Below are 72,089 nucleotides of genomic sequence, written 5' to 3'. Positions count from 1 at the left end.
GTGATGCTATCTAGCCATCTCATCCACATTCAAGTCCATATTGATTGCATCGGTGATGCTATCTAGCCATCTCAGCCATATTCAAGTCCATATTCATTGCATCGGTGATGCCATCTAGCCATCTCAGCCATATTCAAGTCCATATTCATTGCATCGGTGATGCCATCTAGCCATCTCAGCCATATTCAAGTCCATGTTCATTGCATCGTTGATGCCATCTAGCCATCTCAGCCAAATTCAAGTCCATATTCATTGCATCGGTGATGCCATCTAGCCATCTCAGCCATATTCAAGTCCATATTCATTGCATCGGTGATGCTATCTAGCCATCTCATCCATATTCAAGTCCATATTCATTGCATCGGTGATGCTATCTAGCCATCTCAGCCATATTCAAGTCCATATTCATTGCATCGGTGATGCCATCTAGCCATCTCATCCACAATCAAGTCCATATTCATTGCATCGGTGATGCTATCTAGCCATCTCAGCCATATTCAAGTCCATATTCATTGCATCGGTGATGCCATCTAGCCATCTCAGCCATATTCAAGTCCATATTCATTGCATCGGTGATGCTATCTAGCCATCTCTGCCATATTCAAGTCCATATTCATTGCATCGGTGATGCCATCTAGCCATCTCAGCCATATTCAAGTCCATATTCATTGCATCGGTGATGCCATCTAGCCATCTAATCCATATTCTAGTCCATATTCATTGCATCGGTGATGCTCTCTAGCCATCTCAGCCATATTCAAGTCCATATTCATTGCATCAGTGATGCTATCTAGCCATCTCAGCCATATTCAAGTCCATATTCATTGCATCGGTGATGCTATCTAGCCATCTCATCCATATTCAAGTCCATATTCATTGCATCAGTGATGCTATCTAGCTATGTCAGCCATATTCAAGTCCATATTCATTGCATCAGTGATGCTATCTTGCCATCCCATCCATATTCTAGTCCATATTCATTGCATCGGTGATGCTATCTAGCCATCTCATCCACATTCAAGTCCATATTCATTGCATCGGTGATGCTATCTAGCCATCTCAGCCATATTCAAGTCCATATTCATTGCATCGGTTCAGCTATCTAGCCATCTCATCCATATTCAAGTCCATATTCATTGCATCAGTGATGCTGTCTTGCCATCTCATCCATATTCAAGTCCATATTCATTGCATCGGTGATGCTATCTAGCCGTCTCAGCCATATTCAAGTCCATATTCATTGCATCGGTGATGCCATCTAGCCATCTCAGCCTTATTCAAGTCCATATTCATTGCATCGGTGATGCCATCTAGCCATCTCAGCCATATTCAAGTCCATATTCATTGCATCGGTGATGCTATCTTGCCATCTCATCCATATTCTAGTCCATATTCATTGCATTGGTGATGCTATCTAGCCATCTCATCCATATTCAAGTCCATATTCATTGCATCGGTGATGCTATCTTGCCATCTCATCCATACTCAAGTCCATATTCATTGCATCGGTGATGCTATCTAGCCTTCTCAGCCATATTCAAGTCCATATTCATTGCATCAGTGATGCTATCTAGCCGTCTCAGCCATATTCAAGTCCATATTCATTGCATCGGTGATGCCATCTAGCCATCTCATCGAAATTCAAGTCCATATTCATTGCATCGGTGATGCTATCTAGCCATCTCAGCCATATTCAAGTCCATATTCATTGCATCGGTGATGCTATCTAGCCATCTCAGCCATATTCAAGTCCATATTCATTGCATCGGTGATGCTATCTTGCCATCTCAGCCATATTCAAGTCCATATTCATTGCATCGGTGATGCTATCTACCCGTCTCAGCCATATTCAAGTCCATATTCATTGCATCGGTGATGCCATCTAGCCATCTCAGCCATATTCAAGTCCATATTCATTGCATCGGTGATGCTATCTAGCCATCTCATCCACATTCAAGTCCATTCATTGCATCGGTGATGCCATCTAGCCATCTCAGCCATATTCAAGTCCATATTCATTGCATCGGTGATGCTATCTAGCTATGTCAGCCATATTCAAGTCCATATTCATTGCATCAGTGATGCTATCTTGCCATCCCATCCATATTCTAGTCCATATTCATTGCATCGGTGATGCTATCTAGCCATCTCATCCACATTCAAGTCCATATTCATTGCATCGGTGATGCTATCTAGCCATCTCAGCCATATTCAAGTCCATATTCATTGCATCGGTGATGCTATCTAGCCATCTCATCCATATTCAAGTCCATATTCATTGCATCGGTGATGCTATCTTGCCATCTCAGCCACATTCAAGTCCATTCATTGCATCGGTGATGCTATCTAGCCATCTCAGCCATATTCAAGTCCATATTCATTGCATCGGTGATGCCATCTAGCCATCTCAGCCATATTCAAGTCCATATTCATTGCATCGGTGATGCCATCTAGCCATCTCAGCCATATTCAAGTCCATATTCATTGCATCGGTGATGCCATCTAGCCATCTCAGCCATATTCAAGTCCATATTCATTGCATCGGTGATGCTATCTAGCCATCTCAGCCATATTCAAGTCCATATTCATTGCATCGGTGATGCTATCTAGCCATCTCATCCATATTCAAGTCCATATTCATTGCATCGGTGATGCTATCTTGCCATCTCAGCCATATTCAAGTCCATATTCATTGCATCGGTGATGCTATCTAGCCGTCTCAGCCATATTCAAGTCCATATTCATTGCATCAGTGATGCTCTCTAGCCATCTCAGCCATATTCAAGTCCATATTCATTGCATCGGTGATGCTATCTAGCCATCTCATCCACATTCAAGTCCATATTGATTGCATCGGTGATGCTATCTAGCCATCTCAGCCATATTCAAGTCCATATTCATTGCATCGGTGATGCCATCTAGCCATCTCAGCCATATTCAAGTCCATATTCATTGCATCGGTGATGCCATCTAGCCATCTCAGCCATATTCAAGTCCATGTTCATTGCATCGTTGATGCCATCTAGCCATCTCAGCCAAATTCAAGTCCATATTCATTGCATCGGTGATGCCATCTAGCCATCTCAGCCATATTCAAGTCCATATTCATTGCATCGGTGATGCTATCTAGCCATCTCATCCATATTCAAGTCCATATTCATTGCATCGGTGATGCTATCTAGCCATCTCAGCCATATTCAAGTCCATATTCATTGCATCGGTGATGCCATCTAGCCATCTCATCCACAATCAAGTCCATATTCATTGCATCGGTGATGCTATCTAGCCATCTCAGCCATATTCAAGTCCATATTCATTGCATCGGTGATGCCATCTAGCCATCTCAGCCATATTCAAGTCCATATTCATTGCATCGGTGATGCTATCTAGCCATCTCTGCCATATTCAAGTCCATATTCATTGCATCGGTGATGCCATCTAGCCATCTCAGCCATATTCAAGTCCATATTCATTGCATCGGTGATGCCATCTAGCCATCTAATCCATATTCTAGTCCATATTCATTGCATCGGTGATGCTCTCTAGCCATCTCAGCCATATTCAAGTCCATATTCATTGCATCAGTGATGCTATCTAGCCATCTCAGCCATATTCAAGTCCATATTCATTGCATCGGTGATGCTATCTAGCCATCTCATCCATATTCAAGTCCATATTCATTGCATCAGTGATGCTATCTAGCTATGTCAGCCATATTCAAGTCCATATTCATTGCATCAGTGATGCTATCTTGCCATCCCATCCATATTCTAGTCCATATTCATTGCATCGGTGATGCTATCTAGCCATCTCATCCACATTCAAGTCCATATTCATTGCATCGGTGATGCTATCTAGCCATCTCAGCCATATTCAAGTCCATATTCATTGCATCGGTTCAGCTATCTAGCCATCTCATCCATATTCAAGTCCATATTCATTGCATCAGTGATGCTGTCTTGCCATCTCATCCATATTCAAGTCCATATTCATTGCATCGGTGATGCTATCTAGCCGTCTCAGCCATATTCAAGTCCATATTCATTGCATCGGTGATGCCATCTAGCCATCTCAGCCTTATTCAAGTCCATATTCATTGCATCGGTGATGCCATCTAGCCATCTCAGCCATATTCAAGTCCATATTCATTGCATCGGTGATGCTATCTTGCCATCTCATCCATATTCTAGTCCATATTCATTGCATTGGTGATGCTATCTAGCCATCTCATCCATATTCAAGTCCATATTCATTGCATCGGTGATGCTATCTTGCCATCTCATCCATACTCAAGTCCATATTCATTGCATCGGTGATGCTATCTAGCCTTCTCAGCCATATTCAAGTCCATATTCATTGCATCAGTGATGCTATCTAGCCGTCTCAGCCATATTCAAGTCCATATTCATTGCATCGGTGATGCCATCTAGCCATCTCATCGAAATTCAAGTCCATATTCATTGCATCGGTGATGCTATCTAGCCATCTCAGCCATATTCAAGTCCATATTCATTGCATCGGTGATGCTATCTAGCCATCTCAGCCATATTCAAGTCCATATTCATTGCATCGGTGATGCTATCTTGCCATCTCAGCCATATTCAAGTCCATATTCATTGCATCGGTGATGCTATCTACCCGTCTCAGCCATATTCAAGTCCATATTCATTGCATCGGTGATGCCATCTAGCCATCTCAGCCATATTCAAGTCCATATTCATTGCATCGGTGATGCTATCTAGCCATCTCATCCACATTCAAGTCCATTCATTGCATCGGTGATGCCATCTAGCCATCTCAGCCATATTCAAGTCCATATTCATTGCATCGGAGATGCCATCTAGCCATCTCAGCCATATTCAAGTCCATATTCATTGCATCGGTGATGCTATCTAGCCATCTCAGCCATATTCAAGTCCATATTCATTGCATCGGTGATGCTATCTAGCCATCTCAGACATATTCAAGTCCATATTCATTGCATCGGTGATGCCATCTAGCCATCTCATCGAAATTCAAGTCCATATTCATGGCATCGGTGATGCTATCTAGCCATCTCAGCCATATTCAAGTCCATATTCATTGCATCGGTGATGCTATCTAGCCATCTCAGCCATATTCAAGTCCATATTCATTGCATCGGTGATGCTATCTTGCCATCTCAGCCATATTCAAGTCCATATTCATTGCATCGGTGATGCTATCTACCCGTCTCAGCCATATTCAAGTCCATATTCATTGCATCGGTGATGCCATCTAGCCATCTCAGCCATATTCAAGTCCATATTCATTGCATCGGTGATGCTATCTAGCCATCTCATCCACATTCAAGTCCATTCATTGCATCGGTAATGCCATCTAGCCATCTCAGCCATATTCAAGTCCATATTCATTGCATCGGAGATGCCATCTAGCCATCTCAGCCATATTCAAGTCCATATTCATTGCATCGGTGATGCTATCTAGCCATCTCAGCCATATTCAAGTCCATATTCATTGCATCGGTGATGCTATCTAGCCATCTCAGCCATATTCAAGTCCATATTCATTGCATCGGTGATGCTATCTAGCTATCTCAGCCATATTCAAGTCCATATTCATTGCATCGGTGATGCTATCTTGCCATCTCATCCATATTCTAGTCCATATTCATTGCATCGGTGATGCTATCTAGCCATCTCATCCATATTCAAGTCCATATTCATTGCATCGGTGATGCTATCTTGCCATCTCAGCCATATTCAAGTCCATATTCATTGCATCGGTGATGCTATCTAGCCGTCTCAGCCATATTCAAGTCCATATTCATTGCATCAGTGATGCTCTCTAGCCATCTCAGCCATATTCAAGTCCATATTCATTGCATCGGTGATGCTATCTAGCCATCTCATCCACATTCAAGTCCATATTCATTGCATCGGTGATGCTATCTAGCCATCTCAGCCATATTCAAGTCCATATTCATTGCATCGGTGATGCTATCTAGCCATCTCAGCCATATTCAAGTCCATATTCATTGCATCAGTGATGCTATCTAGCCATCTCAGCCATATTCAAGTCCATATTCATTGCATCGGTGATGCTATCTAGCCATCTCATCCATATTCAAGTCCATATTCATTGCATCAGTGATGCTATCTAGCTATGTCAGCCATATTCAAGTCCATATTCATTGCATCCGTGATGCTATCTTGCCATCCCATCCATATTCTAGTCCATATTCATTGCATCGGTGATGCTATCTAGCGATCTCATCCACATTCAAGTCCATATTCATTGCATCGGTGATGCTATCTAGCCATCACAACCATATTCAAGTCCATATTCATTGCATCAGTGATGCTATCTAGCCATCTCAGCCATATTCAAGTCCATATTCATTGCATCGGTGATGCTATCTAGCCATCTCATCCATATTCAAGTCCATATTCATTGCATCAGTGATGCTATCTAGCTATGTCAGCCATATTCAAGTCCATATTCATTGCATCAGTGATGCTATCTTGCCATCCCATCCATATTCTAGTCCATATTCATTGCATCGGTGATGCTATCTAGCCATCTCATCCACATTCAAGTCCATATTCATTGCATCGGTGATGCTATCTAGCCATCTCAGCCATATTCAAGTCCATATTCATTGCATCGGTTCAGCTATCTAGCCATCTCATCCATATTCAAGTCCATATTCATTGCATCAGTGATGCTGTCTTGCCATCTCATCCATATTCAAGTCCATATTCATTGCATCGGTGATGCTATCTAGCCGTCTCAGCCATATTCAAGTCCATATTCATTGCATCGGTGATGCCATCTAGCCATCTCAGCCTTATTCAAGTCCATATTCATTGCATTGGTGATGCCATCTAGCCATCTCAGCCATATTCAAGTCCATATTCATTGCATCGGTGATGCTATCTTGCCATCTCATCCATATTCTAGTCCATATTCATTGCATTGGTGATGCTATCTAGCCATCTCATCCATATTCAAGTCCATATTCATTGCATCGGTGATGCTATCTTGCCATCTCATCCATACTCAAGTCCATATTCATTGCATCGGTGATGCTATCTAGCCGTCTCAGCCATATTCAAGTCCATATTCATTGCATCAGTGATGCTATCTAGCCGTCTCAGCCATATTCAAGTCCATATTCATTGCATCGGTGATGCCATCTAGCCATCTCATCGAAATTCAAGTCCATATTCATTGCATCGGTGATGCTATCTAGCCATCTCAGCCATATTCAAGTCCATATTCATTGCATCGGTGATGCTATCTAGCCATCTCAGCCATATTCAAGTCCATATTCATTGCATCGGTGATGCTATCTTGCCATCTCAGCCATATTCAAGTCCATATTCATTGCATCGGTGATGCTATCTACCCGTCTCAGCCATATTCAAGTCCATATTCATTGCATCGGTGATGCCATCTAGCCATCTCAGCCATATTCAAGTCCATATTCATTGCATCGGTGATGCTATCTAGCCATCTCATCCACATTCAAGTCCATTCATTGCATCGGTGATGCCATCTAGCCATCTCAGCCATATTCAAGTCCATATTCATTGCATCGGAGATGCCATCTAGCCATCTCAGCCATATTCAAGTCCATATTCATTGCATCGGTGATGCTATCTAGCCATCTCAGCCATATTCAAGTCCATATTCATTGCATCGGTGATGCTATCTAGCCATCTCAGCCATATTCAAGTCCATATTCATTGCATCGGTGATGCCATCTAGCCATCTCATCGAAATTCAAGTCCATATTCATTGCATCGGTGATGCTATCTAGCCATCTCAGCCATATTCAAGTCCATATTCATTGCATCGGTGATGCTATCTAGCCATCTCAGCCATATTCAAGTCCATATTCATTGCATCGGTGATGCTATCTTGCCATCTCAGCCATATTCAAGTCCATATTCATTGCATCGGTGATGCTATCTACCCGTCTCAGCCATATTCAAGTCCATATTCATTGCATCGGTGATGCCATCTAGCCATCTCAGCCATATTCAAGTCCATATTCATTGCATCGGTGATGCTATCTAGCCATCTCATCCACATTCAAGTCCATTCATTGCATCGGTAATGCCATCTAGCCATCTCAGCCATATTCAAGTCCATATTCATTGCATCGGAGATGCCATCTAGCCATCTCAGCCATATTCAAGTCCATATTCATTGCATCGGTGATGCTATCTAGCCATCTCAGCCATATTCAAGTCCATATTCATTGCATCGGTGATGCTATCTAGCCATCTCAGCCATATTCAAGTCCATATTCATTGCATCGGTGATGCTATCTAGCTATCTCAGCCATATTCAAGTCCATATTCATTGCATCGGTGATGCTATCTTGCCATCTCATCCATATTCTAGTCCATATTCATTGCATCGGTGATGCTATCTAGCCATCTCATCCATATTCAAGTCCATATTCATTGCATCGGTGATGCTATCTTGCCATCTCAGCCATATTCAAGTCCATATTCATTGCATCGGTGATGCTATCTAGCCGTCTCAGCCATATTCAAGTCCATATTCATTGCATCAGTGATGCTCTCTAGCCATCTCAGCCATATTCAAGTCCATATTCATTGCATCGGTGATGCTATCTAGCCATCTCATCCACATTCAAGTCCATATTCATTGCATCGGTGATGCCATCTTGCCATCTCATCCATACTCAAGTCCATATTCATTGCATCGGTGATGCTATCTAGCCGTCTCAGCCATATTCAAGTCCATATTCATTGTATCAGTGATGCTATCTAGCCATCTCAGCCATATTCAAGTCCATATTCATTGCATCGGTGATGCTATCTAGCCATCTCATCCACATTCAAGTCCATTTTCATTGCATCGGTGATGCTATCTAGCCATCTCAGCCATATTCAAGTCCATATTCATTGCATCGGTGATGCTATCTAGCCATCTCAGCCATATTCAAGTCCATATTCATTGCATCAGTGATGCTATCTAGCCATCTCAGCCATATTCAAGTCCATATTCATTGCATCGGTGATGCTATCTAGCCATCTCATCCATATTCAAGTCCATATTCATTGCATCAGTGATGCTATCTAGCTATGTCAGCCATATTCAAGTCCATATTCATTGCATCGGTGATGCTATCTTGCCATCCCATCCATATTCTAGTCCATATTCATTGCATCGGTGATGCTATCTAGCGATCTCATCCACATTCAAGTCCATATTCATTGCATCGGTGATGCTATCTAGCCATCACAACCATATTCAAGTCCATATTCATTGCATCGGTGATGCTATCTAGCCATCTCATCCATATTCAAGTCCATATTCATTGCATCGGTGATGCTATCTTGCCATCTCCGCCATATTCAAGTCCACATTCATTGCATCGGTGATGCTATCTACCCGTCTCCGCCATATTCAAGTCCATATTCATTGCATCGGTGATGCCATCTAGCCATCTCAGCCATATTCGAGTCCATATTCATTGCATCGGTGATGCCATCTAGCCATCTCAGCCATATTCAAGTCCATGTTCATTGCATCGGTGATGCCATCTAGCCATCTCAGCCAAATTCAAGTCCATATTCATTGCATCGGTGATGCCATCTAGCCATCTCAGCCATATTCAAGTCCATATTCATTGCATCGGTGATGCCATCTAGCCATCTCAGCCATATTCAAGTCCATATTCATTGCATCGGTGATGCTATCTAGCCATCTCATCCACATTCAAGTCCATTCATTGCATCGGTGATGCTATCTAGCCATCTCAGCCATATTCAAGTCCATATTCATTGCATCGGTGATGCCATCTAGCCATCTCAGCCATATTCAAGTCCATATTCATTGCATCGGTGATGCCATCTAGCCATCTCAGCCATATTCAAGTCCATATTCATTGCATCGGTGATGCTATCTAGCCATCTCAGCCATATTCAAGTCCATATTCATCGCATCGGTGATGCTATCTAGCCATCTCATCCATATTCAAGTCTATATACATTGCATCAGTGATGCTATCTTGCCATCTCATCCATATTCAAGTCCATATTCATTGCATCGGTGATGCTAACTTGCCATCTCATCCATATTCTAGTCCATATTCATTGCATCGGTGATGCTATCTAGCCATCTCATCCATATTCAAGTCCATATTCATTGCATCGGTGATGCTATCTTGCCATCTCAGCCATATTCAAGTCCATATTCATTGCATCGGTGATGCTATCTAGCCGTCTCAGCCATATTCAAGTCCATATTCATTGCATCAGTGATGCTCTCTAGCCATCTCAGCCATATTCAAGTCCATATTCATTGCATCGGTGATGCTATCTAGCCATCTCATCCACATTCAAGTCCATATTCATTGCATCGGTGATGCTATCTAGCCATCTCAGCCATATTCAAGTCCATATTCATTGCATCGGTGATGCCATCTAGCCATCTCAGCCATATTCAAGTCCATATTCATTGCATCAGTGATGCTATCTATCCATCTCAGCCATATTCAAGTCCATATTCATTGCATCGGTGATGCTATCTTGCCATCTCATCCATATTCTAGTCCATATTCATTGCATCGGTGATGCTATCTAGCCATCTCATCCATATTCAAGTCCATATTCATTGCATCTGTGATGCTATCTAGCCATCTCAGCCATATTCAAGTCCATATTCATTGCTTCGGTGATGCTATCTAGACATCTCATCCATATTCAAGTCCATATTCATTGCATCTGTGATGCTATCTAGCCGTCTCAGCCATATTCAAGTCCATATTCATTGCATCTGTGATGCTATCTAGCCATCTCAGCCATATTCAAGTCCATATTCATTGCATCGGTGATGCTATCTAGCCATCTCATCCACATTCAAGTCCATATTCATTGCATCGGTGATGCTATCTAGCCATCTCAGCCATATTCAAGTCCATATTCATTGCATCGGTGATGCCATCTAGCCATCTCAGCCATATTCAAGTCCATATTCATTGCATCGGTGATGCCATCTAGCCATCTCAGCCATATTCAAGTCCATGTTCATTGCATCGTTGATGCCATCTAGCCATCTCAGCCAAATTCAAGTCCATATTCATTCCATCGGTGATGCTATCTAGCCATCTCAGCCATATTCAAGTCCATATTCATTGCATCAGTGATGCTATCTAGCCATCTCAGCCATATTCAAGTCCATATTCATTGCATCGGTGATGCCATCTAGCCATCTCAGCCATATTCAAGTCCATATTCATTGCATCGGTGATGCCATCTAGCCATCTCAGCCATATTCAAGTCCATGTTCATTGCATCCTTGATGCCATCTAGCCATCTCAGCCAAATTCAAGTCCATATTCATTCCATCGGTGATGCTATCTAGCCATCTCAGCCATATTCAAGTCCATATTCATTGCATCAGTGATGCTATCTAGCCATCATATCCATATTCAAGTCCATATTCATTGCATCGGTGATGCTATCTAGCTATGTCAGCCATATTCAAGTCCATATTCATTGCATCAGTGATGCTATCTAGCTATGTCAGCCATATTCTAGTCCATATTCATTGCATCGGTGATGCTATCTAGCCATCTCATCCACATTCAAGTCCATATTCATTGCATCGGTGATGCTATCTAGCCATCTCAGCCATATTCAAGTCCATATTCATTGCATCGGTGATGCTATCTAGCCATCTCATCCATATTCAAGTCCATATTCATTGCATCGGTGATGCTATCTTGCCATCTCAGCCATATTCAAGTCCATATTCATTGCATCGGTGATGCTATCTACCCGTCTCAGCCATATTCAAGTCCATATTCATTGCATCGGTGATGCCATCTAGCCATCTCAGCCATATTCAAGTCCATATTCATTGCATCGGTGATGCTATCTAGCCATCTCATCCACATTCAAGTCCATTCATTGCATCGGTGATGCTATCTAGCCATCTCAGCCATATTCAAGTCCATATTCATTGCATCGGTGATGCCATCTAGCCATCTCAGCCATATTCAAGTCCATATTCATTGCATCGGTGATGCCATCTAGCCATCTCAGCCATATTCAAGTCCATATTCATTGCATCGGTGATGCCATCTAGCCATCTCAGCCATATTCAAGTCCATATTCATTGCATCGGTGATGCTATCTAGCCATCTCAGCCATATTCAAGTCCATATTCATTGCATCGGTGATGCTATCTAGCCATCTCAGCCATATTCAAGTCCATATTCATTGCATCTGTGATGCTATCTAGCTATCTCAGCCATGTTCAAGTCCATATTCATTGCATCGGTGATGCTATCTTGCCATCTCATCCATATTCTAGTCCATATTCATTGCATCGGTGATGCTATCTAGCCATCTCATCCATATTCAAGTCCATATTCATTGCATCGGTGATGCTATCTTGCCATCTCAGCCATATTCAAGTCCATATTCATTGCATCGGTGATGCTATCTAGCCGTCTCAGCCATATTCAAGTCCATATTCATTGCATCAGTGATGCTCTCTAGCCATCTCAGCCATATTCAAGTCCATATTCATTGCATCGGTGATGCTATCTAGCCATCTCATCCACATTCAAGTCCATATTGATTGCATCGGTGATGCTATCTAGCCATCTCAGCCATATTCAAGTCCATATTCATTGCATCGGTGATGCCATCTAGCCATCTCAGCCATATTCAAGTCCATATTCATTGCATCGGTGATGCCATCTAGCCATCTCAGCCATATTCAAGTCCATGTTCATTGCATCGTTGATGCCATCTAGCCATCTCAGCCAAATTCAAGTCCATATTCATTGCATCGGTGATGCTATCTAGCTATGTCAGCCATATTCAAGTCCATATTCATTGCATCCGTGATGCTATCTTGCCATCCCATCCATATTCTAGTCCATATTCATTGCATCGGTGATGCTATCTAGCGATCTCATCCACATTCAAGTCCATATTCATTGCATCGGTGATGCTATCTAGCCATCACAACCATATTCAAGTCCATATTCATTGCATCAGTGATGCTATCTAGCCATCTCAGCCATATTCAAGTCCATATTCATTGCATCGGTGATGCTATCTAGCCATCTCATCCATATTCAAGTCCATATTCATTGCATCAGTGATGCTATCTAGCTATGTCAGCCATATTCAAGTCCATATTCATTGCATCAGTGATGCTATCTTGCCATCCCATCCATATTCTAGTCCATATTCATTGCATCGGTGATGCTATCTAGCCATCTCATCCACATTCAAGTCCATATTCATTGCATCGGTGATGCTATCTAGCCATCTCAGCCATATTCAAGTCCATATTCATTGCATCGGTTCAGCTATCTAGCCATCTCATCCATATTCAAGTCCATCTTCATTGCATCAGTGATGCTGTCTTGCCATCTCATCCATATTCAAGTCCATATTCATTGCATCGGTGATGCTATCTAGCCGTCTCAGCCATATTCAAGTCCATATTCATTGCATCGGTGATGCCATCTAGCCATCTCAGCCTTATTCAAGTCCATATTCATTGCATCGGTGATGCCATCTAGCCATCTCAGCCATATTCAAGTCCATATTCATTGCATCGGTGATGCTATCTTGCCATCTCATCCATATTCTAGTCCATATTCATTGCATTGGTGATGCTATCTAGCCATCTCATCCATATTCAAGTCCATATTCATTGCATCGGTGATGCTATCTTGCCATCTCATCCATACTCAAGTCCATATTCATTGCATCGGTGATGCTATCTAGCCGTCTCAGCCATATTCAAGTCCATATTCATTGCATCAGTGATGCTATCTAGCCGTCTCAGCCATATTCAAGTCCATATTCATTGCATCGGTGATGCCATCTAGCCATCTCATCGAAATTCAAGTCCATATTCATTGCATCGGTGATGCTATCTAGCCATCTCAGCCATATTCAAGTCCATATTCATTGCATCGGTGATGCTATCTAGCCATCTCAGCCATATTCAAGTCCATATTCATTGCATCGGTGATGCTATCTTGCCATCTCAGCCATATTCAAGTCCATATTCATTGCATCGGTGATGCTATCTACCCGTCTCAGCCATATTCAAGTCCATATTCATTGCATCGGTGATGCCATCTAGCCATCTCAGCCATATTCAAGTCCATATTCATTGCATCGGTGATGCTATCTAGCCATCTCATCCACATTCAAGTCCATTCATTGCATCGGTGATGCCATCTAGCCATCTCAGCCATATTCAAGTCCATATTCATTGCATCGGAGATGCCATCTAGCCATCTCAGCCATATTCAAGTCCATATTCATTGCATCGGTGATGCTATCTAGCCATCTCAGCCATATTCAAGTCCATATTCATTGCATCGGTGATGCTATCTAGCCATCTCAGCCATATTCAAGTCCATATTCATTGCATCGGTGATGCCATCTAGCCATCTCATCGAAATTCAAGTCCATATTCATTGCATCGGTGATGCTATCTAGCCATCTCAGCCATATTCAAGTCCATATTCATTGCATCGGTGATGCTATCTAGCCATCTCAGCCATATTCAAGTCCATATTCATTGCATCGGTGATGCTATCTTGCCATCTCAGCCATATTCAAGTCCATATTCATTGCATCGGTGATGCTATCTACCCGTCTCAGCCATATTCAAGTCCATATTCATTGCATCGGTGATGCCATCTAGCCATCTCAGCCATATTCAAGTCCATATTCATTGCATCGGTGATGCTATCTAGCCATCTCATCCACATTCAAGTCCATTCATTGCATCGGTAATGCCATCTAGCCATCTCAGCCATATTCAAGTCCATATTCATTGCATCGGAGATGCCATCTAGCCATCTCAGCCATATTCAAGTCCATATTCATTGCATCGGTGATGCTATCTAGCCATCTCAGCCATATTCAAGTCCATATTCATTGCATCGGTGATGCTATCTAGCCATCTCAGCCATATTCAAGTCCATATTCATTGCATCGGTGATGCTATCTAGCTATCTCAGCCATATTCAAGTCCATATTCATTGCATCGGTGATGCTATCTTGCCATCTCATCCATATTCTAGTCCATATTCATTGCATCGGTGATGCTATCTAGCCATCTCATCCATATTCAAGTCCATATTCATTGCATCGGTGATGCTATCTTGCCATCTCAGCCATATTCAAGTCCATATTCATTGCATCGGTGATGCTATCTAGCCGTCTCAGCCATATTCAAGTCCATATTCATTGCATCAGTGATGCTCTCTAGCCATCTCAGCCATATTCAAGTCCATATTCATTGCATCGGTGATGCTATCTAGCCATCTCATCCACATTCAAGTCCATATTCATTGCATCGGTGATGCCATCTTGCCATCTCATCCATACTCAAGTCCATATTCATTGCATCGGTGATGCTATCTAGCCGTCTCAGCCATATTCAAGTCCATATTCATTGTATCAGTGATGCTATCTAGCCATCTCAGCCATATTCAAGTCCATATTCATTGCATCGGTGATGCTATCTAGCCATCTCATCCACATTCAAGTCCATTTTCATTGCATCGGTGATGCTATCTAGCCATCTCAGCCATATTCAAGTCCATATTCATTGCATCGGTGATGCTATCTAGCCATCTCAGCCATATTCAAGTCCATATTCATTGCATCAGTGATGCTATCTAGCCATCTCAGCCATATTCAAGTCCATATTCATTGCATCGGTGATGCTATCTAGCCATCTCATCCATATTCAAGTCCATATTCATTGCATCAGTGATGCTATCTAGCTATGTCAGCCATATTCAAGTCCATATTCATTGCATCCGTGATGCTATCTTGCCATCCCATCCATATTCTAGTCCATATTCATTGCATCGGTGATGCTATCTAGCGATCTCATCCACATTCAAGTCCATATTCATTGCATCGGTGATGCTATCTAGCCATCACAACCATATTCAAGTCCATATTCATTGCATCGGTGATGCTATCTAGCCATCTCATCCATATTCAAGTCCATATTCATTGCATCGGTGATGCTATCTTGCCATCTCCGCCATATTCAAGTCCACATTCATTGCATCGGTGATGCTATCTACCCGTCTCCGCCATATTCAAGTCCATATTCATTGCATCGGTGATGCCATCTAGCCATCTCAGCCATATTCGAGTCCATATTCATTGCATCGGTGATGCCATCTAGCCATCTCAGCCATATTCAAGTCCATGTTCATTGCATCGGTGATGCCATCTAGCCATCTCAGCCAAATTCAAGTCCATATTCATTGCATCGGTGATGCCATCTAGCCATCTCAGCCATATTCAAGTCCATATTCATTGCATCGGTGATGCCATCTAGCCATCTCAGCCATATTCAAGTCCATATTCATTGCATCGGTGATGCTATCTAGCCATCTCATCCACATTCAAGTCCATTCATTGCATCGGTGATGCTATCTAGCCATCTCAGCCATATTCAAGTCCATATTCATTGCATCGGTGATGCCATCTAGCCATCTCAGCCATATTCAAGTCCATATTCATTGCATCGGTGATGCCATCTAGCCATCTCAGCCATATTCAAGTCCATATTCATTGCATCGGTGATGCTATCTAGCCATCTCAGCCATATTCAAGTCCATATTCATCGCATCGGTGATGCTATCTAGCCATCTCATCCATATTCAAGTCTATATACATTGCATCAGTGATGCTATCTTGCCATCTCATCCATATTCAAGTCCATATTCATTGCATCGGTGATGCTAACTTGCCATCTCATCCATATTCTAGTCCATATTCATTGCATCGGTGATGCTATCTAGCCATCTCATCCATATTCAAGTCCATATTCATTGCATCGGTGATGCTATCTTGCCATCTCAGCCATATTCAAGTCCATATTCATTGCATCGGTGATGCTATCTAGCCGTCTCAGCCATATTCAAGTCCATATTCATTGCATCAGTGATGCTCTCTAGCCATCTCAGCCATATTCAAGTCCATATTCATTGCATCGGTGATGCTATCTAGCCATCTCATCCACATTCAAGTCCATATTCATTGCATCGGTGATGCTATCTAGCCATCTCAGCCATATTCAAGTCCATATTCATTGCATCGGTGATGCCATCTAGCCATCTCAGCCATATTCAAGTCCATATTCATTGCATCAGTGATGCTATCTATCCATCTCAGCCATATTCAAGTCCATATTCATTGCATCGGTGATGCTATCTTGCCATCTCATCCATATTCTAGTCCATATTCATTGCATCGGTGATGCTATCTAGCCATCTCATCCATATTCAAGTCCATATTCATTGCATCTGTGATGCTATCTAGCCATCTCAGCCATATTCAAGTCCATATTCATTGCTTCGGTGATGCTATCTAGCCATCTCATCCATATTCAAGTCCATATTCATTGCATCTGTGATGCTATCTAGCCGTCTCAGCCATATTCAAGTCCATATTCATTGCATCTGTGATGCTATCTAGCCATCTCAGCCATATTCAAGTCCATATTCATTGCATCGGTGATGCTATCTAGCCATCTCATCCACATTCAAGTCCATATTCATTGCATCGGTGATGCTATCTAGCCATCTCAGCCATATTCAAGTCCATATTCATTGCATCGGTGATGCCATCTAGCCATCTCAGCCATATTCAAGTCCATATTCATTGCATCGGTGATGCCATCTAGCCATCTCAGCCATATTCAAGTCCATGTTCATTGCATCGTTGATGCCATCTAGCCATCTCAGCCAAATTCAAGTCCATATTCATTCCATCGGTGATGCTATCTAGCCATCTCAGCCATATTCAAGTCCATATTCATTGCATCAGTGATGCTATCTAGCCATCTCAGCCATATTCAAGTCCATATTCATTGCATCGGTGATGCCATCTAGCCATCTCAGCCATATTCAAGTCCATATTCATTGCATCGGTGATGCCATCTAGCCATCTCAGCCATATTCAAGTCCATGTTCATTGCATCCTTGATGCCATCTAGCCATCTCAGCCAAATTCAAGTCCATATTCATTCCATCGGTGATGCTATCTAGCCATCTCAGCCATATTCAAGTCCATATTCATTGCATCAGTGATGCTATCTAGCCATCATATCCATATTCAAGTCCATATTCATTGCATCGGTGATGCTATCTAGCTATGTCAGCCATATTCAAGTCCATATTCATTGCATCAGTGATGCTATCTTGCCATCCCATCCATATTCTAGTCCATATTCATTGCATCGGTGATGCTATCTAGCCATCTCATCCACATTCAAGTCCATATTCATTGCATCGGTGATGCTATCTAGCCGTCTCAGCCATATTCAAGTCCATATTCATTGCATCGGTGATGCCATCTAGCCATCTCAGCCTTATTCAAGTCCATATTCATTGCATCGGTGATGCCATCTAGCCATCTCAGCCATATTCAAGTCCATATTCATTGCATCGGTGATGCTATCTTGCCATCTCATCCATATTCTAGTCCATATTCATTGCATTGGTGATGCTATCTAGCCATCTCATCCATATTCAAGTCCATATTCATTGCATCGGTGATGCTATCTTGCCATCTCATCCATACTCAAGTCCATATTCATTGCATCGGTGATGCTATCTAGCCGTCTCAGCCATATTCAAGTCCATATTCATTGCATCAGTGATGCTATCTAGCCGTCTCAGCCATATTCAAGTCCATATTCATTGCATCGGTGATGCCATCTAGCCATCTCATCGAAATTCAAGTCCATATTCATTGCATCGGTGATGCTATCTAGCCATCTCAGCCATATTCAAGTCCATATTCATTGCATCGGTGATGCTATCTAGCCATCTCAGCCATATTCAAGTCCATATTCATTGCATCGGTGATGCTATCTTGCCATCTCAGCCATATTCAAGTCCATATTCATTGCATCAGTGATGCTATCTACCCGTCTCAGCCATATTCAAGTCCATATTCATTGCATCGGTGATGCCATCTAGCCATCTCAGCCATATTCAAGTCCATATTCATTGCATCGGTGATGCTATCTAGCCATCTCATCCACATTCAAGTCCATTCATTGCATCGGTGATGACATCTAGCCATCTCAGCCATATTCAAGTCCATATTCATTGCATCGGAGATGCCATCTAGCCATCTCAGCCATATTCAAGTCCATATTCATTGCATCGGTGATGCTATCTAGCCATCTCAGCCATATTCAAGTCCATATTCATTGCATCGGTGATGCTATCTAGCCATCTCAGCCATATTCAAGTCCATATTCATTGCATCGGTGATGCCATCTAGCCATCTCATCGAAATTCAAGTCCATATTCATTGCATCGGTGATGCTATCTAGCCATCTCAGCCATATTCAAGTCCATATTCATTGCATCGGTGATGCTATCTAGCCATCTCAGCCATATTCAAGTCCATATTCATTGCATCGGTGATGCTATCTTGCCATCTCAGCCATATTCAAGTCCATATTCATTGCATCGGTGATGCTATCTACCCGTCTCAGCCATATTCAAGTCCATATTCATTGCATCGGTGATGCCATCTAGCCATCTCAGCCATATTCAAGTCCATATTCATTGCATCGGTGATGCTATCTAGCCATCTCATCCACATTCAAGTCCATTCATTGCATCGGTAATGCCATCTAGCCATCTCAGCCATATTCAAGTCCATATTCATTGCATCGGAGATGCCATCTAGCCATCTCAGCCATATTCAAGTCCATATTCATTGCATCGGTGATGCTATCTAGCCATCTCAGCCATATTCAAGTCCATATTCATTGCATCGGTGATGCTATCTAGCCATCTCAGCCATATTCAAGTCCATATTCATTGCATCGGTGATGCTATCTAGCTATCTCAGCCATATTCAAGTCCATATTCATTGCATCGGTGATGCTATCTTGCCATCTCATCCATATTCTAGTCCATATTCATTGCATCGGTGATGCTATCTAGCCATCTCATCCATATTCAAGTCCATATTCATTGCATCGGTGATGCTATCTTGCCATCTCAGCCATATTCAAGTCCATATTCATTGCATCGGTGATGCTATCTAGCCGTCTCAGCCATATTCAAGTCCATATTCATTGCATCAGTGATGCTCTCTAGCCATCTCAGCCATATTCAAGTCCATATTCATTGCATCGGTGATGCTATCTAGCCATCTCATCCACATTCAAGTCCATATTCATTGCATCGGTGATGCCATCTTGCCATCTCATCCATACTCAAGTCCATATTCATTGCATCGGTGATGCTATCTAGCCGTCTCAGCCATATTCAAGTCCATATTCATTGTATCAGTGATGCTATCTAGCCATCTCAGCCATATTCAAGTCCATATTCATTGCATCGGTGATGCTATCTAGCCATCTCATCCACATTCAAGTCCATTTTCATTGCATCGGTGATGCTATCTAGCCATCTCAGCCATATTCAAGTCCATATTCATTGCATCGGTGATGCTATCTAGCCATCTCAGCCATATTCAAGTCCATATTCATTGCATCAGTGATGCTATCTAGCCATCTCAGCCATATTCAAGTCCATATTCATTGCATCGGTGATGCTATCTAGCCATCTCATCCATATTCAAGTCCATATTCATTGCATCAGTGATGCTATCTAGCTATGTCAGCCATATTCAAGTCCATATTCATTGCATCCGTGATGCTATCTTGCCATCCCATCCATATTCTAGTCCATATTCATTGCATCGGTGATGCTATCTAGCGATCTCATCCACATTCAAGTCCATATTCATTGCATCGGTGATGCTATCTAGCCATCACAACCATATTCAAGTCCATATTCATTGCATCGGTGATGCTATCTAGCCATCTCATCCATATTCAAGTCCATATTCATTGCATCGGTGATGCTATCTTGCCATCTCCGCCATATTCAAGTCCACATTCATTGCATCGGTGATGCTATCTACCCGTCTCCGCCATATTCAAGTCCATATTCATTGCATCGGTGATGCCATCTAGCCATCTCAGCCATATTCGAGTCCATATTCATTGCATCGGTGATGCCATCTAGCCATCTCAGCCATATTCAAGTCCATGTTCATTGCATCGGTGATGCCATCTAGCCATCTCAGCCAAATTCAAGTCCATATTCATTGCATCGGTGATGCTATCTTGCCATCTCAGCCATATTCAAGTCCATATTCATTGCATCGGTGATGCTATCTAGCCGTCTCAGCCATATTCAAGTCCATATTCATTGCATCAGTGATGCTCTCTAGCCATCTCAGCCATATTCAAGTCCATATTCATTGCATCGGTGATGCTATCTAGCCATCTCATCCACATTCAAGTCCATATTCATTGCATCGGTGATGCTATCTAGCCATCTCAGCCATATTCAAGTCCATATTCATTGCATCGGTGATGCCATCTAGCCATCTCAGCCATATTCAAGTCCATATTCATTGCATCAGTGATGCTATCTATCCATCTCAGCCATATTCAAGTCCATATTCATTGCATCGGTGATGCTATCTTGCCATCTCATCCATATTCTAGTCCATATTCATTGCATCGGTGATGCTATCTAGCCATCTCATCCATATTCAAGTCCATATTCATTGCATCTGTGATGCTATCTAGCCATCTCAGCCATATTCAAGTCCATATTCATTGCTTCGGTGATGCTATCTAGCCATCTCATCCATATTCAAGTCCATATTCATTGCATCTGTGATGCTATCTAGCCGTCTCAGCCATATTCAAGTCCATATTCATTGCATCTGTGATGCTATCTAGCCATCTCAGCCATATTCAAGTCCATATTCATTGCATCGGTGATGCTATCTAGCCATCTCATCCACATTCAAGTCCATATTCATTGCATCGGTGATGCTATCTAGCCATCTCAGCCATATTCAAGTCCATATTCATTGCATCGGTGATGCCATCTAGCCATCTCAGCCATATTCAAGTCCATATTCATTGCATCGGTGATGCCATCTAGCCATCTCAGCCATATTCAAGTCCATGTTCATTGCATCGTTGATGCCATCTAGCCATCTCAGCCAAATTCAAGTCCATATTCATTCCATCGGTGATGCTATCTAGCCATCTCAGCCATATTCAAGTCCATATTCATTGCATCAGTGATGCTATCTAGCCATCTCAGCCATATTCAAGTCCATATTCATTGCATCGGTGATGCCATCTAGCCATCTCAGCCATATTCAAGTCCATATTCATTGCATCGGTGATGCCATCTAGCCATCTCAGCCATATTCAAGTCCATGTTCATTGCATCCTTGATGCCATCTAGCCATCTCAGCCAAATTCAAGTCCATATTCATTCCATCGGTGATGCTATCTAGCCATCTCAGCCATATTCAAGTCCATATTCATTGCATCAGTGATGCTATCTAGCCATCATATCCATATTCAAGTCCATATTCATTGCATCGGTGATGCTATCTAGCTATGTCAGCCATATTCAAGTCCATATTCATTGCATCAGTGATGCTATCTTGCCATCCCATCCATATTCTAGTCCATATTCATTGCATCGGTGATGCTATCTAGCCATCTCATCCACATTCAAGTCCATATTCATTGCATCGGTGATGCTATCTAGCCGTCTCAGCCATATTCAAGTCCATATTCATTGCATCGGTGATGCCATCTAGCCATCTCAGCCTTATTCAAGTCCATATTCATTGCATCGGTGATGCCATCTAGCCATCTCAGCCATATTCAAGTCCATATTCATTGCATCGGTGATGCTATCTTGCCATCTCATCCATATTCTAGTCCATATTCATTGCATTGGTGATGCTATCTAGCCATCTCATCCATATTCAAGTCCATATTCATTGCATCGGTGATGCTATCTTGCCATCTCATCCATACTCAAGTCCATATTCATTGCATCGGTGATGCTATCTAGCCGTCTCAGCCATATTCAAGTCCATATTCATTGCATTAGTGATGCTATCTAGCCGTCTCAGCCATATTCAAGTCCATATTCATTGCATCGGTGATGCCATCTAGCCATCTCATCGAAATTCAAGTCCATATTCATTGCATCGGTGATGCTATCTAGCCATCTCAGCCATATTCAAGTCCATATTCATTGCATCGGTGATGCTATCTAGCCATCTCAGCCATATTCAAGTCCATATTCATTGCATCGGTGATGCTATCTTGCCATCTCAGCCATATTCAAGTCCATATTCATTGCATCAGTGATGCTATCTACCCGTCTCAGCCATATTCAAGTCCATATTCATTGCATCGGTGATGCCATCTAGCCATCTCAGCCATATTCAAGTCCATATTCATTGCATCGGTGATGCTATCTAGCCATCTCATCCACATTCAAGTCCATTCATTGCATCGGTGATGCCATCTAGCCATCTCAGCCATATTCAAGTCCATATTCATTGCATCGGAGATGCCATCTAGCCATCTCAGCCATATTCAAGTCCATATTCATTGCATCGGTGATGCTATCTAGCCATCTCAGCCATATTCAAGTCCATATTCATTGCATCGGTGATGCTATCTAGCCATCTCAGCCATATTCAAGTCCATATTCATTGCATCGGTGATGCCATCTAGCCATCTCATCGAAATTCAAGTCCATATTCATTGCATCGGTGATGCTATCTAGCCATCTCAGCCATATTCAAGTCCATATTCATTGCATCGGTGATGCTATCTAGCCATCTCAGCCATATTCAAGTCCATATTCATTGCATCGGTGATGCTATCTTGCCATCTCAGCCATATTCAAGTCCATATTCATTGCATCGGTGATGCTATCTACCCGTCTCAGCCATATTCAAGTCCATATTCATTGCATCGGTGATGCCATCTAGCCATCTCAGCCATATTCAAGTCCATATTCATTGCATCGGTGATGCTATCTAGCCATCTCATCCACATTCAAGTCCATTCATTGCATCGGTAATGCCATCTAGCCATCTCAGCCATATTCAAGTCCATATTCATTGCATCGGAGATGCCATCTAGCCATCTCAGCCATATTCAAGTCCATATTCATTGCATCGGTGATGCTATCTAGCCATCTCAGCCATATTCAAGTCCATATTCATTGCATCGGTGATGCTATCTAGCCATCTCAGCCATATTCAAGTCCATATTCATTGCATCGGTGATGCTATCTAGCTATCTCAGCCATATTCAAGTCCATATTCATTGCATCGGTGATGCTATCTTGCCATCTCATCCATATTCTAGTCCATATTCATTGCATCGGTGATGCTATCTAGCCATCTCATCCATATTCAAGTCCATATTCATTGCATCGGTGATGCTATCTTGCCATCTCAGCCATATTCAAGTCCATATTCATTGCATCGGTGATGCTATCTAGCCGTCTCAGCCATATTCAAGTCCATATTCATTGCATCAGTGATGCTCTCTAGCCATCTCAGCCATATTCAAGTCCATATTCATTGCATCGGTGATGCTATCTAGCCATCTCATCCACATTCAAGTCCATATTCATTGCATCGGTGATGCCATCTTGCCATCTCATCCATACTCAAGTCCATATTCATTGCATCGGTGATGCTATCTAGCCGTCTCAGCCATATTCAAGTCCATATTCATTGTATCAGTGATGCTATCTAGCCATCTCAGCCATATTCAAGTCCATATTCATTGCATCGGTGATGCTATCTAGCCATCTCATCCACATTCAAGTCCATATTCATTGCATCGGTGATGCTATCTAGCCATCTCAGCCATATTCAAGTCCATATTCATTGCATCGGTGATGCCATCTAGCCATCTCAGCCATATTCAAGTCCATATTCATTGCATCGGTGATGCCATCTAGCCATCTCAGCCATATTCAAGTCCATGTTCATTGCATCGGTGATGCCATCTAGCCATCTCAGCCAAATTCAAGTCCATATTCATTCCATCGGTGATGCTATCTAGCCATCTCAGCCATATTCAAGTCCATATTCATTGCATCAGTGATGCTATCTAGCCATCTCAGCCATATTCAAGTCCATATTCATTGCATCGGTGATGCCATCTAGCCATCTCAGCCATATTCAAGTCCATATTCATTGCATCGGTGATGCCATCTAGCCATCTCAGCCATATTCAAGTCCATGTTCATTGCATCCTTGATGCCATCTAGCCATCTCAGCCAAATTCAAGTCCATATTCATTCCATCGGTGATGCTATCTAGCCATCTCAGCCATATTCAAGTCCATATTCATTGCATCAGTGATGCTATCTAGCCATCATATCCATATTCAAGTCCATATTCATTGCATCGGTGATGCTATCTAGCTATGTCAGCCATATTCAAGTCCATATTCATTGCATCAGTGATGCTATCTTGCCATCCCATCCATATTCTAGTCCATATTCATTGCATCGGTGATGCTATCTAGCCATCTCATCCACATTCAAGTCCATATTCATTGCATCGGTGATGCTATCTAGCCGTCTCAGCCATATTCAAGTCCATATTCATTGCATCGGTGATGCCATCTAGCCATCTCAGCCTTATTCAAGTCCATATTCATTGCATCGGTGATGCCATCTAGCCATCTCAGCCATATTCAAGTCCATATTCATTGCATCGGTGATGCTATCTTGCCATCTCATCCATATTCTAGTCCATATTCATTGCATTGGTGATGCTATCTAGCCATCTCATCCATATTCAAGTCCATATTCATTGCATCGGTGATGCTATCTTGCCATCTCATCCATACTCAAGTCCATATTCATTGCATCGGTGATGCTATCTAGCCGTCTCAGCCATATTCAAGTCCATATTCATTGCATCAGTGATGCTATCTAGCCGTCTCAGCCATATTCAAGTCCATATTCATTGCATCGGTGATGCCATCTAGCCATCTCATCGAAATTCAAGTCCATATTCATTGCATCGGTGATGCTATCTAGCCATCTCAGCCATATTCAAGTCCATATTCATTGCATCGGTGATGCTATCTAGCCATCTCAGCCATATTCAAGTCCATATTCATTGCATCGGTGATGCTATCTTGCCATCTCAGCCATATTCAAGTCCATATTCATTGCATCAGTGATGCTATCTACCCGTCTCAGCCATATTCAAGTCCATATTCATTGCATCGGTGATGCCATCTAGCCATCTCAGCCATATTCAAGTCCATATTCATTGCATCGGTGATGCTATCTAGCCATCTCATCCACATTCAAGTCCATTCATTGCATCGGTGATGACATCTAGCCATCTCAGCCATATTCAAGTCCATATTCATTGCATCGGAGATGCCATCTAGCCATCTCAGCCATATTCAAGTCCATATTCATTGCATCGGTGATGCTATCTAGCCATCTCAGCCATATTCAAGTCCATATTCATTGCATCGGTGATGCTATCTAGCCATCTCAGCCATATTCAAGTCCATATTCATTGCATCGGTGATGCCATCTAGCCATCTCATCGAAATTCAAGTCCATATTCATTGCATCGGTGATGCTATCTAGCCATCTCAGCCATATTCAAGTCCATATTCATTGCATCGGTGATGCTATCTAGCCATCTCAGCCATATTCAAGTCCATATTCATTGCATCGGTGATGCTATCTTGCCATCTCAGCCATATTCAAGTCCATATTCATTGCATCGGTGATGCTATCTACCCGTCTCAGCCATATTCAAGTCCATATTCATTGCATCGGTGATGCCATCTAGCCATCTCAGCCATATTCAAGTCCATATTCATTGCATCGGTGATGCTATCTAGCCATCTCATCCACATTCAAGTCCATTCATTGCATCGGTAATGCCATCTAGCCATCTCAGCCATATTCAAGTCCATATTCATTGCATCGGAGATGCCATCTAGCCATCTCAGCCATATTCAAGTCCATATTCATTGCATCGGTGATGCTATCTAGCCATCTCAGCCATATTCAAGTCCATATTCATTGCATCGGTGATGCTATCTAGCCATCTCAGCCATATTCAAGTCCATATTCATTGCATCGGTGATGCTATCTAGCTATCTCAGCCATATTCAAGTCCATATTCATTGCATCGGTGATGCTATCTTGCCATCTCATCCATATTCTAGTCCATATTCATTGCATCGGTGATGCTATCTAGCCATCTCATCCATATTCAAGTCCATATTCATTGCATCGGTGATGCTATCTTGCCATCTCAGCCATATTCAAGTCCATATTCATTGCATCGGTGATGCTATCTAGCCGTCTCAGCCATATTCAAGTCCATATTCATTGCATCAGTGATGCTCTCTAGCCATCTCAGCCATATTCAAGTCCATATTCATTGCATCGGTGATGCTATCTAGCCATCTCATCCACATTCAAGTCCATATTCATTGCATCGGTGATGCCATCTTGCCATCTCATCCATACTCAAGTCCATATTCATTGCATCGGTGATGCTATCTAGCCGTCTCAGCCATATTCAAGTCCATATTCATTGTATCAGTGATGCTATCTAGCCATCTCAGCCATATTCAAGTCCATATTCATTGCATCGGTGATGCTATCTAGCCATCTCATCCACATTCAAGTCCATTTTCATTGCATCGGTGATGCTATCTAGCCATCTCAGCCATATTCAAGTCCATATTCATTGCATCGGTGATGCTATCTAGCCATCTCAGCCATATTCAAGTCCATATTCATTGCATCAGTGATGCTATCTAGCCATCTCAGCCATATTCAAGTCCATATTCATTGCATCGGTGATGCTATCTAGCCATCTCATCCATATTCAAGTCCATATTCATTGCATCAGTGATGCTATCTAGCTATGTCAGCCATATTCAAGTCCATATTCATTGCATCCGTGATGCTATCTTGCCATCCCATCCATATTCTAGTCCATATTCATTGCATCGGTGATGCTATCTAGCGATCTCATCCACATTCAAGTCCATATTCATTGCATCGGTGATGCTATCTAGCCATCACAACCATATTCAAGTCCATATTCATTGCATCGGTGATGCTATCTAGCCATCTCATCCATATTCAAGTCCATATTCATTGCATCGGTGATGCTATCTTGCCATCTCCGCCATATTCAAGTCCACATTCATTGCATCGGTGATGCTATCTACCCGTCTCCGCCATATTCAAGTCCATATTCATTGCATCGGTGATGCCATCTAGCCATCTCAGCCATATTCGAGTCCATATTCATTGCATCGGTGATGCCATCTAGCCATCTCAGCCATATTCAAGTCCATGTTCATTGCATCGGTGATGCCATCTAGCCATCTCAGCCAAATTCAAGTCCATATTCATTGCATCGGTGATGCTATCTTGCCATCTCAGCCATATTCAAGTCCATATTCATTGCATCGGTGATGCTATCTAGCCGTCTCAGCCATATTCAAGTCCATATTCATTGCATCAGTGATGCTCTCTAGCCATCTCAGCCATATTCAAGTCCATATTCATTGCATCGGTGATGCTATCTAGCCATCTCATCCACATTCAAGTCCATATTCATTGCATCGGTGATGCTATCTAGCCATCTCAGCCATATTCAAGTCCATATTCATTGCATCGGTGATGCCATCTAGCCATCTCAGCCATATTCAAGTCCATATTCATTGCATCAGTGATGCTATCTATCCATCTCAGCCATATTCAAGTCCATATTCATTGCATCGGTGATGCTATCTTGCCATCTCATCCATATTCTAGTCCATATTCATTGCATCGGTGATGCTATCTAGCCATCTCATCCATATTCAAGTCCATATTCATTGCATCTGTGATGCTATCTAGCCATCTCAGCCATATTCAAGTCCATATTCATTGCTTCGGTGATGCTATCTAGCCATCTCATCCATATTCAAGTCCATATTCATTGCATCTGTGATGCTATCTAGCCGTCTCAGCCATATTCAAGTCCATATTCATTGCATCTGTGATGCTATCTAGCCATCTCAGCCATATTCAAGTCCATATTCATTGCATCGGTGATGCTATCTAGCCATCTCATCCACATTCAAGTCCATATTCATTGCATCGGTGATGCTATCTAGCCATCTCAGCCATATTCAAGTCCATATTCATTGCATCGGTGATGCCATCTAGCCATCTCAGCCATATTCAAGTCCATATTCATTGCATCGGTGATGCCATCTAGCCATCTCAGCCATATTCAAGTCCATGTTCATTGCATCGTTGATGCCATCTAGCCATCTCAGCCAAATTCAAGTCCATATTCATTCCATCGGTGATGCTATCTAGCCATCTCAGCCATATTCAAGTCCATATTCATTGCATCAGTGATGCTATCTAGCCATCTCAGCCATATTCAAGTCCATATTCATTGCATCGGTGATGCCATCTAGCCATCTCAGCCATATTCAAGTCCATATTCATTGCATCGGTGATGCCATCTAGCCATCTCAGCCATATTCAAGTCCATGTTCATTGCATCCTTGATGCCATCTAGCCATCTCAGCCAAATTCAAGTCCATATTCATTCCATCGGTGATGCTATCTAGCCATCTCAGCCATATTCAAGTCCATATTCATTGCATCAGTGATGCTATCTAGCCATCATATCCATATTCAAGTCCATATTCATTGCATCGGTGATGCTATCTAGCTATGTCAGCCATATTCAAGTCCATATTCATTGCATCAGTGATGCTATCTTGCCATCCCATCCATATTCTAGTCCATATTCATTGCATCGGTGATGCTATCTAGCCATCTCATCCACATTCAAGTCCATATTCATTGCATCGGTGATGCTATCTAGCCGTCTCAGCCATATTCAAGTCCATATTCATTGCATCGGTGATGCCATCTAGCCATCTCAGCCTTATTCAAGTCCATATTCATTGCATCGGTGATGCCATCTAGCCATCTCAGCCATATTCAAGTCCATATTCATTGCATCGGTGATGCTATCTTGCCATCTCATCCATATTCTAGTCCATATTCATTGCATTGGTGATGCTATCTAGCCATCTCATCCATATTCAAGTCCATATTCATTGCATCGGTGATGCTATCTTGCCATCTCATCCATACTCAAGTCCATATTCATTGCATCGGTGATGCTATCTAGCCGTCTCAGCCATATTCAAGTCCATATTCATTGCATTAGTGATGCTATCTAGCCGTCTCAGCCATATTCAAGTCCATATTCATTGCATCGGTGATGCCATCTAGCCATCTCATCGAAATTCAAGTCCATATTCATTGCATCGGTGATGCTATCTAGCCATCTCAGCCATATTCAAGTCCATATTCATTGCATCGGTGATGCTATCTAGCCATCTCAGCCATATTCAAGTCCATATTCATTGCATCGGTGATGCTATCTTGCCATCTCAGCCATATTCAAGTCCATATTCATTGCATCAGTGATGCTATCTACCCGTCTCAGCCATATTCAAGTCCATATTCATTGCATCGGTGATGCCATCTAGCCATCTCAGCCATATTCAAGTCCATATTCATTGCATCGGTGATGCTATCTAGCCATCTCATCCACATTCAAGTCCATTCATTGCATCGGTGATGCCATCTAGCCATCTCAGCCATATTCAAGTCCATATTCATTGCATCGGAGATGCCATCTAGCCATCTCAGCCATATTCAAGTCCATATTCATTGCATCGGTGATGCTATCTAGCCATCTCAGCCATATTCAAGTCCATATTCATTGCATCGGTGATGCTATCTAGCCATCTCAGCCATATTCAAGTCCATATTCATTGCATCGGTGATGCCATCTAGCCATCTCATCGAAATTCAAGTCCATATTCATTGCATCGGTGATGCTATCTAGCCATCTCAGCCATATTCAAGTCCATATTCATTGCATCGGTGATGCTATCTAGCCATCTCAGCCATATTCAAGTCCATATTCATTGCATCGGTGATGCTATCTTGCCATCTCAGCCATATTCAAGTCCATATTCATTGCATCGGTGATGCTATCTACCCGTCTCAGCCATATTCAAGTCCATATTCATTGCATCGGTGATGCCATCTAGCCATCTCAGCCATATTCAAGTCCATATTCATTGCATCGGTGATGCTATCTAGCCATCTCATCCACATTCAAGTCCATTCATTGCATCGGTAATGCCATCTAGCCATCTCAGCCATATTCAAGTCCATATTCATTGCATCGGAGATGCCATCTAGCCATCTCAGCCATATTCAAGTCCATATTCATTGCATCGGTGATGCTATCTAGCCATCTCAGCCATATTCAAGTCCATATTCATTGCATCGGTGATGCTATCTAGCCATCTCAGCCATATTCAAGTCCATATTCATTGCATCGGTGATGCTATCTAGCTATCTCAGCCATATTCAAGTCCATATTCATTGCATCGGTGATGCTATCTTGCCATCTCATCCATATTCTAGTCCATATTCATTGCATCGGTGATGCTATCTAGCCATCTCATCCATATTCAAGTCCATATTCATTGCATCGGTGATGCTATCTTGCCATCTCAGCCATATTCAAGTCCATATTCATTGCATCGGTGATGCTATCTAGCCGTCTCAGCCATATTCAAGTCCATATTCATTGCATCAGTGATGCTCTCTAGCCATCTCAGCCATATTCAAGTCCATATTCATTGCATCGGTGATGCTATCTAGCCATCTCATCCACATTCAAGTCCATATTCATTGCATCGGTGATGCCATCTTGCCATCTCATCCATACTCAAGTCCATATTCATTGCATCGGTGATGCTATCTAGCCGTCTCAGCCATATTCAAGTCCATATTCATTGTATTAGTGATGCTATCTAGCCATCTCAGCCATATTCAAGTCCATATTCATTGCATCGGTGATGCTATCTAGCCATCTCATCCACATTCAAGTCCATTTTCATTGCATCGGTGATGCTATCTAGCCATCTCAGCCATATTCAAGTCCATATTCATTGCATCGGTGATGCTATCTAGCCATCTCAGCCATATTCAAGTCCATATTCATTGCATCAGTGATGCTATCTAGCCATCTCAGCCATATTCAAGTCCATATTCATTGCATCGTTGATGCTATCTAGCCATCTCATCCATATTCAAGTCCATATTCATTGCATCAGTGATGCTATCTAGCTATGTCAGCCATATTCAAGTCCATATTCATTGCATCCGTGATGCTATCTTGCCATCCCATCCATATTCTAGTCCATATTCATTGCATCGGTGATGCTATCTAGCGATCTCATCCACATTCAAGTCCATATTCATTGCATCGGTGATGCTATCTAGCCATCACAACCATATTCAAGTCCATATTCATTGCATCGGTGATGCTATCTAGCCATCTCATCCATATTCAAGTCCATATTCATTGCATCGGTGATGCTATCTTGCCATCTCCGCCATATTCAAGTCCACATTCATTGCATCGGTGATGCTATCTACCCGTCTCCGCCATATTCAAGTCCATATTCATTGCATCGGTGATGCCATCTAGCCATCTCAGCCATATTCGAGTCCATATTCATTGCATCGGTGATGCCATCTAGCCATCTCAGCCATATTCAAGTCCATGTTCATTGCATCGGTGATGCCATCTAGCCATCTCAGCCAAATTCAAGTCCATATTCATTGCATCGGTGATGCCATCTAGCCATCTCAGCCATATTCAAGTCCATATTCATTCCATCGGTGATGCCATCTAGCCATCTCAGCCATATTCAAGTCCATATTCATTGCATCGGTGATGCTATCTAGCCATCTCATCCACATTCAAGTCCATTCATTGCATCGGTGATGCTATCTAGCCATCTCAGCCATATTCAAGTCCATATTCATTGCATCGGTGATGCCATCTAGCCATCTCAGCCATATTCAAGTCCATATTCATTGCATCGGTGATGCCATCTAGCCATCTCAGCCATATTCAAGTCCATATTCATTGCATCGGTGATGCTATCTAGCCATCTCAGCCATATTCAAGTCCATATTCATCGCATCGGTGATGCTATCTAGCCATCTCATCCATATTCAAGTCTATATACATTGCATCAGTGATGCTATCTTGCCATCTCATCCATATTCAAGTCCATATTCATTGCATCGGTGATGCTAACTTGCCATCTCATCCATATTCTAGTCCATATTCATTGCATCGGTGATGCTATCTAGCCATCTCATCCATATTCAAGTCCATATTCATTGCATCGGTGATGCTATCTTGCCATCTCAGCCATATTCAAGTCCATATTCATTGCATCGGTGATGCTATCTAGCCGTCTCAGCCATATTCAAGTCCATATTCATTGCATCAGTGATGCTCTCTAGCCATCTCAGCCATATTCAAGTCCATATTCATTGCATCGGTGATGCTATCTAGCCATCTCATCCACATTCAAGTCCATATTCATTGCATCGGTGATGCTATCTAGCCATCTCAGCCATATTCAAGTCCATATTCATTGCATCGGTGATGCCATCTAGCCATCTCAGCCATATTCAAGTCCATATTCATTGCATCAGTGATGCTATCTATCCATCTCAGCCATATTCAAGTCCATATTCATTGCATCGGTGATGCTATCTTGCCATCTCATCCATATTCTAGTCCATATTCATTGCATCGGTGATGCTATCTAGCCATCTCATCCATATTCAAGTCCATATTCATTGCATCTGTGATGCTATCTAGCCATCTCAGCCATATTCAAGTCCATATTCATTGCTTCGGTGATGCTATCTAGCCATCTCATCCATATTCAAGTCCATATTCATTGCATCTGTGATGCTATCTAGCCGTCTCAGCCATATTCAAGTCCATATTCATTGCATCTGTGATGCTATCTAGCCATCTCAGCCATATTCAAGTCCATATTCATTGCATCGGTGATGCTATCTAGCCATCTCATCCACATTCAAGTCCATATTCATTGCATCGGTGATGCTATCTAGCCATCTCAGCCATATTCAAGTCCATATTCATTGCATCGGTGATGCCATCTAGCCATCTCAGCCATATTCAAGTCCATATTCATTGCATCGGTGATGCCATCTAGCCATCTCAGCCATATTCAAGTCCATGTTCATTGCATCGTTGATGCCATCTAGCCATCTCAGCCAAATTCAAGTCCATATTCATTCCATCGGTGATGCTATCTAGCCATCTCAGCCATATTCAAGTCCATATTCATTGCATCAGTGATGCTATCTAGCCATCTCAGCCATATTCAAGTCCATATTCATTGCATCGGTGATGCCATCTAGCCATCTCAGCCATATTCAAGTCCATATTCATTGCATCGGTGATGCCATCTAGCCATCTCAGCCATATTCAAGTCCATGTTCATTGCATCCTTGATGCCATCTAGCCATCTCAGCCAAATTCAAGTCCATATTCATTCCATCGGTGATGCTATCTAGCCATCTCAGCCATATTCAAGTCCATATTCATTGCATCAGTGATGCTATCTAGCCATCATATCCATATTCAAGTCCATATTCATTGCATCGGTGATGCTATCTAGCTATGTCAGCCATATTCAAGTCCATATTCATTGCATCAGTGATGCTATCTTGCCATCCCATCCATATTCTAGTCCATATTCATTGCATCGGTGATGCTATCTAGCCATCTCATCCACATTCAAGTCCATATTCATTGCATCGGTGATGCTATCTAGCCATCTCAGCCATATTCAAGTCCATATTCATTGCATCGGTGATGCTATCTAGCCATCTCATCCATATTCAAGTCCATATTCATTGCATCGGTGATGCTATCTTGCCATCTCAGCCATATTCAAGTCCATATTCATTGCATCGGTGATGCTATCTACCCGTCTCAGCCATATTCAAGTCCATATTCATTGCATCGGTGATGCCATCTAGCCATCTCAGCCATATTCAAGTCCATATTCATTGCATCGGTGATGCTATCTAGCCATCTCATCCACATTCAAGTCCATTCATTGCATCGGTGATGCTATCTAGCCATCTCAGCCATATTCAAGTCCATATTCATTGCATCGGTGATGCCATCTAGCCATCTCAGCCATATTCAAGTCCATATTCATTGCATCGGTGATGCCATCTAGCCATCTCAGCCATATTCAAGTCCATATTCATTGCATCGGTGATGCCATCTAGCCATCTCAGCCATATTCAAGTCCATATTCATTGCATCGGTGATGCTATCTAGCCATCTCAGCCATATTCAAGTCCATATTCATTGCATCGGTGATGCTATCTAGCCATCTCAGCCATATTCAAGTCCATATTCATTGCATCTGTGATGCTATCTAGCTATCTCAGCCATGTTCAAGTCCATATTCATTGCATCGGTGATGCTATCTTGCCATCTCATCCATATTCTAGTCCATATTCATTGCATCGGTGATGCTATCTAGCCATCTCATCCATATTCAAGTCCATATTCATTGCATCGGTGATGCTATCTTGCCATCTCAGCCATATTCAAGTCCATATTCATTGCATCGGTGATGCTATCTAGCCGTCTCAGCCATATTCAAGTCCATATTCATTGCATCAGTGATGCTCTCTAGCCATCTCAGCCATATTCAAGTCCATATTCATTGCATCGGTGATGCTATCTAGCCATCTCATCCACATTCAAGTCCATATTGATTGCATCGGTGATGCTATCTAGCCATCTCAGCCATATTCAAGTCCATATTCATTGCATCGGTGATGCCATCTAGCCATCTCAGCCATATTCAAGTCCATATTCATTGCATCGGTGATGCCATCTAGCCATCTCAGCCATATTCAAGTCCATGTTCATTGCATCGTTGATGCCATCTAGCCATCTCAGCCAAATTCAAGTCCATATTCATTGCATCGGTGATGCCATCTAGCCATCTCAGCCATATTCAAGTCCATATTCATTGCATCGGTGATGCTATCTAGCCATCTCATCCATATTCAAGTCCATATTCATTGCATCGGTGATGCTATCTAGCCATCTCAGCCATATTCAAGTCCATATTCATTGCATCGGTGATGCCATCTAGCCATCTCATCCACAATCAAGTCCATATTCATTGCATCGGTGATGCTATCTAGCCATCTCAGCCATATTCAAGTCCATATTCATTGCATCGGTGATGCCATCTAGCCATCTCAGCCATATTCAAGTCCATATTCATTGCATCGGTGATGCTATCTAGCCATCTCTGCCATATTCAAGTCCATATTCATTGCATCGGTGATGCTATCTAGCCATCTCATCCACATTCAAGTCCATATTCATTGCATCGGTGATGCTATCTAGCCATCTCAGCCATATTCAATTCCATATTCATTGCATCGGTGATGCCATCTAGCCATCTCATCCATATTCTAGTCCATATTCATTGCATCGGTGATGCTATCTAGCCATCTCAGCCATATTCAAGTCCATATTCATTGCATCAGTGATGCTATCTAGCCATCTCAGCCATATTCAAGTCCATATTCATTGCATCGCTGATGCTATCTAGCCATCTCATCCATATTCAAGTCCATATTCATTGCATCAGTGATGCTATCTAGCTATGTCAGCCATATTCAAGTCCATATTCATTGCATCAGTGATGCTATCTTGCCATCCCATCCATATTCTATTCCATATTCATTGCATCGGTGATGCTATCTAGCCATCTCATCCACATTCAAGTCCATATTCATTGCATCGGTGATGCTATCTAGCCATCTCAGCCATATTCAAGTCCATATTCATTGCATCGGTTCAGCTATCTAGCCATCTCATCCATATTCAAGTCCATATTCATTGCATCAGTGATGCTGTCTTGCCATCTCATCCATATTCAAGTCCATATTCATTGCATCGGTGATGCTATCTAGCCATCTCAGCCATATTCAAGTCCATATTCATTGCATCGGTGATGCCATCTAGCCATCTCAGCCTTATTCAAGTCCATATTCATTGCATCGGTGATGCCATCTAGCCATCTCAGCCATATTCAAGTCCATATTCATTGCATCGGTGATGCTATCTTGCCAACTCATCCATATTCTAGTCCATATTCATTGCATTGGTGATGCTATCTAGCCATCTCATCCATATTCAAGTCCATATTCATTGCATCGGTGATGCTATCTTGCCATCTCATCCATACTCAAGTCCATATTCATTGCATCGGTGATGCTATCTAGCCGTCTCAGCCATATTCAAGTCCATATTCATTGCATCAGTGATGCTATCTAGCCGTCTCAGCCATATTCAAGTCCATATTCATTGCATCGGTGATGCCATCTAGCCATCTCATCGAAATTCAAGTCCATATTCATTGCATCGGTGATGCTATCTAGCCATCTCAGCCATATTCAAGTCCATATTCATTGCATCGGTGATGCTATCTAGCCATCTCAGCCATATTCAAGTCCATATTCATTGCATCGGTGATGCTATCTTGCCATCTCAGCCATATTCAAGTCCATATTCATTGCATCGGTGATGCTATCTACCCGTCTCAGCCATATTCAAGTCCATATTCATTGCATCGGTGATGCCATCTAGCCATCTCAGCCATATTCAAGTCCATATTCATTGCATCGGTGATGCTATCTAGCCATCTCATCCACATTCAAGTCCATTCATTGCATCGGTGATGCCATCTAGCCATCTCAGCCATATTCAAGTCCATATTCATTGCATCGGAGATGCCATCTAGCCATCTCAGCCATATTCAAGTCCATATTCATTGCATCGGTGATGCTATCTAGCCATCTCAGCCATATTCAAGTCCATATTCATTGCATCGGTGATGCTATCTAGCCATCTCAGCCATATTCAAGTCCATATTCATTGCATCGGTGATGCCATCTAGCCATCTCATCGAAATTCAAGTCCATATTCATTGCATCGGTGATGCTATCTAGCCATCTCAGCCATATTCAAGTCCATATTCATTGCATCGGTGATGCTATCTAGCCATCTCAGCCATATTCAAGTCCATATTCATTGCATCGGTGATGCTATCTTGCCATCTCAGCCATATTCAAGTCCATATTCATTGCATCGGTGATGCTATCTACCCGTCTCAGCCATATTCAAGTCCATATTCATTGCATCGGTGATGCCATCTAGCCATCTCAGCCATATTCAAGTCCATATTCATTGCATCGGTGATGCTATCTAGCCATCTCATCCACATTCAAGTCCATTCATTGCATCGGTAATGCCATCTAGCCATCTCAGCCATATTCAAGTCCATATTCATTGCATCGGAGATGCCATCTAGCCATCTCAGCCATATTCAAGTCCATATTCATTGCATCGGTGATGCTATCTAGCCATCTCAGCCATATTCAAGTCCATATTCATTGCATCGGTGATGCTATCTAGCCATCTCAGCCATATTCAAGTCCATATTCATTGCATCGGTGATGCTATCTAGCTATCTCAGCCATATTCAAGTCCATATTCATTGCATCGGTGATGCTATCTTGCCATCTCATCCATATTCTAGTCCATATTCATTGCATCGGTGATGCTATCTAGCCATCTCATCCATATTCAAGTCCATATTCATTGCATCGGTGATGCTATCTTGCCATCTCAGCCATATTCAAGTCCATATTCATTGCATCGGTGATGCTATCTAGCCGTCTCAGCCATATTCAAGTCCATATTCATTGCATCAGTGATGCTCTCTAGCCATCTCAGCCATATTCAAGTCCATATTCATTGCATCGGTGATGCTATCTAGCCATCTCATCCACATTCAAGTCCATATTCATTGCATCGTTGATGCCATCTTGCCATCTCATCCATACTCAAGTCCATATTCATTGCATCGGTGATGCTATCTAGCCGTCTCAGCCATATTCAAGTCCATATTCATTGTATCAGTGATGCTATCTAGCCATCTCAGCCATATTCAAGTCCATATTCATTGCATCGGTGATGCTATCTAGCCATCTCATCCACATTCAAGTCCATATTCATTGCATCGGTGATGCTATCTAGCCATCTCAGCCATATTCAAGTCCATATTCATTGCATCGGTGATGCTATCTAGCCATCTCAGCCATATTCAAGTCCATATTCATTGCATCAGTGATGCTATCTAGCCATCTCAGCCATATTCAAGTCCATATTCATTGCATCGGTGATGCTATCTAGCCATCTCATCCATATTCAAGTCCATATTCATTGCATCAGTGATGCTATCTAGCTATGTCAGCCATATTCAAGTCCATATTCATTGCATCCGTGATGCTATCTTGCCATCCCATCCATATTCTAGTCCATATTCATTGCATCGGTGATGCTATCTAGCCATCTCATCCACATTCAAGTCCATATTCATTGCATCGGTGATGCTATCTAGCCATCACAACCATATTCAAGTCCATATTCATTGCATCGGTGATGCTATCTAGCCATCTCATCCATATTCAAGTCCATATTCATTGCATCGGTGATGCTATCTTGCCATCTCCGCCATATTCAAGTCCACATTCATTGCATCGGTGATGCTATCTACCCGTCTCCGCCATATTCAAGTCCATATTCATTGCATCGGTGATGCCATCTTGCAATCTCAGCCATATTCGAGTCCATATTCATTGCATCGGTGATGCCATCTAGTCATCTCAGCCATATTCAAGGCCATGTTCATTGCATCGGTGATGCCATCTAGCCATCTCAGCCAAATTCAAGTCCATATTCATTGCATCGGTGATGCCATCTAGCCATCTCAGCCATATTCAAGTCCATATTCATTGCATCGGTGATGCCATCTAGCCATCTCAGCCATATTCAAGTCCATATTCATTGCATCGGTGATGCTATCTAGCCATCTCATCCACATTCAAGTCCATTCATTGCATCGGTGATGCTATCTAGCCATCTCAGCCATATTCAAGTCCATATTCATTGCATCGGTGATGCCATCTAGCCATCTCAGCCATATTCAAGTCCATATTCATTGCATCGGTGATGCCATCTAGCCATCTCAGCCATATTCAAGTCCATATTCATTGCATCGGTGATGCTATCTAGCCATCTCAGCCATATTCAAGTCCATATTCATTGCATCGGTGATGCTATCTAGCCATCTCATCCATATTCAAGTCCATATTCATTGCATCAGTGATGCTATCTTGCCATCTCATCCATATTCAAGTCCATATTCATTGCATCGGTGATGCTAACTTGCCATCTCATCCATATTCTAGTCCATATTCATTGCATCGGTGATGCTATCTAGCCATCTCATCCATATTCAAGTCCATATTCATTGCATCGGTGATGCTATCTTGCCATCTCAGCCATATTCAAGTCCATATTCATTGCATCGGTGATGCTATCTAGCCGTCTCAGCCATATTCAAGTCCATATTCATTGCATCAGTGATGCTCTCTAGCCATCTCAGCCATATTCAAGTCCATATTCATTGCATCGGTGATGCTATCTAGCCATCTCATCCACATTCAAGTCCATATTCATTGCATCGGTGATGCTATCTAGCCATCTCAGCCATATTCAAGTCCATATTCATTGCATCGGTGATGCCATCTAGCCATCTCAGCCATATTCAAGTCCATATTCATTGCATCAGTGATGCTATCTATCCATCTCAGCCATATTCAAGTCCATATTCATTGCATCGGTGATGCTATCTTGCCATCTCATCCATATTCTAGTCCATATTCATTGCATCGGTGATGCTATCTAGCCATCTCATCCATATTCAAGTCCATATTCATTGCATCTGTGATGCTATCTAGCCATCTCAGCCATATTCAAGTCCATATTCATTGCTTCGGTGATGCTATCTAGCCATCTCATCCATATTCAAGTCCATATTCATTGCATCTGTGATGCTATCTAGCCGTCTCAGCCATATTCAAGTCCATATTCATTGCATCTGTGATGCTATCTAGCCATCTCAGCCATATTCAAGTCCATATTCATTGCATCGGTGATGCTATCTAGCCATCTCATCCACATTCAAGTCCATATTCATTGCATCGGTGATGCTATCTAGCCATCTCAGCCATATTCAAGTCCATATTCATTGCATCGGTGATGCCATCTAGCCATCTCAGCCATATTCAAGTCCATATTCATTGCATCGGTGATGCCATCTAGCCATCTCAGCCATATTCAAGTCCATGTTCATTGCATCGTTGATGCCATCTAGCCATCTCAGCCAAATTCAAGTCCATATTCATTCCATCGGTGATGCTATCTAGCCATCTCAGCCATATTCAAGTCCATATTCATTGCATCAGTGATGCTATCTAGCCATCTCAGCCATATTCAAGTCCATATTCATTGCATCGGTGATGCCATCTAGCCATCTCAGCCATATTCAAGTCCATATTCATTGCATCGGTGATGCCATCTAGCCATCTCAGCCATATTCAAGTCCATGTTCATTGCATCCTTGATGCCATCTAGCCATCTCAGCCAAATTCAAGTCCATATTCATTCCATCGGTGATGCTATCTAGCCATCTCAGCCATATTCAAGTCCATATTCATTGCATCAGTGATGCTATCTAGCCATCTCATCCATATTCAAGTCCATATTCATTGCATCGGTGATGCTATCTAGCCATCTCAGCCATATTCAAGTCCATATTCATTGCATCAGTGATGCTATCTTGCCATCCCATCCATATTCTAGTCCATATTCATTGCATCGGTGATGCTATCTAGCCATCTCATCCACATTCAAGTCCATATTCATTGCATCGGTGATGCTATCTAGCCATCTCAGCCATATTCAAGTCCATATTCATTGCATCGGTGATGCTATCTAGCCATCTCATCCATATTCAATTCCATATTCATTGCATCGGTGATGCTATCTTGCCATCTCAGCCATATTCAAGTCCATATTCATTGCATCGGTGATGCTATCTACCCGTCTCAGCCATATTCAAGTCCATATTCATTGCATCGGTGATGCCATCTAGCCATCTCAGCCATATTCAAGTCCATATTCATTGCATCGGTGATGCTATCTAGCCATCTCATCCACATTCAAGTCCATTCATTGCATCGGTGATGCTATCTAGCCATCTCAGCCATATTCAAGTCCATATTCATTGCATCGGTGATGCCATCTAGCCATCTCAGCCATATTCAAGTCCATATTCATTGCATCGGTGATGCCATCTAGCCATCTCAGCCATATTCAGGTCCATATTCATTGCATCGGTGATGCCATCTAGCCATCTCAGCCATATTCAAGTCCATATTCATTGCATCGGTGATGCTATCTAGCCATCTCAGCCATATTCAAGTCCATATTCATTGCATCGGTGATGCTATCTAGCCATCTCAGCCATATTCAAGTCCATATTCATTGCATCTGTGATGCTATCTAGCTATCTCAGCCATGTTCAAGTCCATATTCATTGCATCGGTGATGCTATCTTGCCATCTCATCCATATTCTAGTCCATATTCATTGCATCGGTGATGCTATCTAGCCATCTCATCCATATTCAAGTCCATATTCATTGCATCGGTGATGCTATCTTGCCATCTCAGCCATATTCAAGTCCATATTCATTGCATCGGTGATGCTATCTAGCCGTCTCAGCCATATTCAAGTCCATATTCATTGCATCAGTGATGCTCTCTAGCCATCTCAGCCATATTCAAGTCCATATTCATTGCATCGGTGATGCTATCTAGCCATCTCATCCACATTCAAGTCCATATTCATTGCATCGGTGATGCTATCTAGCCATCTCAGCCATATTCAAGTCCATATTCATTGCATCGGTGATGCCATCTAGCCATCTCAGCCATATTCAAGTCCATATTCATTGCATCGGTGATGCCATCTAGCCATCTCAGCCATATTCAAGTCCATGTTCATTGCATCGTTGATGCCATCTAGCCATCTCAGCCAAATTCAAGTCCATATTCATTGCATCGGTGATGCCATCTTGCCATCTCAGCCATATTCAAGTCCATATTCATTGCATCGGTGATGCTATCTAGCCATCTCATCCATATTCAAGTCCATATTCATTGCATCGGTGATGCTATCTAGCCATCTCAGCCATATTCAAGTCCATATTCATTGCATCGGTGATGCTATCTAGCCATCTCATCCACATTCAAGTCCATATTCATTGCATCGGTGATGCTATCTAGCCATCTCAGCCATATTCAAGTCCATATTCATTGCATCGGTGATGCCATCTAGCCATCTCAGCCATATTCAAGTCCATATTCATTGCATCGGTGATGCTATCTAGCCATCTCTGCCATATTCAAGTCCATATTCATTGCATCGGTGATCCTATCTAGCCATCTCATCCACATTCAAGTCCATATTCATTGCATCGGTGATGCTATCTAGCCATCTCAGCCATATTCAAGTCCATATTCATTGCATCGGTGATGCCATCTAGCCATCTCATCCATATTCTAGTCCATATTCATTGCATCGGTGATGCTATCTAGCCATCTCAGCCATATTCAAGTCCATATTCATTGCATCAGTGATGCTATCTAGCCATCTCAGCCATATTCAAGTCCATATTCATTGCATCGGTGATGCTATCTAGCCATCTCATCCATATTCAAGTCCATATTCATTGCATCAGTGATGCTATCTAGCTATGTCAGCCATATTCAAGTCCATATTCATTGCATCAGTGATGCTATCTTGCCATCCCATCCATATTCTAGTCCATATTCATTGCATCGGTGATGCTATCTAGCCATCTCATCCACATTCAAGTCTATATTCATTGCATCGGTGATGCTATCTTGCCATCTCATCCATATTCTAGTCCATATTCATTGCATCGGTGATGCTATCTAGCCATCTCATCCATATTCAAGTCCATATTCATTGCATCGTTGATGCTATCTTGCCATCTCAGCCATATTCAAGTCCATATTCATTGCATCGGTGATGCTATCTAGCCGTCTCAGCCATATTCAAGTCCATATTCATTGCATCGGTGATGCTATCTAGCCGTCTCAGCCATATTCAAGTCCATATTCATTGCATCCTTGATGCCATCTAGCCATCTCAGCCAAATTCAAGTCCATATTCATTCCATCGGTGATGCTATCTAGCCATCTCAGCCTTATTCAAGTCCATATTCATTGCATCAGTGATGCTATCTAGCCATCTCAGCCATATTCAAGTCCATATTCATTGCATCGGTGATGCTATCTTGCCATCTCATCCATATTCTAGTCCATATTCATTGCATCGGTGATGCTATCTAGCCATCTCATCCATATTCAAGTCCATATTCATTGCATCGGTGATGCTATCTTGCCATCTCATCCATACTCAAGTCCATATTCATTGCATCGGTGATGCTATCTAGCCGTCTCAGCCATATTCAAGTCCATATTCATTGCATCAGTGATGCTATTTAGCCATCTCAGCCATATTCAAGTCCATATTCATTGCATCGGTGATGCCATCTAGCCATCTCATCGAAATTCAAGTCCATATTCATTGCATCGGTGATGCTATCTAGCCATCTCAGCCATATTCAAGTCCATATTCATTGCATCGGTGATGCTATCTAGCCATCTCAGCCATATTCAAGTCCATATTCATTGCATCGGTGATGCTATCTTGCCATATCAGCCATATTCAAGTCCATATTCATTGCATCGGTGATGCTATCTACCCGTCTCAGCCATATTCAAGTCCATATTCATTGCATCGGTGATGCCATCTAGCCATCTCAGCCATATTCAAGTCCATATTCATTGCATCGGTGATGCTATCTAGCCATCTCATCCACATTCAAGTCCATTCATTGCATCGGTGATGCCATCTAGCCATCTCAGCCATATTCAAGTCCATATTCATTGCATCGGAGATGCCATCTAGCCATCTCAGCCATATTCAAGTCCATATTCATTGCATCGGTGATGCTATCTAGCCATCTCAGCCATATTCAAGTCCATATTCATTGCATCGGTGATGCTATCTAGCCATCTCAGCCATATTCAAGTCCATATTCATTGCATCGGTGATGCCATCTAGCCATCTCATCGAAATTCAAGTCCATATTCATTGCATCGGTGATGCTATCTAGCCATCTCAGCCATATTCAAGTCCATATTCATTGCATCGGTGATGCTATCTAGCCATCTCAGCCATATTCAAGTCCATATTCATTGCATCGGTGATGCTATCTTGCCATCTCAGCCATATTCAAGTCCATATTCATTGCATCGGTGATGCTATCTACCCGTCTCAGCCATATTCAAGTCCATATTCATTGCATCGGTTCAGCTATCTAGCCATCTCATCCATATTCTAGTCCATATTCATTGCATCGGTGATGCTATCTAGCCATCTCATCCATATTCAAGTCCATATTCATTGCATCGGTGATGCTATCTTGCCATCTCAGCCATATTCAAGTCCATATTCATTGCATCGGTGATGCTATCTAGCCGTCTCAGCCATATTCAAGTCCATATTCATTGCATCAGTGATGCTCTCTAGCCATCTCAGCCATATTCAAGTCCATATTCATTGCATCGGTGATGCTATCTAGCCATCTCATCCACATTCAAGTCCATATTCATTGCATCGGTGATGCTATCTAGCCATCTCAGCCATATTCAAGTCCATATTCATTGCATCGGTGATGCCATCTAGCCATCTCAGCCATATTCAAGTCCATATTCATTGCATCGGTGATGCCATCTAGCCATCTCAGCCATATTCAAGTCCATGTTCATTGCATCGTTGATGCCATCTAGCCATCTCAGCCAAATTCAAGTCCATATTCATTGCATCGGTGATGCCATCTTGCCATCTCAGCCATATTCAAGTCCATATTCATTGCATCGGTGATGCTATCTAGCCATCTCATCCATATTCAAGTCCATATTCATTGCATCGGTGATGCTATCTAGCCATCTCAGCCATATTCAAGTCCATATTCATTGCATCGGTGATGCTATCTAGCCATCTCATCCACATTCAAGTCCATATTCATTGCATCGGTGATGCTATCTAGCCATCTCAGCCATATTCAAGTCCATATTCATTGCATCGGTGATGCCATCTAGCCATCTCAGCCATATTCAAGTCCATATTCATTGCATCGGTGATGCTATCTAGCCATCTCTGCCATATTCAAGTCCATATTCATTGCATCGGTGATCCTATCTAGCCATCTCATCCACATTCAAGTCCATATTCATTGCATCGGTGATGCTATCTAGCCATCTCAGCCATATTCAAGTCCATATTCATTGCATCGGTGATGCCATCTAGCCATCTCATCCATATTCTAGTCCATATTCATTGCATCGGTGATGCTATCTAGCCATCTCAGCCATATTCAAGTCCATATTCATTGCATCAGTGATGCTATCTAGCCATCTCAGCCATATTCAAGTCCATATTCATTGCATCGGTGATGCTATCTAGCCATCTCATCCATATTCAAGTCCATATTCATTGCATCAGTGATGCTATCTAGCTATGTCAGCCATATTCAAGTCCATATTCATTGCATCAGTGATGCTATCTTGCCATCCCATCCATATTCTAGTCCATATTCATTGCATCGGTGATGCTATCTAGCCATCTCATCCACATTCAAGTCTATATTCATTGCATCGGTGATGCTATCTTGCCATCTCATCCATATTCTAGTCCATATTCATTGCATCGGTGATGCTATCTAGCCATCTCATCCATATTCAAGTCCATATTCATTGCATCGTTGATGCTATCTTGCCATCTCAGCCATATTCAAGTCCATATTCATTGCATCGGTGATGCTATCTAGCCGTCTCAGCCATATTCAAGTCCATATTCATTGCATCGGTGATGCTATCTAGCCGTCTCAGCCATATTCAAGTCCATATTCATTGCATCCTTGATGCCATCTAGCCATCTCAGCCAAATTCAAGTCCATATTCATTCCATCGGTGATGCTATCTAGCCATCTCAGCCTTATTCAAGTCCATATTCATTGCATCAGTGATGCTATCTAGCCATCTCAGCCATATTCAAGTCCATATTCATTGCATCGGTGATGCTATCTTGCCATCTCATCCATATTCTAGTCCATATTCATTGCATCGGTGATGCTATCTAGCCATCTCATCCATATTCAAGTCCATATTCATTGCATCGGTGATGCTATCTTGCCATCTCATCCATACTCAAGTCCATATTCACTGCATCGGTGATGCTATCTAGCCGTCTCAGCCATATTCAAGTCCATATTCATTGCATCAGTGATGCTATTTAGCCATCTCAGCCATATTCAAGTCCATATTCATTGCATCGGTGATGCCATCTAGCCATCTCATCGAAATTCAAGTCCATATTCATTGCATCGGTGATGCTATCTAGCCATCTCAGCCATATTCAAGTCCATATTCATTGCATCGGTGATGCTATCTAGCCATCTCAGCCATATTCAAGTCCATATTCATTGCATCGGTGATGCTATCTTGCCATATCAGCCATATTCAAGTCCATATTCATTGCATCGGTGATGCTATCTACCCGTCTCAGCCATATTCAAGTCCATATTCATTGCATCGGTGATGCCATCTAGCCATCTCAGCCATATTCAAGTCCATATTCATTGCATCGGTGATGCTATCTAGCCATCTCATCCACATTCAAGTCCATTCATTGCATCGGTGATGGCATCTAGCCATCTCAGCCATATTCAAGTCCATATTCATTGCATCGGAGATGCCATCTAGCCATCTCAGCCATATTCAAGTCCATATTCATTGCATCGGTGATGCTATCTAGCCATCTCATCCATATTCAAGTCCATATTCATTGCATCGGTGATGCTATCTAGCCATCTCAGCCATATTCAAGTCCATATTCATTGCATCGGTGATGCTATCTAGCCATCTCATCCACATTCAAGTCCATATTCATTGCATCGGTGATGCTATCTAGCCATCTCAGCCATATTCAAGTCCATATTCATTGCATCGGTGATGCCATCTAGCCATCTCAGCCATATTCAAGTCCATATTCATTGCATCGGTGATGCTATCTAGCCATCTCTGCCATATTCAAGTCCATATTCATTGCATCGGTGATCCTATCTAGCCATCTCATCCACATTCAAGTCCATATTCATTGCATCGGTGATGCTATCTAGCCATCTCAGCCATATTCAAGTCCATATTCATTGCATCGGTGATGCCATCTAGCCATCTCATCCATATTCTAGTCCATATTCATTGCATCGGTGATGCTATCTAGCCATCTCAGCCATATTCAAGTCCATATTCATTGCATCAGTGATGCTATCTAGCCATCTCAGCCATATTCAAGTCCATATTCATTGCATCGGTGATGCTATCTAGCCATCTCATCCATATTCAAGTCCATATTCATTGCATCAGTGATGCTATCTAGCTATGTCAGCCATATTCAAGTCCATATTCATTGCATCAGTGATGCTATCTTGCCATCCCATCCATATTCTAGTCCATATTCATTGCATCGGTGATGCTATCTAGCCATCTCATCCACATTCAAGTCTATATTCATTGCATCGGTGATGCTATCTTGCCATCTCATCCATATTCTAGTCCATATTCATTGCATCGGTGATGCTATCTAGCCATCTCATCCATATTCAAGTCCATATTCATTGCATCGTTGATGCTATCTTGCCATCTCAGCCATATTCAAGTCCATATTCATTGCATCGGTGATGCTATCTAGCCGTCTCAGCCATATTCAAGTCCATATTCATTGCATCGGTGATGCTATCTAGCCGTCTCAGCCATATTCAAGTCCATATTCATTGCATCCTTGATGCCATCTAGCCATCTCAGCCAAATTCAAGTCCATATTCATTCCATCGGTGATGCTATCTAGCCATCTCAGCCTTATTCAAGTCCATATTCATTGCATCAGTGATGCTATCTAGCCATCTCAGCCATATTCAAGTCCATATTCATTGCATCGGTGATGCTATCTTGCCATCTCATCCATATTCTAGTCCATATTCATTGCATCGGTGATGCTATCTAGCCATCTCATCCATATTCAAGTCCATATTCATTGCATCGGTGATGCTATCTTGCCATCTCATCCATACTCAAGTCCATATTCATTGCATCGGTGATGCTATCTAGCCGTCTCAGCCATATTCAAGTCCATATTCATTGCATCAGTGATGCTATTTAGCCATCTCAGCCATATTCAAGTCCATATTCATTGCATCGGTGATGCCATCTAGCCATCTCATCGAAATTCAAGTCCATATTCATTGCATCGGTGATGCTATCTAGCCATCTCAGCCATATTCAAGTCCATATTCATTGCATCGGTGATGCTATCTAGCCATCTCAGCCATATTCAAGTCCATATTCATTGCATCGGTGATGCTATCTTGCCATATCAGCCATATTCAAGTCCATATTCATTGCATCGGTGATGCTATCTACCCGTCTCAGCCATATTCAAGTCCATATTCATTGCATCGGTGATGCCATCTAGCCATCTCAGCCATATTCAAGTCCATATTCATTGCATCGGTGATGCTATCTAGCCATCTCATCCACATTCAAGTCCATTCATTGCATCGGTGATGGCATCTAGCCATCTCAGCCATATTCAAGTCCATATTCATTGCATCGGAGATGCCATCTAGCCATCTCAGCCATATTCAAGTCCATATTCATTGCATCGGTGATGCTATCTAGCCATCTCAGCCATATTCAAGTCCATATTCATTGCATCGGTGATGCTATCTAGCCATCTCAGCCATATTCAAGTCCATATTCATTGCATCGGTGATGCCATCTAGCCATCTCATCGAAATTCAAGTCCATATTCATTGCATCGGTGATGCTATCTAGCCATCTCAGCCATATTCAAGTCCATATTCATTGCATCGGTGATGCTATCTAGCCATCTCAGCCATATTCAAGTCCATATTCATTGCATCGGTGATGCTATCTTGCCATCTCAGCCATATTCAAGTCCATATTCATTGCATCGGTGATGCTATCTACCCGTCTCAGCCATATTCAAGTCCACATTCATTGCATCGGTGATGCCATCTAGCCATCTCAGCCATATTCAAGTCCATATTCATTGCATCGGTGATGCCATCTAGCCATCTCAGCCATATTCAAGTCCATATTCATTGCATCGGTGATGCCATCTAGCCATCTCAGCCATATTCAAGTCCATATTCATTGCATCGGTGATGCTATCTAGCCATCTCATCCATATTCAAGTCCATATTCATTGCATCAGTGATGCTATCTTGCCATCTCATCCATATTCAAGTCCATATTCATTGCATCGGTGATGCTATCTTGCCATCTCATCCATATTCAAGTCCATATTCATTGCATCGGTGATGCTATCTAGCCATCTCATCCATATTCAAGTCCATATTCATTGCATCGTTGATGCTATCTTGCCATCTCAGCCATATTCAAGTCCATATTCATTGCATCGGTGATGCTATCTAGCCGTCTCAGCCATATTCAAGTCCATATTCATTGCATCAGTGATGCTATCTAGCCATCTCAGCCATATTCAAGTCCATATTCATTGCATCGGTGATGCTATCTAGCCATCTCATCCACATTCAAGTCCATATTCATTGCATCGGTGATGCTATCTAGCCATCTCAGCCATATTCAAGTCCATATTCATTGCATCGGTGATGCCATCTAGCCATCTCAGCCATATTCAAGTCCATATTCATTGCATCAGTGATGCTATCTATCCATCTCAGCCATATTCAAGTCCATATTCATTGCATCGGTGATGCTATCTTGCCATCTCATCCATATTCTAGTCCATATTCATTGCATCGGTGATGCTATCTAGCCATCTCATCCATATTCAAGTCCATATTCATTGCATCTGTGATGCTATCTAGCCATCTCAGCCATATTCAAGTCCATATTCATTGCTTCGGTGATGCTATCTAGCCATCTCATCCATATTCAAGTCCATATTCATTGCATCTGTGATGCTATCTAGCCGTCTCAGCCATATTCAAGGCCATATTCATTCCATCTGTGATGCTATCTAGCCATCTCAGCCATATTCAAGTCCATATTCATTGCATCGGTGATGCTATCTAGCCATCTCATCCACATTCAAGTCCATATTCATTGCATCGGTGATGCTATCTAGCCATCTCAGCCATATTCAAGTCCATATTCATTACATCGGTGATGCCATCTAGCCATCTCAGCCATATTCAAGTCCATATTCATTGCATCGGTGATGCTATCTAGCCATCTCATCCATATTCAAGTCCATATTCATTGCATCAGTGATGCTATCTAGCTATGTCAGCCATATTCAAGTCCATATTCATTGCATCAGTGATGCTATCTTGCCATCCCATCCATATTCTAGTCCATATTCATTGCATCGGTGATGCTATCTAGCCATCTCATCCACATTCAAGTCCATATTCATTGCATCGGTGATGCTATCTAGCCATCTCAGCCATATTCAAGACCATATTCATTGCATCGGTTCAGCTATCTAGCCATCTCATCCATATTCAAGTCCATATTCATTGCATCGGTGATGCTATCTTGCCATCTCATCCATATTCAAGTCCATATTCATTGCATCGGTGATGCTATCTAGCCGTCTCAGCCATATTCAAGTCCATATTCATTGCATCGGTGATGCCATCTAGCCATCTCAGCCTTATTCAAGTCCATATTCATTGCATCGGTGATGCCATCTAGCCATCTCAGCCATATTCAAGTCCATATTCATTGCATCGGTGATGCTATCTTGCCATCTCATCCATATTCTAGTCCATATTCATTGCATCGGTGATGCTATCTAGCCATCTCATCCATATTCAAGTCCATATTCATTGCATCGGTGATGCTATCTTGCCATCTCATCCATACTCAAGTCCATCTTCATTGCATCGGTGATGCTATCTAGCCGTCTCAGCCATATTCAAGTCCATATTCATTGCATCAGTGATGCTATCTAGCCATCTCAGCCATATTCAAGTCCATATTCATTGCATCGGTGATGCCATCTAGCCATCTCATCGAAATTCAAGTCCATATTCATTGCATCGGTGATGCTATCTAGCCATCTCAGCCATATTCAAGTCCATATTCATTGCATCGGTGATGCTATCTAGCCATCTCAGCCATATTCAAGTCCATATTCATTGCATCGGTGATGCTATCTTGCCATCTCAGCCATATTCAAGTCCATATTCATTGCATCGGTGATGCTATCTACCCGTCTCAGCCATATTCAAGTCCATATTCATTGCATCGGTGATGCCATCTAGCCATCTCAGCCATATTCAAGTCCATATTCATTGCATCGGTGATGCTATCTAGCCATCTCATCCACATTCAAGTCCATTCATTGCATCGGTGATGCCATCTAGCCATCTCAGCCATATTCAAGTCCATATTCATTGCATCGGAGATGCCATCTAGCCATCTCAGCCATATTCAAGTCCATATTCATTGCATCGGTGATGCTATCTAGCCATCTCAGCCATATTCAAGTCCATATTCATTGCATCGGTGATGCTATCTAGCCATCTCAGCCATATTCAAGTCCATATTCATTGCATCGGTGATGCCATCTAGCCATCTCATCGAAATTCAAGTCCATATTCATTGCATCGGTGATGCTATCTAGCCATCTCAGCCATATTCAAGTCCATATTCATTGCATCGGTGATGCTATCTAGCCATCTCAGCCATATTCAAGTCCATATTCATTGCATCGGTGATGCTATCTTGCCATCTCAGCCATATTCAAGTCCATATTCATTGCATCGGTGATGCCATCTAGCCATCTCAGCCATATTCAAGTCCATATTCATTGCATCGGTGATGCCATCTAGCCATCTCAGCCATATTCAAGTCCATATTCATTGCATCGGTGATGCCATCTAGCCATCTCAGCCATATTCAAGTCCATATTCATTGCATCGGTGCTGCTATCTAGCCATCTCATCCATATTCAAGTCCATATTCATTGCATCAGTGATGCTATCTTGCCATCTCATCCATATTCAAGTCCATATTCATTGCATTGGTGATGCTATCTTGCCATCTCATCCATATTCTAGTCCATATTCATTGCATCGGTGATGCTATCTAGCCATCTCATCCATATTCAAGTCCATATTCATTGCATCGTTGATGCTATCTTGCCATCTCAGCCATATTCAAGTCCATATTCATTGCATCGGTGATGCTATCTAGCCGTCTCAGCCATATTCAAGTTAATATTCATTGCATCAGTGATGCTATCTAGCCATCTCAGCCATATTCAAGTCCATATTCATTGCATCGGTGATGCTATCTAGCCATCTCATCCACATTCAAGTCCATATTCATTGCATCGGTGATGCTATCTAGCCATCTCAGCCATATTCAAGTCCATATTCATTGCATCGGTGATGCCATCTAGCAATCTCAGCAATATTCAAGTCCATATTCATTGCATCAGTGATGCTATCTATCCATCTCAGCCATATTCAAGTCCATATTCATTGCATCGGTGATGCTATCTTGCCATCTCATCCATATTCTAGTCCATATTCATTGCATCGGTGATGCTATCTAGCCATCTCATCCATATTCAAGTCCATATTCATTGCATCTGTGAGGCTATCTAGCCATCTCAGCCATATTCAAGTCCATATTCATTGCTTCGGTGATGCTATCTAGCCATCTCATCCATATTCAAGTCCATATTCATTGCATCTGTGATGCTATCTAGCCATCTCAGCCATATTCAAGTCCATATTCATTGCATCTGTGATGCTATCTAGCCATCTCAGCCATATTCAAGTCCATATTCATTGCATCGGTGATGCTATCTAGCCATCTCATCCACATTCAAGTCCATATTCATTGCATCGGTGATGCTATCTAGCCATCTCAGCCATATTCAAGTCCATATTCATTGCATCGGTGATGCCATCTAGCCATCTCAGCCATATTCAAGTCCATATTCATTGCATCGGTGATGCCATCTAGCCATCTCAGCCATATTCAAGTCCATGTTCATTGCATCGTTGATGCCATCTAGCCATCTCAGCCAAATTCAAGTCCATATTCATTCCATCGGTGATGCTATCTAGCCATCTCAGCCATATTCAAGTCCATATTCATTGCATCCGTGATGCTATCTAGCCATCTCAGCCATATTCAAGTCCATATTCATTGCATCGGTGATGCCATCTAGACATCTCAGCCATATTCAAGTCCATATTCATTGCATCGGTGATGCCATCTAGCCATCTCAGCCATATTCAAGTCCATGTTCATTGCATCCTTGATGCCATCTAGCCATCTCAGCCAAATTCAAGTCCATATTCATTCCATCGGTGATGCTATCTAGCCATCTCAGCCATATTCAAGTCCATATTCATTGCATCAGTGATGCTATCTAGCCATCTCAGCCATATTCAAGTCCATATTCATTGCATCGGTGATGCTATCTAGCCATCTCATCCATATTCAAGTCCATATTCATTGCATCGGTGATGCTATCTAGCTATGTCAGCCATATTCAAGTCCATATTCATTGCATCAGTGATGCTATCTTGCCATCCCATCCATATTCTAGTCCATATTCATTGCATCGGTGATGCTATCTAGCCATCTCATCCACATTCAAGTCCATATTCATTGCATCGGTGATGCTATCTAGCCATCTCAGCCATATTCAAGTCCATATTCATTGCATCGGTGATGCTATCTAGCCATCCCATCCATATTCAAGTCCATATTCATTGCATCGGTGATGCTATCTTGCCATCTCAGCCATATTCAAGTCCATATTCATTGCATCGGTGATGCCATCTAGCCATCTCAGCCATATTCAAGTCCATATTCATTGCATCGGTGATGCTATCTAGCCATCTCATCCACATTCAAGTCCATTCATTGCATCGGTGATGCTATCTAGCCATCTCAGCCATATTCAAGTCCATATTCATTGCATCGGTGATGCCATCTAGCCATCTCAGCCATATTCAAGTCCATATTCATTGCATCGGTGATGCCATCTAGCCATCTCAGCCATATTCAAGTCCATATTCATTGCATCGGTGATGCCATCTAGCCATCTCAGCCATATTCAAGTCCATATTCATTGCATCGGTGATGCTATCTAGCCATCTCAGCCATATTCAAGTCCATATTCATTGCATCGGTGATGCTATCTAGCCATCTCATCCATATTCAAGTCCATATTCATTGCATCGGTGATGCTATCTTGCCATCTCAGCCATATTCAAGTCCATATTCATTGCATCGGTGATGCTATCTAGCCGTCTCAGCCATATTCAAGTCCATATTCATTGCATCAGTGATGCTCTCTAGCCATCTCAGCCATATTCAAGTCCATATTCATTGCATCGGTGATGCTATCTAGCCATCTCATCCACATTCAAGTCCATATTGATTGCATCGGTGATGCTATCTAGCCATCTCAGCCATATTCAAGTCCATATTCATTGCATCGGTGATGCCATCTAGCCATCTCAGCCATATTCAAGTCCATATTCATTGCATCGGTGATGCCATCTAGCCATCTCAGCCATATTCAAGTCCATGTTCATTGCATCGTTGATGCCATCTAGCCATCTCAGCCAAATTCAAGTCCATATTCATTGCATCGGTGATGCCATCTAGCCATCTCAGCCATATTCAAGTCCATATTCATTGCATCGGTGATGCTATCTAGCCATCTCATCCATATTCAAGTCCATATTCATTGCATCGGTGATGCTATCTAGCCATCTCAGCCATATTCAAGTCCATATTCATTGCATCGGTGATGCCATCTAGCCATCTCATCCACATTCAAGTCCATATTCATTGCATCGGTGATGCTCTCTAGCCATCTCAGCTATATTCAAGTCCATATTCATTGCATCGGTGATGCCATCTAGCCATCTCAGCCATATTCAAGTCCATATTCATTGCATCGGTGATGCTATCTAGCCATCTCTGCCATATTCAAGTCCATATTCATTGCATCGGTGATGCTATCTAGCCATCTCATCCACATTCAAGTCCATATTCATTGCATCGGTGATGCTATCTAGCCATCTCAGCCATATTCAAGTCCATATTCATTGCATCGGTGATGCCATCTAGCCATCTCATCCATATTCTAGTCCATATTCATTGCATCGGTGATGCTATCTAGCCATCTCAGCCATATTCAAGTCCATATTCATTGCATCAGTGATGCTATCTAGCCATCTCAGCCATATTCAAGTCCATATTCATTGCATCGGTGATGCTATCTAGCCATCTCATCCATATTCAAGTCCATATTCATTGCATCAGTGATGCTATCTAGCTATGTCAGCCATATTCAAGTCCATATTCATTGCATCAGTGATGCTATCTTGCCATCCCATCCATATTCTAGTCCATATTCATTGCATCGGTGATGCTATCTAGCCATCTCATCCACATTCAAGTCCATATTCATTGCATCGGTGATGCTATCTAGCCATCTCAGCCATATTCAAGTCCATATTCATTGCATCGGTTCAGCTATCTAGCCATCTCATCCATATTCAAGTCCATATTCATTGCATCGGTGATGCTATCTTGCCATCTCATCCATATTCAAGTCCATATTCATTGCATCGGTGATGCTATCTAGCCGTCTCAGCCATATTCAAGTCCATATTCATTGCATCGGTGATGCCATCTAGCCATCTCAGCCTTATTCAAGTCCATATTCATTGCATCGGTGATGCCATCTAGCCATCTCAGCCATATTCAAGTCCATATTCATTGCATCGGTGATGCTATCTTGCCATCTCATCCATATTCTAGTCCATATTCATTGCATCGGTGATGCTATCTAGCCATCTCATCCATATTCAAGTCCATATTCATTGCATCGGTGATGCTATCTTGCCATCTCATCCATACTCAAGTCCATATTCATTGCATCGGTGATGCTATCTAGCCGTCTCAGCCATATTCAAGTCCATATTCATTGCATCAGTGATGCTATCTAGCCATCTCAGCCATATTCAAGTCCATATTCATTGCATCGGTGATGCCATCTAGCCATCTCATCGAAATTCAAGTCCATATTCATTGCATCGGTGATGCTATCTAGCCATCTCAGCCATATTCAAGTCCATATTCATTGCATCGGTGATGCTATCTAGCCATCTCAGCCATATTCAAGTCCATATTCATTGCATCGGTGATGCTATCTTGCCATCTCAGCCATATTCAAGTCCATATTCATTGCATCGGTGATGCTATCTACCCGTCTCAGCCATATTCAAGTCCATATTCATTGCATCGGTGATGCCATCTAGCCATCTCAGCCATATTCAAGTCCATATTCATTGCATCGGTGATGCTATCTAGCCATCTCATCCACATTCAAGTCCATTCATTGCATCGGTGATGCCATCTAGCCATCTCAGCCATATTCAAGTCCATATTCATTGCATCGGAGATGCCATCTAGCCATCTCAGCCATATTCAAGTCCATATTCATTGCATCGGTGATGCTATCTAGCCATCTCAGCCATATTCAAGTCCATATTCATTGCATCGGTGATGCTATCTAGCCATCTCAGCCATATTCAAGTCCATATTCATTGCATCGGTGATGCCATCTAGCCATCTCATCGAAATTCAAGTCCATATTCATTAAATCGGTGATGCTATCTAGCCATCTCAGCCATATTCGAGTCCATATTCATTGCATCGGTGATGCTATCTAGCCATCTCAGCCATATTCAAGTCCATATTCATTGCATCGGTGATGCTATCTTGCCATCTCAGCCATATTCAAGTCCATATTCATTGCATCGGTGATGCTATCTACCCGTCTCAGCCATATTCAAGTCCATATTCATTGCATCGGTGATGCCATCTAGCCATCTCAGCCATATTCAAGTCCATATTCATTGCATCGGTGATGCTATCTAGCCATCTCATCCACATTCAAGTCCATTCATTGCATCGGTAATGCCATCTAGCCATCTCAGCCATATTCAAGTCCATATTCATTGCATCGGAGATGCCATCTAGCCATCTCAGCCATATTCAAGTCCATATTCATTGCATCGGTGATGCTATCTAGCCATCTCAGCCATATTCAAGTCCATATTCATTGCATCGGTGATGCTATCTAGCCATCTCAGCCATATTCAAGTCCATATTCATTGCATCGGTGATGCTATCTAGCTATCTCAGCCATATTCAAGTCCATATTCATTGCATCGGTGATGCTATCTTGCCATCTCATCCATATTCTAGTCCATATTCATTGCATCGGTGATGCTATCTAGCCATCTCATCCATATTCAAGTCCATATTCATTGCATCGGTGATGCTATCTTGCCATCTCAGCCATATTCAAGTCCATATTCATTGCATCGGTGATGCTATCTAGCCGTCTCAGCCATATTCAAGTCCATATTCATTGCATCAGTGATGCTCTCTAGCCATCTCAGCCATATTCAAGTCCATATTCATTGCATCGGTGATGCTATCTAGCCATCTCATCCACATTCAAGTCCATATTCATTGCATCGGTGATGCCATCTTGCCATCTCATCCATACTTAAGTCCATATTCATTGCATCGGTGATGCTATCTAGCCGTCTCAGCCATATTCAAGTCCATATTCATTGTATCAGTGATGCTATCTAGCCATCTCAGCCATATTCAAGTCCATATTCATTGCATCGGTGATGCTATCTAGCCATCTCATCCACATTCAAGTCCATATTCATTGCATCGGTGATGCTATCTAGCCATCTCAGCCATATTCAAGTCCATATTCATTGCATCGGTGATGCTATCTAGCCATCTCAGCCATATTCAAGTCCATATTCATTGCATCAGTGATGCTATCTAGCCATCTCAGCCATATTCAAGTCCATATTCATTGCATCGGTGATGCTATCTAGCCATCTCATCCATATTCAAGTCCATATTCATTGCATCAGTGATGCTATCTAGCTATGTCAGCCATATTCAAGTCCATATTCATTGCATCCGTGATGCTATCTTGCCATCCCATCCATATTCTAGTCCATATTCATTGCATCGGTGATGCTATCTAGCCATCTCATCCACATTCAAGTCCATATTCATTGCATCGGTGATGCTATCTAGCCATCTCATCCACATTCAAGTCCATATTCATTGCATCGGTGATGCCATCTTGCCATCTCATCCATACTCAAGTCCATATTCATTGCATCGGTGATGCTATCTAGCCGTCTCAGCCATATTCAAGTCCATATTCATTGTATCAGTGATGCTATCTAGCCATCTCAGCCATATTCAAGTCCATATTCATTGCATCGGTGATGCTATCTAGCCATCTCATCCACATTCAAGTCCATATTCATTGCATCGGTGATGCTATCTAGCCATCTCAGCCATATTCAAGTCCATATTCATTGCATCGGTGATGCTATCTAGCCATCTCAGCCATATTCAAGTCCATATTCATTGCATCAGTGATGCTATCTAGCCATCTCAGCCATATTCAAGTCCATATTCATTGCATCGGTGATGCTATCTAGCCATCTCATCCATATTCAAGTCCATATTCATTGCATCAGTGATGCTATCTAGCTATGTCAGCCATATTCAAGTCCATATTCATTGCATCCGTGATGCTATCTTGCCATCCCATCCATATTCTAGTCCATATTCATTGCATCGGTGATGCTATCTAGCCATCTCATCCACATTCAAGTCCATATTCATTGCATCGGTGATGCTATCTAGCCATCACAACCATATTCAAGTCCATATTCATTGCATCGGTGATGCTATCTAGCCATCTCATCCATATTCAAGTCCATATTCATTGCATCGGTGATGCTATCTTGCCATCTCCGCCATATTCAAGTCCACATTCATTGCATCGGTGATGCTATCTACCCGTCTCCGCCATATTCAAGTCCATATTCATTGCATCGGTGATGCCATCTAGCCATCTCAGCCATATTCGAGTCCATATTCATTGCATCGGTGATGCCATCTAGCCATCTCAGCCATATTCAAGTCCATGTTCATTGCATCGGTGATGCCATCTAGCCATCTCAGCCAAATTCAAGTCCATATTCATTGCATCGGTGATGCCATCTAGCCATCTCAGCCATATTCAAGTCCATATTCATTGCATCGGTGATGCCATCTAGCCATCTCAGCCATATTCAAGTCCATATTCATTGCATCGGTGATGCTATCTAGCCATCTCATCCACATTCAAGTCCATTCATTGCATCGGTGATGCTATCTAGCCATCTCAGCCATATTCAAGTCCATATTCATTGCATCGGTGATGCCATCTAGCCATCTCAGCCATATTCAAGTCCATATTCATTGCATCGGTGATGCCATCTAGCCATCTCAGCCATATTCAAGTCCATATTCATTGCATCGGTGATGCTATCTAGCCATCTCAGCCATATTCAAGTCCATATTCATCGCATCGGTGATGCTATCTAGCCATCTCATCCATATTCAAGTCTATATACATTGCATCAGTGATGCTATCTTGCCATCTCATCCATATTCAAGTCCATATTCATTGCATCGGTGATGCTAACTTGCCATCTCATCCATATTCTAGTCCATATTCATTGCATCGGTGATGCTATCTAGCCATCTCATCCATATTCAAGTCCATATTCATTGCATCGGTGATGCTATCTTGCCATCTCAGCCATATTCAAGTCCATATTCATTGCATCGGTGATGCTATCTAGCCGTCTCAGCCATATTCAAGTCCATATTCATTGCATCAGTGATGCTCTCTAGCCATCTCAGCCATATTCAAGTCCATATTCATTGCATCGGTGATGCTATCTAGCCATCTCATCCACATTCAAGTCCATATTCATTGCATCGGTGATGCTATCTAGCCATCTCAGCCATATTCAAGTCCATATTCATTGCATCGGTGATGCCATCTAGCCATCTCAGCCATATTCAAGTCCATATTCATTGCATCAGTGATGCTATCTATCCATCTCAGCCATATTCAAGTCCATATTCATTGCATCGGTGATGCTATCTTGCCATCTCATCCATATTCTAGTCCATATTCATTGCATCGGTGATGCTATCTAGCCATCTCATCCATATTCAAGTCCATATTCATTGCATCTGTGATGCTATCTAGCCATCTCAGCCATATTCAAGTCCATATTCATTGCTTCGGTGATGCTATCTAGCCATCTCATCCATATTCAAGTCCATATTCATTGCATCTGTGATGCTATCTAGCCGTCTCAGCCATATTCAAGTCCATATTCATTGCATCGGTGATGCTATCTACCCGTCTCAGCCATATTCAAGTCCATATTCATTGCATCGGTGATGCCATCTAGCCATCTCAGCCATATTCAAGTCCATATTCATTGCATCGGTGATGCTATCTAGCCATCTCATCCACATTCAAGTCCATTCACTGCATCGGTGATGCTATCTAGCCATCTCAGCCATATTCAAGTCCATATTCATTGCATCGGTGATGCCATCTAGCCATCTCAGCCATATTCAAGTCCATATTCATTGCATCGGTGATGCCATCTAGCCATCTCAGCCATATTCAAGTCCATATTCATTGCATCGGTGATGCCATCTAGCCATCTCAGCCATATTCAAGTCCATATTCATTGCATCGGTGATGCTATCTAGCCATCTCAGCCATATTCAAGTCCATATTCATTGCATCGGTGATGCTATCTAGCCATCTCAGCCATATTCAAGTCCATATTCATTGCATCTGTGATGCTATCTAGCTATCTCAGCCATGTTCAAGTCCATATTCATTGCATCGGTGATGCTATCTTGCCATCTCATCCATATTCTAGTCCATATTCATTGCATCGGTGATGCTATCTAGCCATCTCATCCATATTCAAGTCCATATTCATTGCATCGGTGATGCTATCTTGCCATCTCAGCCATATTCAAGTCCATATTCATTGCATCGGTGATGCTATCTAGCCGTCTCAGCCATATTCAAGTCCATATTCATTGCATCAGTGATGCTCTCTAGCCATCTCAGCCATATTCAAGTCCATATTCATTGCATCGGTGATGCTATCTAGCCATCTCATCCACATTCAAGTCCATATTGATTGCATCGGTGATGCTATCTAGCCATCTCAGCCATATTCAAGTCCATATTCATTGCATCGGTGATGCCATCTAGCCATCTCAGCCATATTCAAGTCCATATTCATTGCATCGGTGATGCCATCTAGCCATCTCAGCCATATTCAAGTCCATGTTCATTGCATCGTTGATGCCATCTAGCCATCTCAGCCAAATTCAAGTCCATATTCATTGCATCGGTGATGCCATCTAGCCATCTCAGCCATATTCAAGTCCATATTCATTGCATCGGTGATGCTATCTAGCCATCTCATCCATATTCAAGTCCATATTCATTGCATCGGTGATGCTATCTAGCCATCTCAGCCATATTCAAGTCCATATTCATTGCATCGGTGATGCCATCTAGCCATCTCATCCACAATCAAGTCCATATTCATTGCATCGGTGATGCTATCTAGCCATCTCAGCCATATTCAAGTCCATATTCATTGCATCGGTGATGCCATCTAGCCATCTCAGCCATATTCAAGTCCATATTCATTGCATCGGTGATGCTATCTAGCCATCTCTGCCATATTCAAGTCCATATTCATTGCATCGGTGATGCTATCTAGCCATCTCATCCACATTCAAGTCCATATTCATTGCATCGGTGATGCTATCTAGCCATCTCAGCCATATTCAATTCCATATTCATTGCATCGGTGATGCCATCTAGCCATCTCATCCATATTCTAGTCCATATTCATTGCATCGGTGATGCTATCTAGCCATCTCAGCCATATTCAAGTCCATATTCATTGCATCAGTGATGCTATCTAGCCATCTCAGCCATATTCAAGTCCATATTCATTGCATCGCTGATGCTATCTAGCCATCTCATCCATATTCAAGTCCATATTCATTGCATCAGTGATGCTATCTAGCTATGTCAGCCATATTCAAGTCCATATTCATTGCATCAGTGATGCTATCTTGCCATCCCATCCATATTCTAGTCCATATTCATTGCATCGGTGATGCTATCTAGCCATCTCATCCACATTCAAGTCCATATTCATTGCATCGGTTCAGCTATCTAGCCATCTCATCCATATTCAAGTCCATATTCATTGCATCAGTGATGCTGTCTTGCCATCTCATCCATATTCAAGTCCATATTCATTGCATCGGTGATGCTATCTAGCCGTCTCAGCCATATTCAAGTCCATATTCATTGCATCGGTGATGCCATCTAGCCATCTCAGCCTTATTCAAGTCCATATTCATTGCATCGGTGATGCCATCTAGCCATCTCAGCCATATTCAAGTCCATATTCATTGCATCGGTGATGCTATCTTGCCAACTCATCCATATTCTAGTCCATATTCATTGCATTGGTGATGCTATCTAGCCATCTCATCCATATTCAAGTCCATATTCATTGCATCGGTGATGCTATCTTGCCATCTCATCCATACTCAAGTCCATATTCATTGCATCGGTGATGCTATCTAGCCGTCTCAGCCATATTCAAGTCCATATTCATTGCATCAGTGATGCTATCTAGCCGTCTCAGCCATATTCAAGTCCATATTCATTGCATCGGTGATGCCATCTAGCCATCTCATCGAAATTCAAGTCCATATTCATTGCATCGGTGATGCTATCTAGCCATCTCAGCCATATTCAAGTCCATATTCATTGCATCGGTGATGCTATCTAGCCATCTCAGCCATATTCAAGTCCATATTCATTGCATCGGTGATGCTATCTTGCCATCTCAGCCATATTCAAGTCCATATTCATTGCATCGGTGATGCTATCTACCCGTCTCAGCCATATTCAAGTCCATATTCATTGCATCGGTGATGCCATCTAGCCATCTCAGCCATATTCAAGTCCATATTCATTGCATCAGTGATGCTGTCTTGCCATCTCATCCATATTCAAGTCCATATTCATTGCATCGGTGATGCTATCTAGCCGTCTCAGCCATATTCAAGTCCATATTCATTGCATCGGTGATGCCATCTAGCCATCTCAGCCTTATTCAAGTCCATATTCATTGCATCGGTGATGCCATCTAGCCATCTCAGCCATATTCAAGTCCATATTCATTGCATCGGTGATGCTATCTTGCCAACTCATCCATATTCTAGTCCATATTCATTGCATTGGTGATGCTATCTAGCCATCTCATCCATATTCAAGTCCATATTCATTGCATCGGTGATGCTATCTTGCCATCTCATCCATACTCAAGTCCATATTCATTGCATCGGTGATGCTATCTAGCCGTCTCAGCCATATTCAAGTCCATATTCATTGCATCAGTGATGCTATCTAGCCGTCTCAGCCATATTCAAGTCCATATTCATTGCATCGGTGATGCCATCTAGCCATCTCATCGAAATTCAAGTCCATATTCATTGCATCGGTGATGCTATCTAGCCATCTCAGCCATATTCAAGTCCATATTCATTGCATCGGTGATGCTATCTAGCCATCTCAGCCATATTCAAGTCCATATTCATTGCATCGGTGATGCTATCTTGCCATCTCAGCCATATTCAAGTCCATATTCATTGCATCGGTGATGCTATCTACCCGTCTCAGCCATATTCAAGTCCATATTCATTGCATCGGTGATGCCATCTAGCCATCTCAGCCATATTCAAGTCCATATTCATTGCATCGGTGATGCTATCTAGCCATCTCATCCACATTCAAGTCCATTCATTGCATCGGTGATGCCATCTAGCCATCTCAGCCATATTCAAGTCCATATTCATTGCATCGGAGATGCCATCTAGCCATCTCAGCCATATTCAAGTCCATATTCATTGCATCGGTGATGCTATCTAGCCATCTCAGCCATATTCAAGTCCATATTCATTGCATCGGTGATGCTATCTAGCCATCTCAGCCATATTCAAGTCCATATTCATTGCATCGGTGATGCCATCTAGCCATCTCATCGAAATTCAAGTCCATATTCATTGCATCGGTGATGCTATCTAGCCATCTCAGCCATATTCAAGTCCATATTCATTGCATCGGTGATGCTATCTAGCCATCTCAGCCATATTCAAGTCCATATTCATTGCATCGGTGATGCTATCTTGCCATCTCAGCCATATTCAAGTCCATATTCATTGCATCGGTGATGCTATCTACCCGTCTCAGCCATATTCAAGTCCATATTCATTGCATCGGTGATGCCATCTAGCCATCTCAGCCATATTCAAGTCCATATTCATTGCATCGGTGATGCTATCTAGCCATCTCATCCACATTCAAGTCCATTCATTGCATCGGTAATGCCATCTAGCCATCTCAGCCATATTCAAGTCCATATTCATTGCATCGGAGATGCCATCTAGCCATCTCAGCCATATTCAAGTCCATATTCATTGCATCGGTGATGCTATCTAGCCATCTCAGCCATATTCAAGTCCATATTCATTGCATCGGTGATGCTATCTAGCCATCTCAGCCATATTCAAGTCCATATTCATTGCATCGGTGATGCTATCTAGCTATCTCAGCCATATTCAAGTCCATATTCATTGCATCGGTGATGCTATCTTGCCATCTCATCCATATTCTAGTCCATATTCATTGCATCGGTGATGCTATCTAGCCATCTCATCCATATTCAAGTCCATATTCATTGCATCGGTGATGCTATCTTGCCATCTCAGCCATATTCAAGTCCATATTCATTGCATCGGTGATGCTATCTAGCCGTCTCAGCCATATTCAAGTCCATATTCATTGCATCAGTGATGCTCTCTAGCCATCTCAGCCATATTCAAGTCCATATTCATTGCATCGGTGATGCTATCTAGCCATCTCATCCACATTCAAGTCCATATTCATTGCATCGGTGATGCCATCTTGCCATCTCATCCATACTCAAGTCCATATTCATTGCATCGGTGATGCTATCTAGCCGTCTCAGCCATATTCAAGTCCATATTCATTGTATCAGTGATGCTATCTAGCCATCTCAGCCATATTCAAGTCCATATTCATTGCATCGGTGATGCTATCTAGCCATCTCATCCACATTCAAGTCCATATTCATTGCATCGGTGATGCTATCTAGCCATCTCAGCCATATTCAAGTCCATATTCATTGCATCGGTGATGCTATCTAGCCATCTCAGCCATATTCAAGTCCATATTCATTGCATCAGTGATGCTATCTAGCCATCTCAGCCATATTCAAGTCCATATTCATTGCATCGGTGATGCTATCTAGCCATCTCATCCATATTCAAGTCCATATTCATTGCATCAGTGATGCTATCTAGCTATGTCAGCCATATTCAAGTCCATATTCATTGCATCCGTGATGCTATCTTGCCATCCCATCCATATTCTAGTCCATATTCATTGCATCGGTGATGCTATCTAGCCATCTCATCCACATTCAAGTCCATATTCATTGCATCGGTGATGCTATCTAGCCATCACAACCATATTCAAGTCCATATTCATTGCATCGGTGATGCTATCTAGCCATCTCATCCATATTCAAGTCCATATTCATTGCATCGGTGATGCTATCTTGCCATCTCCGCCATATTCAAGTCCACATTCATTGCATCGGTGATGCTATCTACCCGTCTCCGCCATATTCAAGTCCATATTCATTGCATCGGTGATGCCATCTAGCCATCTCAGCCATATTCGAGTCCATATTCATTGCATCGGTGATGCCATCTAGTCATCTCAGCCATATTCAAGTCCATGTTCATTGCATCGGTGATGCCATCTAGCCATCTCAGCCAAATTCAAGTCCATATTCATTGCATCGGTGATGCCATCTAGCCATCTCAGCCATATTCAAGTCCATATTCATTGCATCGGTGATGCCATCTAGCCATCTCAGCCATATTCAAGTCCATATTCATTGCATCGGTGATGCTATCTAGCCATCTCATCCACATTCAAGTCCATTCATTGCATCGGTGATGCTATCTAGCCATCTCAGCCATATTCAAGTCCATATTCATTGCATCGGTGATGCCATCTAGCCATCTCAGCCATATTCAAGTCCATATTCATTGCATCGGTGATGCCATCTAGCCATCTCAGCCATATTCAAGTCCATATTCATTGCATCGGTGATGCTATCTAGCCATCTCAGCCATATTCAAGTCCATATTCATTGCATCGGTGATGCTATCTAGCCATCTCATCCATATTCAAGTCCATATTCATTGCATCAGTGATGCTATCTTGCCATCTCATCCATATTCAAGTCCATATTCATTGCATCGGTGATGCTAACTTGCCATCTCATCCATATTCTAGTCCATATTCATTGCATCGGTGATGCTATCTAGCCATCTCATCCATATTCAAGTCCATATTCATTGCATCGGTGATGCTATCTTGCCATCTCAGCCATATTCAAGTCCATATTCATTGCATCGGTGATGCTATCTAGCCGTCTCAGCCATATTCAAGTCCATATTCATTGCATCAGTGATGCTCTCTAGCCATCTCAGCCATATTCAAGTCCATATTCATTGCATCGGTGATGCTATCTAGCCATCTCATCCACATTCAAGTCCATATTCATTGCATCGGTGATGCTATCTAGCCATCTCAGCCATATTCAAGTCCATATTCATTGCATCGGTGATGCCATCTAGCCATCTCAGCCATATTCAAGTCCATATTCATTGCATCAGTGATGCTATCTATCCATCTCAGCCATATTCAAGTCCATATTCATTGCATCGGTGATGCTATCTTGCCATCTCATCCATATTCTAGTCCATATTCATTGCATCGGTGATGCTATCTAGCCATCTCATCCATATTCAAGTCCATATTCATTGCATCTGTGATGCTATCTAGCCATCTCAGCCATATTCAAGTCCATATTCATTGCTTCGGTGATGCTATCTAGCCATCTCATCCATATTCAAGTCCATATTCATTGCATCTGTGATGCTATCTAGCCGTCTCAGCCATATTCAAGTCCATATTCATTGCATCTGTGATGCTATCTAGCCATCTCAGCCATATTCAAGTCCATATTCATTGCATCGGTGATGCTATCTAGCCATCTCATCCACATTCAAGTCCATATTCATTGCATCGGTGATGCTATCTAGCCATCTCAGCCATATTCAAGTCCATATTCATTGCATCGGTGATGCCATCTAGCCATCTCAGCCATATTCAAGTCCATATTCATTGCATCGGTGATGCCATCTAGCCATCTCAGCCATATTCAAGTCCATGTTCATTGCATCGTTGATGCCATCTAGCCATCTCAGCCAAATTCAAGTCCATATTCATTCCATCGGTGATGCTATCTAGCCATCTCAGCCATATTCAAGTCCATATTCATTGCATCAGTGATGCTATCTAGCCATCTCAGCCATCTTCAAGTCCATATTCATTGCATCGGTGATGCCATCTAGCCATCTCAGCCATATTCAAGTCCATATTCATTGCATCGGTGATGCCATCTAGCCATCTCAGCCATATTCAGGTCCATGTTCATTGCATCCTTGATGCCATCTAGCCATCTCAGCCAAATTCAAGTCCATATTCATTCCATCGGTGATGCTATCTAGCCATCTCAGCCATATTCAAGTCCATATTCATTGCATCAGTGATGCTATCTAGCCATCTCATCCATATTCAAGTCCATATTCATTGCATCGGTGATGCTATCTAGCTATGTCAGCCATATTCAAGTCCATATTCATTGCATCAGTGATGCTATCTTGCCATCCCATCCATATTCTAGTCCATATTCATTGCATCGGTGATGCTATCTAGCCATCTCATCCACATTCAAGTCCATATTCATTGCATCGGTGATGCTATCTAGCCATCTCAGCCATATTCAAGTCCATATTCATTGCATCGGTGATGCTATCTAGCCATCTCATCCATATTCAAGTCCATATTCATTGCATCGGTGATGCTATCTTGCCATCTCAGCCATATTCAAGTCCATATTCATTGCATCGGTGATGCTATCTACCCGTCTCAGCCATATTCAAGTCCATATTCATTGCATCGGTGATGCCATCTAGCCATCTCAGCCATATTCAAGTCCATATTCATTGCATCGGTGATGCTATCTAGCCATCTCATCCACATTCAAGTCCATTCATTGCATCGGTGATGCTATCTAGCCATCTCAGCCATATTCAAGTCCATATTCATTGCATCGGTGATGCCATCTAGCCATCTCAGCCATATTCAAGTCCATATTCATTGCATCGGTGATGCCATCTAGCCATCTCAGCCATATTCAGGTCCATATTCATTGCATCGGTGATGCCATCTAGCCATCTCAGCCATATTCAAGTCCATATTCATTGCATCGGTGATGCTATCTAGCCATCTCAGCCATATTCAAGTCCATATTCATTGCATCTGTGATGCTATCTAGCTATCTCAGCCATGTTCAAGTCCATATTCATTGCATCGGTGATGCTATCTTGCCATCTCATCCATATTCTAGTCCATATTCATTGCATCGGTGATGCTATCTAGCCATCTCATCCATATTCAAGTCCATATTCATTGCATCGGTGATGCTATCTTGCCATCTCAGCCATATTCAAGTCCATATTCATTGCATCGGTGATGCTATCTAGCCGTCTCAGCCATATTCAAGTCCATATTCATTGCATCAGTGATGCTCTCTAGCCATCTCAGCCATATTCAAGTCCATATTCATTGCATCGGTGATGCTATCTAGCCATCTCATCCACATTCAAGTCCATATTCATTGCATCGGTGATGCTATCTAGCCATCTCAGCCATATTCAAGTCCATATTCATTGCATCGGTGATGCCATCTAGCCATCTCAGCCATATTCAAGTCCATATTCATTGCATCGGTGATGCCATCTAGCCATCTCAGCCATATTCAAGTCCATGTTCATTGCATCGTTGATGCCATCTAGCCATCTCAGCCAAATTCAAGTCCATATTCATTGCATCGGTGATGCCATCTTGCCATCTCAGCCATATTCAAGTCCATATTCATTGCATCGGTGATGCTATCTAGCCATCTCATCCATATTCAAGTCCATATTCATTGCATCCGTGATGCTATCTAGCCATCTCAGCCATATTCAAGTCCATATTCATTGCATCGGTGATGCTATCTAGCCATCTCATCCACATTCAAGTCCATATTCATTGCATCGGTGATGCTATCTAGCCATCTCAGCCATATTCAAGTCCATATTCATTGCATCGGTGATGCCATCTAGCCATCTCAGCCATATTCAAGTCCATATTCATTGCATCGGTGATGCTATCTAGCCATCTCTGCCATATTCAAGTCCATATTCATTGCATCGGTGATCCTATCTAGCCATCTCATCCACATTCAAGTCCATATTCATTGCATCGGTGATGCTATCTAGCCATCTCAGCCATATTCAAGTCCATATTCATTGCATCGGTGATGCCATCTAGCCATCTCATCCATATTCTAGTCCATATTCATTGCATCGGTGATGCTATCTAGCCATCTCAGCCATATTCAAGTCCATATTCATTGCATCAGTGATGCTATCTAGCCATCTCAGCCATATTCAAGTCCATATTCATTGCATCGGTGATGCTATCTAGCCATCTCATCCATATTCAAGTCCATATTCATTGCATCAGTGATGCTATCTAGCTATGTCAGCCATATTCAAGTCCATATTCATTGCATCAGTGATGCTATCTTGCCATCCCATCCATATTCTAGTCCATATTCATTGCATCGGTGATGCTATCTAGCCATCTCATCCACATTCAAGTCTATATTCATTGCATCGGTGATGCTATCTTGCCATCTCATCCATATTCTAGTCCATATTCATTGCATCGGTGATGCTATCTAGCCATCTCATCCATATTCAAGTCCATATTCATTGCATCGTTGATGCTATCTTGCCATCTCAGCCATATTCAAGTCCATATTCATTGCATCGGTGATGCTATCTAGCCGTCTCAGCCATATTCAAGTCCATATTCATTGCATCGGTGATGCTATCTAGCCGTCTCAGCCATATTCAAGTCCATATTCATTGCATCCTTGATGCCATCTAGCCATCTCAGCCAAATTCAAGTCCATATTCATTCCATCGGTGATGCTATCTAGCCATCTCAGCCTTATTCAAGTCCATATTCATTGCATCAGTGATGCTATCTAGCCATCTCAGCCATATTCAAGTCCATATTCATTGCATCGGTGATGCTATCTTGCCATCTCATCCATATTCTAGTCCATATTCATTGCATCGGTGATGCTATCTAGCCATCTCATCCATATTCAAGTCCATATTCATTGCATCGGTGATGCTATCTTGCCATCTCATCCATACTCAAGTCCATATTCATTGCATCGGTGATGCTATCTAGCCGTCTCAGCCATATTCAAGTCCATATTCATTGCATCAGTGATGCTATTTAGCCATCTCAGCCATATTCAAGTCCATATTCATTGCATCGGTGATGCCATCTAGTCATCTCAGCCATATTCAAAACCATGTTCATTGCATCGGTGATGCCATCTAGCCATCTCAGCCAAATTCAAGTCCATATTCATTGCATCGGTGATGCCATCTAGCCATCTCAGCCATATTCAAGTCCATATTCATTGCATCGGTGATGCCATCTAGCCATCTCAGCCATATTCAAGTCCATATTCATTGCATCGGTGATGCTATCTAGCCATCTCATCCACATTCAAGTCCATTCATTGCATCGGTGATGCTATCTAGCCATCTCAGCCATATTCAAGTCCATATTCATTGCATCGGTGATGCCATCTAGCCATCTCAGCCATATTCAAGTCCATATTCATTGCATCGGTGATGCCATCTAGCCATCTCAGCCATATTCAAGTCCATATTCATTGCATCGGTGATGCTATCTAGCCATCTCAGCCATATTCAAGTCCATATTC

Source organism: Heloderma suspectum, chromosome W (assembly GCF_057233095.1).
Source record: "Heloderma suspectum isolate Gila_16-S chromosome W, 16-S_ref, whole genome shotgun sequence".
Lineage (NCBI taxonomy): Eukaryota > Metazoa > Chordata > Lepidosauria > Squamata > Helodermatidae > Heloderma > Heloderma suspectum.
Note: the sequence above shows the minus strand (reverse complement) of the source record.